Raw genomic sequence first — 69,312 nt, 5'->3', positions numbered from 1 at the left:
AGGAGGATTAGGAGGGGGGAACGCAGCCTTCTTCCCCCACCAGCCTGCCACGTGCATCCCTTTGTCAGTCCTTACGTGTTGCATTTCCTGGGGAGAGCATAGCCCTCCAGGCCCGGGCGCACCGCAATGTTGGTGATGGTGTTGCGGCAGCTGCGGCACTGGATGGTGATCCTGGTGGCTTTGGCTCTCACGGGGGTTGCTGCAATTACTATCCCAGGGATCTTCACGAGGTGGGACATCTGGTCAGACTGAAAGGGAAAAGGTGAAGGGAAGGTTAGAAAGCCATCAGTGGAGGATGGATGGAAAACTAAAGAAGTTAAAGAAACACAGTTCTTTCTTAGCTGCACTTCCCACTTTCCTGGGACTAAAGAATCACAACAAAAAAGCCTGCACGCCGTCACTCCTTCACTCTTCAGTAGTAACATAACATGACTTAAGCCATGCTGATTTCAAAGCATGAGAGGAGAGGATAGAATGCTCAGTGTAGAACATCACTAACAGCAATAATGTCCCGGCAGCAGGAACCAGCAAAAACAGTCCTTTGCAGTCAGATTTAAGTTGCAGAGTACTGTTGCTTTAAATTAGTAAATTAGTGTGCAACCCATGTTCTGAACTGTGTGATGAAGTACCAAAAGCTCCCCTGCAATCACCCACACAGATGCAAACCCTGCCACTCACTGCTCTGCGCAGAAGCCAATTCCTCTCACCTTCAGGCTGCGGATGGTGGCTGCGTTGGCATCCGATCTCAGCATCACCTGGATGTCTTGGAGAGTTTCCTCCCCTGAAGGACGAGGGCGAGTGACCTCATCTGCTACTTCTTTTGCCGCTTCTTCCAACTAGAAAAGCAACAATGACATTATTAATGGGTACGTTACAGTATCAGGTCAGGGCCGCCCTCAAGGTGTGGCCATGTCAATGCACCAGGTTGCCGACCTCCTCCATCCTTACCAGCTGCAGGTGCTCTGCTGGTTGCTTGTACAGATAGTCAGCGAGATCTTCATCAAAGCTGGCCAAGTCTTCCATTTCCACCTCCACCCAGTACTGACTCAGGTTATAGTGCCGTTTGAGCTCATCCCTGGAAGGCAGGAAGTGGTAAAGCTTTGCAAGGGCAGAAAGCAAGAGTCCCCCACAGTAACTTTATAAAAAGCAGGGATCAGAGAAGGCAGGTTCTGCAGGGGGTCCTTGGTTTGGAAAGCAAACAGGGAAAATTAGGAGTGTCAAAAAGAGAAGCGCAGAGGGACCTGGGCAAATCTTGCACCCAAACCCCCTTTGAAATGTGACATAAGACCAGGGACACCAGTGCTTGCAGTGACAATGCACTTACTAGAGTTCCATGACCAGATAAGCAATTAGAAAACTTCTACATAAGATAATAACTATGTGGTTTAAAACAAACGAAGTAATAGCAGAGCAAGCACCATTCTTATTAAAAGTCAGTGTCCATGAAATTTAGAGGTAAAAGATAGTTCTAGTCCTTGATTATGATATATCTCCATGTTCTCTCACAGTTGTGTCTCCAAGCTGTATAGGCAAAGGGATGGCCAAGAGAACTTCATAGACTTGGAAGGCACACATGGACAGTGCTGCACTGATTTGAATGGATACAGACAAAACCCCAGACCAGAAAGTGGCAGAACTTGAAGACAGATCTTGAATTTCAGAACTAAGTGCAAGCCAGGCAGTGCAGATCCCTCTATTGCTACCTCTGCCACTGGCTGGCTGAGTTTGGCTAAACGTTTCTGAGAACATCAGACCTACGTTTTTATATCAGGTTCTAGAGGAAAAACAACATCTCTTACACTGACAAAGAGCAGGGTTTATGGCCTTCTCTTTATGGTCTATGAGAACAGAGAAGCTGGGACGTGCTATCCTGTATCTGGGGTGTGCACCGCAGGAGGGAGGTTAAGAGCAGACTGGACGTGCAAAGAGCGGTGGATAAAGCTCAGAAAGAGAAAAGGGGCCACAGCAGCACCTGTATTTGAAGGTGAAGCCCGTCCGGTCCGTGCCCACTCGGTACTGCCGCAGAAACTCCTTGAACCGCTTCTGCAGCTGCGACTTCCGAACCTGCCCCTCGTCCACGGACGCATCTCCCCCAAAGCTGTCGCTGTAGTAAATGCCGGGGTCATCGAAGCCGGACATCACGATGGCTGGTCCGCTGCGGGGGTGAGAGCGCTCGGTCAGCCCCGACCGCCCCCTCCGCGCCTCCCGCGCCAAGGGCCCCGCGGGATCTCCCCTCCCGGGCTGTACCACACGCACGTAGTGCCCCGTTCCCTGTTCCCGTGCCCCGTTCCCTGTTCCCGATCCCGTTCCCGTTCCGCACCTCGCCGCCCTCAGAAACCCGACAACAACTTTTTCGCGGCAAAAGTGACGCGCAGCGGAAACTGAACGGGTGCAGGGCGCGCGCCGCCGCCGCGCGCTCCGATTGGCCCGTCCGCCCCGTGCCACCGCCGATTGGCCCCGGCCGCCCTCTCGCCCCGCCCCACGAGGGGGCGTGCGGCCCCGCCGCTGCCGCTGATTGGCTGGAACGCTCCGCCACGAGCCGTTTGGCGCGAAATCGGGGAGCGAAGGGAGGGGGGAAGCGAAATGGCGGGTGGGCGAGACCATTGTGGCGGAGGGGGAGCGGGCGAAACCATTGCGGGCGAGGGGAGCGCGTTGGTGGCCCCCGGGAATAAAGTGAATTAATTACGGCTGTAGGCTCCTGGGGCAGCTCGGGCCTGTCACTGCAGAGCATCTCCGGGGTGCCTTTCTCCTGACTAGTAGTGATTTTGGGGGGAAGGCCAGCAGGGCATTGGTGCGCATTTTGGCCCTTCAAACACGTGGTGGTGCGCATCCTAAATGATGAGGAAGCTGCAAGCATAGTGCATTGCAAGGGAGGTTTCAAATAAAGACCGTCTCCTTGTTACAGAGAAACCAGATGTATTCATAAAGATCATAGACAAGTACAAGAAAAGCTTCAGTCTTCACCTCTGAAGGTTTTAGGCTCAGTCCTTCAGTGTGTGATCTCACAGTGGCTGTGAGATACCCAAAGGACTATCTATAGGTGTCAGTGTCAATGGGAATCTGTATTTTCTAACTCTGAGGTCACAGTCACGATCTCTGGGCAGCAGAGAGGGGCTGAGTGTGGTACAGTGTGTCTCTGAGCTTATGGGCATTTGTTTGCCTGTTTGAGATCTTAGTTACCTCAGCATGGTTGAATGAACGTAATGATCTGGGGTGGCTGGTTGGGCTGGCTTAGGGGGACTGAATTGGTAGAATTTAACATAAACCTGAATGAACAAGTTCTGGTATTTGAATAGCAATCAAGCCTCATATCCCTGCTTTTCAATCATCTACCCTTTTCAGGAATTAACTATTTTTTTCTACCAGGATTGGCATGTGAGTCCAAAGAGAGAATTATTAAAGGGGATTGTGGAAGAGATATAGGGTAGGTAAGAGCACAAGAATAATGACAGTCCCTTTTTCCCATTGCTCATTCTCAGCAGGACCTGCCTTCTGATTCTTTTTCTTTGAGTAGGTTCAGTGCTGGTCATTAAAATAGATCAGTAGGAACATGTGTCTTTGAGATTAAGGTCACAGCCAGAACAGGCAGCATCATGGAGACAGATTGATCACAGAGGCTTTCTGGTGGAAAGAGAGGAAGGGACTCTGAGGTGGTACATAACAGTTCATTATCTGGCCACACCTGAGCTGCAGCCTCTCCTGTGTAGGAAGACCTTCTAAAGCAGATAGGGCCTATGGCTGGCAATAAAGCTATCTCTGCAGATCTGCCACAGCAAAAGGCAGGGAAAGCAAGCTGTGTGCATAGTCTGCTCCAGCAGTGCTGTGGTTTGGAGTGTCTTTAGCAAAGTCATATGTGTGCCAAGTCCTGGGAGTGAGTTGGATTGGTTTGTTACTGAGGTGAAGGTATCCTCATGTCTCCCATTTAGCTGCCTTGATGAAAACCTAGGATACATCTAATTTTTGGGTGGTGAAAACATACTTGCTGTTCTGATTCATGCTGAAGCTTTCATAAAGGCAGTCTGGTAACGGAGCTGTCCTGGTTTTGACCAGCTGAGGGTCCCATCACCTTTTGTTTGTAATAGAATAGCAGCTCTTATGTACTGCTTCCACCCCTTAAAAATACTTTGTACATTCTCAGAATTTTGTGCCATTTCTAGAAATAGAGACCAATGTGTAGGAGCTGAAGAAACCTGCCCCAGCTTGTAACAGGTTATTGTTAGCACTGAGTGGGAGCACAGTCTGGCTCTGATGTAGCTCCCACTTCTGTCTATTGTCATGTCTGTGGAGGCAGCAGCTCCAAAATACAGAAAACCAGGTGGAAGAAAGACACCTCCTTTTTCCCCTGTGTAAGGCTTTAATAATAGGAAACACCAGGCCTGAAGACTTTACATTGAAGTTTATTATGTGTATAAATTATATAACCAGACAAGAATGACACTGTATCTTCAACAACCATCTTCTGCTTTTCAAAAACCAAAAATGATTGGAAAAAGAATTAACAAAGACCTACTAGTGTCATATAAAACAGTCTAACCCACGGGAGCCATGTGGCTCCACAGAAAGTGATCACAGTATTATCTACCAGTATAAAAAAACTGAGCAAACAGAGCTCTAAGGACCTTCATATTTCTGAGGAAAGACAGATGTTGAAGCTGTGTTTCTGATCCTGTAGGATTTTTGTAGGCACTCTATAAAGCAATGACAATTCTTGGCTGTCATTTTTAGCCTTTCTACCCTAGTTTTTGGTGATAAAGTTAGTCTCTGAGAAGAGCTCACACCAAGGACAGGATAGACTTCGCCTGAACCCCCTTACAGCACTCTCTTTGATTTCTGGGGAGAAAAGTCTCCTAATATTAGTGGCAGAGCCAAGATCACAGTACCCAGTCAGGGGAAATTTCTCTCAAAAGGACTGGGGAAGGTGGATTAGTTCAGGGTGAGGGAAGGCACAAAGAGAAGGTGAAGGTCCTGCTCTTTCACATGGCAAATAAGCCCACGGCCACTGTCATGGCTAGGAAGCTGAGCGCCAGGATCCACCGCACCAGGGAAGTGGTGGGCGTCGCGTTTGTGTTTTTCCTGTTTGTCCTCTCACTTTCTTTCCCGTGTGCTGGACCTAGATCAAATAGAGAGAAAAAGAAAATAAAGGCAAATGAGAAGAGGTTGAGGCAAGAAGCTGCTGGCATGGCACACTTGCTCTCCACAGTGCCAGAGCAGACCTTGCTGGGGTTGTCAAGGGAAGAAGGAGTTCTTCCCTTGGGCCAGGAGAAACAGTGGCAGCAAGTTCTACTCTCCTGGTGAAGAAGGGAAGAAACAGACTTGACCTGGGAATCACAAGGGCTCACAACCTCTCTGCCTGAATGTGAGTACCAGCCTCTTCCTTTGACTCCTTACAGGCTTATAAATGCACTGCCCAGATCCATCGAACTCTTGATGTGTGCAGAGGACAACCAAATACTTAAGCCAGAATTTTAAAAGGCATTTTGTCTCCTACTTCTCATTAATTAATTAGGTGTCTAATAACCTTATAGAGTTCTCAGCACTCCTGACAATTTCCCCAGTACAATTTCAGGATGAGATTCCTCATTCAATACCAAACTTTTCTGAAAATTCTACTTTTATGACTGTGCTGGGAAAAGAACAGAGAACTTTTAGTGCCTTTCCCAAAAAAGTTGCTTTAAGCTTCATTATCTGGAGATGTACAAGGTGAGGTTTGCTTTTCATTCTTCGCTATGGGAAAACTGTGGTTCAATCCAGCGTGCACTGAAAAAAATCTCCCTCTTAGTTTCAGAATGGGTAGATAATAAGGTGGTTTTTTTATTTGACTCGCATGTCATCAGGGAAACCACTCTCCTCTGTAAACATCTGAGCTCGCTTCTCACTCAGTTACAAGCCTGACTTACAAGCTGATTACATTTCACCATCCAGAACAATGCTCACTAGAAACCCAGCACACTCTCTGGAGTGTTTTCAGCAAATACTTCTGGAAGGCAGAAAAATGACCAGATGGAGATTTAGTCTAAAGGGACAGGCTGCTGGATAGGACTTTGTGTCTGGAAGAGCCTTCTGTGAGTATCACAGAACCACAGCTGATCTCCTGGGCCCAAAATTGATGCCTTTACTTCTGTGAACTCAAGGAGAGCTTTCCCTGTGGTGAATGAACCTCACATTTGTTAAAGTCTAAGAGGTGGAGAGGGGAGTCTTTTTTTCTCTTTTTGGAGAGCCCACATGTGTCACCCTTGCTCTGTTATGTCTAGAAGAAGCTTTGCACATACCAGTGCCTCTCCTTCCACTACCTGCTGATGGCTGGAGAAGGCATGGGGCAAGCACCTCATGCTCATTTATCAGTGGCTTTTACAAACAAGAAAAGAGGGAGGGAGACAAAGGAAATGAAGGAGCAATGTTAAGCACCTGCCCTTAAGTGTCTTACCGTGCTCATGTGATTTGTTGACATTCCTTGTGCGAAGAAGCTCTGCCTTTGGCTGCACAGGATGACCATTCTTCTGGCCCTTAGACACCAGCTCCTGCAGTGCCTCAAACACCTGAGAATAAGAAACACTGTCCCATTATGTGCCCTCCTCTTCTTCTTTCATGGACCCCTTGCCCCTTCTCCAGGCATTTTATGGACTAGAGGAAGACACAAGCCTTCGGTCCCAGTCTCCTGACACATTTTGCATAGAAAATAAGCTGCTTGTGGGGTCAAATCATGTCTTTCAAGCTTCTTGTTCATATTATAGGTTCTCCCTGAAGCTTTCAGCTAAGGATAAGGTGATTGCCCATCTTCTGATGGGAAGGAAAGTGAGGTACCTGTGTGCCTGGTCAGTGTCCACAGGGGACCTGTGGAACTTTACTACATTGGTAGGACAGATAGGTGGTGATCCCTACTCGCAGTATCAGCCCTCATTCATATCTGGACACTGGCACATGGAAGAGGCTGGATTCAAACACTAAGGGAGGGAGAAGAGCTTTTCAGAGACCATAGTTTTATTCGGCTCCCAGTAAAGCGTGGCCATCCAGCTCTGACTAGCTTGCCCTAATTCACAACTTCTCATAAGCTCCCCAGAAGAAATACTGGCTTTGCATTTCCCCTCTAGCTATTTTATTGTTTGAGAGAGGGTGTGGGCTGGCAGGGCTGGATGGTTGTGTATTCACCTGTATATTTAGCAGGAATGCTTTCTTGGCCTCCTCCATGACTCTTTTCTTAGTGGCAAGGTCCATCTCGAGAGCATTCATGCGGGAGCGATAGAGCTGCTTGAACTTGGTGGCATTGGAGACTCCATCGAAGGTGAAAAAAGCCAGCCCTTCTCCAGTGCTGGGCAACTGGAGGGCCTTTTGGGCAATTTTTTTCAGCACCTGCCCCCCAGACAGGTCTCCCAAATACCGGGTGTAGGCATGGGCCACCAGGAGCTCTGGGTGGTTCTTGCCTACGTAGTGGAGCCTCTCAACGTATTTCTGAGTAGCCTCGGGACATGGGATCTCTTCCCTCCAGTTGCTGCCATAGAAGTACTCCAAGTCTTCCTCCAGGGCAGCTTTCCGGTGCAGCTCCGCCGGAAAATACACAGGGGCATAAACTGGGTTGTTCTTGTTACGTTCAATCTCTTCCTCCAGAGCAGAGTAGATGAAGTACAAGGATGCTGTAACCAGCTGAAAGAGAAGAAAGAGGATTAGCTACAGGTGCATCTATCTGTCTCCTTCAAGTCTGTGGGACAAATCCTGCTAACAAAAAAGGTACTCATGGGCACACCCAATGTGAGTCATGCACACATGTGATGTTGCAGATTTCCCATTTGGAAAACAGAGTTGCAAGGTGCAGGAAGCCACTGTTTAGCTCTTCCCCTTCTGCTTGAGGCAGCAATCAAGTAAGCCCTTTCTGGCAGATATTGGTCTTACTTGCTCTCAAAGTCACTGCCTTTGCCTTCACGTTAAAGACCTTGCAGCTTGATGTAATGTAAACTGAGCTCTGTTTAATCATTCCTGGTCTATTCTCAGTCCCTTAGTCAATAGAGAGGGTATTCCCAAAGGTACATTTTCTGGTGCATTGTTCAAATTTGAATGCTTCAAAATGTGGCTTCCCTTTGTGGGGCCTTGTGAGACGATGACACACACTGTTTACTTTTCACCATATTCATCCTGTTGGCATCCTACCATCCTGGGAACCAAGGCACCACCACTCTGCTCATTCAGGCATGCAAGTGGGGTTGCCTCCTCGGTTGTCCCAGGGAGACAAGATAAAAGGGAGCTGGAAACACGGCCTGCCTCTGAAAGATGCCTTTGTGAAGGAATGCTGTGAGCCTGTGTTCTCCCCTCTATTTTGAAACCATTGTTATTGTTGTTTTTCCCAGCTTATGTGATACTTTCTTCTATCTGCCAGCTTTTCCACGTGGTCTAAGACAATCTAGCTGTGTTCTTTCCTTCCCCAGGCATTCTGTTTTCAGAGGCTGTCACACCTACACCACCCCTTCCTTACACTGGGATCCCTTGCCAGCAGCAAAGGGTAAAAGATGAAGGTATTGCAGTACAAATGAATCAGGTTGGGTAGGGGGGATTACACTGCTTACAGGAGGGAAAGCAGTTTACTCTCTCAGAAAGCAGTCAGTTCTGCAGGGAGTTTCTATTTCAACTTTTCCCCACTGTGCCAGCAAATAGGACTTTGATAAGCACACGGGCAGTGACTTAGTTGTGGAAACAAATATTCACCATCTGGAGAGTCAGGTAGCAGGGCAGATATATAGGTTTGCCAAGAGAGTAAACAAAAATAGAAGTTTTTAAACAATAACCTGCTACCCAGCTTACCGGAAAAGAAACAAAATATGAGAACATTGCCTAACAAAGTAGGCAGAAATATAGGTCAACTGGTTGTTTTCAGAGGCAGGTAGTGGTTTAATGAGAAACATGGCTTTTGAAAACTGTCGTTAATTTTTAAAACCCATGTCCTATCTCACTTCCCCAACAACATATAAAGCTCTTCTGAGAAACCAAGCTGTATTCCTGAAGGTCTGACTTTTTACACTCTTGCCAGCCTGTCTCAAAGTTCACTGCCTAACCAATGCCACATTTCTAACAGCAGGGAGTCAGCACCTGAGATTAAATTTATGCTTGACTAAGTATTCTGAATGTCACCTGTCAGAAATAAGTAGTCTTTTTCCTACTCTTGTGGATTTATTTGCCAAGAAACAATTCAACAACAAAGTAATTAAAGCCACAGGTTGGATCGCTAGCTGTTATTTGCAAGCCCATGCGTCACATCCTATAGCCTCTCAGGAATTTCTTGCCCAGGTGTTTGCTTTGGTTTTGCTCACGGCTGTGTTACGTGGCTCAGATCCCAGGAATCGTATCTAGCCAGGTTAGGCTAATATGTGGAAATGTTTCTCTTTTATCTTGAAAGAAGCAACAGGCTCCTGCCTGTTAGCAGACTTGGATTGCTCAAACTCAGTCTGCTTTTGAGTTATTGTTCATGATTTCAGCGCTGGTATAACTCAAGTGACAATGCAAAGTTTAGTGCCAGAGATGATCCCACACCTTCACTTTCTCACCAGTCCCTCATTATTTCTAGCTCTGCCTACAGTGTTGCAAATATCATATGCTCTTTTGTTTTGGCATTTTGGCTGCTCAAGTATCTGCACAGTATCTCTATTAAACATCATTCCCAATAATTAACATGCAGGCAGGCATTTGTGAAGAAAGAGAAAAGTAATTGCACTAATCCCATCAACCTCTTTTTTCTCCTGTTTCAGTTTGGCTGCCCATCCTGATATGCACAGTCCTGCCCTGCCTTCTGTGAGAGAAGCCAGTAAGATCTTAGGGCACTGGAGTTTGATGAAAAGCATGTTTTGCACTGGAGATGCTGATACCAAACAGCTGTACTGTCCCCATTTTCCTTACCTATACTGTTCCCATCCTCCCCCCTTTAGTCCCCATTCAGCCCGTCTGATCTAACTGGTAAGGAAATCCCAACCCCAAGCAAATGCTGCTATGAAGTACCTTAAACTCATGGAGTGACACCTGCCCCTTTTGGAAATTCTTCATGAACGGTGTGTTCTCTGCCTGCTCATGCACCTCCTTGGTAGCTTCCTTCAACAGTTCTGACAGGTCCTTGGACATGCTGGGAAAGAACACCAAAACAGATATTAATGCTGTCTCTCTCCTCTGGCAAAATGGATTTTAGCTCGCTAGGAAAAACAAGGGAGCCTGGGATGACAGAAAACGGAGCAGAGCATTCCTGAGAGCTGCGTATGGGAACCGGGGAGCAGCAGCTTTCCAAACGCAGTCCCGGGCGAGGAAGACTGACAAACTCCATCCAGAGGTGAAAGCAGCAGCATGCCTTCCCCTGCAGAGCAGGAACAGGAACAGCATGCCTAAAAGCAACGGGAGAAACACAATATTCTTCTGGCAAAACATTTCCCTCTCGTTCCCATCCCGCTCTCACCTTTCGGAGCTGTGTGTCTGGGAAGTTTCCATGTTTCTCCAGGTCGTTTCACTCCTCCCCTTCCCTGTTGTTGCTCGTGCTTCCCTCCTTCCCTTCTGCTCCCAGGACACTGAATCTCTGAGCTGGGCAGCCCGGCTCCCGCATCCAGCTTTATACTGCTTGGCCACGTGAGCAGCTGAACGCTGACCTCAGTGTGAGTACAAACTTCTTGCAACACAACAGCACTTCCCTTCCCAGCCTGGCTGTCACCCTCTCCTGGCCTGCAGCCCGAAGGGACCAGGAGGAAGTCACCTGATGCATCCTGATAACTAAGCACAAAAGAAGGGGTTATCCAGCAACTTCTCCTTCGAGGGTGCCTGGCTCTGTAACCCTTTCAGTGCACTGCCCGTGGTAGGCAGAGCTTGGGTGCAGCAAAAGGTGCTCATTGTCCTGGAGGCAGTGGGGTTGGACAGGGAGGGTGGATTTACAAGGCTGGGGCAGGAAGGGCAGCCTTCTCACCCTACACCCCAGTCTATGTGCTGGCTGCATCCTGCCTGGAGAGCTAATCCAGCACCCACCCTCATCTGCTCTAGCACAACTCGGGTATAAGCATCTTATTTCCTGTGGCTGTGCACATCTTCAGAGAGTCTTTCAGGTAACACAGTTGGTTGTGGGCCATGGGATGGGGAGCTCAGCACTACAGGTTGGGGAGCACAGCAGGGACCCTGAGGGGATGTACCAGTCATGGACACCTGGAGTAGTCTGGGTGCTGTGGCACATGCATGCACCAGCTCTGGTCTGCAGGTGCCAGAACTGCCCTTGTGCAGTGCTGGGCACTAAGGGAATAAACCCTGTCACTTTGCAGGGGGCCAGCACAGGTGTGCCAGCACTGACGCACAGTGAAATTGGTTCCATGCTCTCTTGCTCATGGACACAATACCGTCTGTTTTGTTTGACAACTGGGTCCTGTTGTCACCACAGCAATTTAGGGGAATAGCACTCCATCTCCTAGACACTCAGAAGGCTGAGGTAGCTGGTGGGCTGAAAAGATATCATACAAGGCTTGGGGGGAAACTGAGGAAGTCTGGTCTGCAGAGACTTTGAAAGGCAAATCATTTTCCCTGATCTGAAAAAAGAGAGTTGGACAAGGTGCTTCTGCCAGTAGCTGTCTGGTCTGCTGTTTTTTACTGATGGTCAGTGAAGCAACCAACAGATAAAGCTGGGCTCTCCTTTTCCACCTGTAGCTATGCTGGAAGCAGAGCTAGCTGGGACAGGGCTAGCTATAGTTTGGAAAAGCACACAATTTGTGCTCAACCCAAAGAGCAAGGCACTTAGAGCCACCATTCCCCTGCTGCTGTGGGTGTGAGAAAGTCCTTGCTACAGTTGTGCAGGGGGTGGTGGGGAGGCAGAGCCTGGGCTGGAGGGAGAAGGACTGTGGCATCTGCTGTCCATCTGCCCTCTCTAGCCAGTCCTCTCTGTGGCTTTGCTGGTGGGTGCTGCCATTCAAGCCATGCACCTCACCTGTCTCCCTGTCACTGCACCTATACCAGGTCACAGCAGGATTGGGTGCTGTAGATTAAAAAGCTGTCCTGGAGAAAATATGCTTCCATGCTTTTTTTTTTTTTTTTACTCTGGCAGACATCTGGCATGCAGCGTTCAGGAAGGATTTCTCAGCATTTCCATCCTGACTCAGCCAGACTTTTCCTGTCTTGCTTTTGTCTTTTAAAGCAACAGTGCATACGAGCAAATGCTGTTCTGTCACGTTCCACTCTTACCCCCATGCCGTTGCAGACAACTTGCTGCTGGCTTGCTTCTTTTCTCTAAGGTAAAATAAATGTATCAGGATGTCTAAATCTTTGAAGCAATAGTGACAAAGCTCCAGAGAGAGGGCTCTTTTGTGGATTCCATGTGCAGAGCGTAGAGCAGCATGGCCAGTCTCTCCTGAAAATGTTGATGCCATTTTGCCACAGGGACAGCCCCAAAACAAATGTTTCCCTCTGGCATAACTTCTTAAAGCCACATTTTCTGTCCTTTTCAGTGAGTCCTATTCTGACGTGGGAAGCAGGAGTACGAATTGAACCTGTAGTTCTAGTGCAGGAAAGTAGGAAATACATGAGAATTATATGAGAATAAGAATTATATTATGAGAATGTATTATTCATTTTATGAAATAACATTAAAAAAATACAACCCTCAAGCCCTGCCCCTCCTTTCACCTCTGTTCTGCAGCTCAGGTAATGCACCTAGTTCTTCCCTAAGAACTTTCTGGGTGCTTTCAGGCCAATGTTTTTGTCCCCTGCCTGCCTGCCTGCCTACCTTCTTCCAAGAGGCTACATGCTTGGAGGCCTTATAAAGAGTGTAGCCAAAAAGTCCTTCTCCCTTTCATCCGGGATTGCGGTAGGTGTGAATAAGAGTGGGGGGAAGAAAGAGAGGGTGTTTAATCATGTTTTTACCATTCCAGGTAGGTTTCCTGTCTTGTAACCATATTGCCCCAGGACATGGAGCCAATGTACCTCCTCTGGATCTTGGGGCTTTACATTTCCCTGGGCTAGTCACAAGAGATGCAGCTCACCTCTGCCGTAAGCTTTTGCAAAGGTGCAGGCAAGAAAGCCATGCTACATAACTGATTTATGCTGTCTGACTCTCACTGATCTGGGTTTCTTGGGATGGAACAGTTGCAAGACTGGGCCTAGCTCTCTGGAAAGGCCCAGATATCCTGCAGCAAGATGGAAGGAGAACTGAAAGTGGGGTGTCATCATCTTTGCAAGTTGCTGCCCTGAGGCATTCCTGGCCCCATCCAGTGCTCTGTGGCAAGAACTTGTATTCTTCTGCTCTGCTGTTGTTTTGTGGTGGGGGAAAGGTCAATGACATGGAGTGGGCCAGTGTGCTAGCAGGGATTTGCAAGGGACTGTCTCTTCCTCAAAGAGAACTTTGGAAGTCAACACAGAAGCGATGAACGGGGAAGGAGGTGTGTGCTTTTAGTGGAAGGAACAGACTGGCTCCCAGATCATAGTGGGCAATGGGAAAGCAGAGGCCAGCCCATATCCAGGTCACTAGAAGATTTTGCTTGAATATCACTGAAATGTCAGGGCTGTAGTCTCCATCATGCCTGGCATTAGTCCTGTCATCTCCTATTCTTCCAGTGAGCTGTGGCTGGGTGGTGCCAGGGCTACTCCTTGTGAGGGCACTACTGAAACTGCTCAGGAGATTTGTAACAAAGATGAATAAAATAGCTTCAGGCAAAATATTTGTAATAGTTCCTATTGGGCTTAAAAGCCTCTGTCTTCACATCCCAGGGCCTGAGGAAATGCTTAATCAAGAGATGGTAGATGAATGGTTAACAGCAACAGAAAGTTATTGAGGGAACTGGAGAATTTTCTCCTCTTTGTATATTAACAGCCTGTTAATAAATCTGCCTGCCAGTAGATTTATGGTCAGAAATGCCTAGTTACACAGGCAGTCACGAGGTACAAAGTCATCACTCCTCAGTCCCTTGTGGGTAGCACTGGCAGGCAGCTCCCAGCAGCTCAGCTCAGCTCGGCTTGGCTTCTGTGGGGAAAACCAGCCTTTGCCAACTCAGAAGGGTTAATGGGCTTTTTCAAACCGTGACACAGCAAAATGCAGCTGCCTGGCTTGCACTTGGAAAGCTGACTCAGACATCAGGATTTGCTGTGTCATGGCAGGGAAAAAAACTTGCTGGAGAAGGGAGTCAGTGCTGGAGTATTCAGGGATATTCTGTGGGTTAATTTGTGTTTGCCAAAAGGAGATTGCCTTTCTCAACCCTGCCGTGGCAGAACTGACTGTGCTCACTGCTGTTGGCATCAAAAATTCCCATCTAGATCAAAGACACAGGTGGAAAAAAGGAGGTCAGGAGTCCAATGCACTGGAAATGCCCATGGAGAGCTCTGGCACTGCTAGTACCTTTTGAGGGTCCTATAGACAGGCATGGCTGTGCTGGGCAAAACCCACACATGGGAACCCCAGAGACCAACATAGTGGGAGATGGAGGTGCAGGCAGGTTTTTCAGGATAAATGAACCAGCATGATAAAAATAGGAAATGCAGATTACAGTACATATTTTTATAGACGTATGGATATATGTGTGCTGCATCACATGGGTGTCTCCAGCACATGGCTTTGAACAAGGAGAGAGCTCTAGGCTGTCAGGAAACAGAGTGGGGAGGAGGTGGAGGGAGAAAAGAGCAAGCCCCCTGCAAGGCATGTGCCTGACCAGAGTCAGGCAGCGACCTGAAGCATGCAGCAGGTCTCCAGGTTATGGGTACACTGGGCTGAAATTCTGAGAGAGGATGCATAGAGCCCACCACACTTCTTAAAGCCTTGTGCCCTGCTTCACTGACCCTGTGCCCTGCTGGGTGTGTGCTTTGGGAGCCAAAAGGAGGTGTGGAAGGGAGCAGAGCAGAGTTAGCAAATAAAAATCCCATTTATGCAAATGTTTCAGTCAGTGCTGCCTCCTTTGTTTCGGTGCTACAACCATGTAAAACAAAGTGTGCCCTGACTGCGAGACAGAACAAACTGTGAAACTTTGGATTTGAAAAATCACACGTCTTGTTCCACACTGCTCACATCCCTTTCTCAGGAGAGGGAGGAACTGGAGCTGGGAGCCAAGTTTTGCACAGAGAGTGATACCCAAATACCACCCCGCCAAGGTCACCAAACCGCTCCTATGTGGTTCCCTGCCCCTGAATACAGGAGACATGTTGGACCACAGAAAGCTGAGACTATTTCTGGAGATTTCTCCAATTGTCCCGAGAAGCAGGATCAGAGCCAAGAGCAGCAGCTGCAATCTCAGGGCGGCTCACAGGAACCGCCTGTAATAAACAGCCTCACGTGGACCCTGTTCCACTGTGACTCAGCAAAAGAGCCCCTCCGCCACAGCCCAAAACCTTTACTCAGCATTATGTGGTGTCCTGGCCTGACCCTGACTCAGCAGGACACCCACGCTGGGGAAAGGGCAAGTCAGCATTAGCGGGAGGAAGGCTGCGGGTTTTGGGGCTCATGCAAGAGTGAGGATTCCTGACGGAACATGGGGTGTCATTGGCAGCCACAAAATGTTTCCCCTTCAGCTGTGCTTCCCAGAGCTGCTCCGGGTAGGCTGGGAAAGGTTGGAAAAGCAGGTGTCCCAGGCTGGGAAAGCTGCACACCTCTCTGACTTGGGGACATGGAGGATGGTGGGGCCATCTGCTCTGGGACCAGAAGAGTTCCAGCTCCGTACAGGGGGGGATCAAGGCATGGGAACACTGTTCTCTGGGGTTCTGGATGGGCACCCAGCTTTTGCCTGTGCTGGTGGAAAACAGCAAAACCAGGAACAATGTGTGGGAATGAGTTTATTTTAGAGGTTGGCACGTAGGATGTGCCAAATTTAAGTGACATTCAAGGCCACATAGGGTGTCTGTGGCATAGCCTGTGTCCCCTCCTTCCCTCTACCTTTTCCTTCACTCATTACCAAAGATTGCTCCAGAGCAGGCAAACAGGACTGTATTTACCCACTGAGCTGCTGTCGGTTTTGAGAGGCTTACAGCTACATGCTGACAAGGGGAAATAAGCCAAAGAAGGGCTGGAAAGGGGAGATATTTCTTCAAAGTCCTTAGTTTAGGGGAAGAGTGGGCTCAGCATTGGAAATTGCTGTGCACCACAGACTGCAGCTGCTACTGCAGAAGAGCGAGAACATTCCCCTTTTTTGGGGAGGCCTTCCCTAGCATCTCAGGCACCAAGGAGTCAGGGATATTGGCTCTGTTGGGCACAGATCCCCTTCTCCTGAGCAGTGTTTGGCATAGCAGGACCTCAGGGCCATAGATGCAGCTCTTTAGCTAAAAAGACATTAACAAGAGCACTGAGGACACGTAGGGGTTGAATTTAAATGTTCAGCTGCCAGGTGTGGTCTGGCGGAAGCTGGGAGGGACCAAAGGTGCTTGGCAAGTGGTGAGATTGAAGGTGCCTGTGATGGGGTGAGCCACCCCCCTTATCACTCTGCTGGAGCTGGTGGTTGATGGTGTGCATTGCTGCACAAAACATGTCCCTGCCCAGAGACAGCGGAGATGGGCAGAGGGGCACTACTGGCAGAAGGTCACCCACACTCTGGCTATTTTTCTTTTCTCTCCTTTTTTTTTTTTTTCCTATTTGGACTAAAGCTCTGCAAAAGAGCTCAGAGAAATTGGCACCTATCTCCCACTGAGACTGATCTGGTATTTAAGCTCTTTTTTTCTTTGGTCAAGGAGCTAAAAATACCACTGAAGTACCTCGCAGCAATTTTCTAAATACAGATTTTCCTACCACTCTCTGCTGGTGAAGGAGACTCCCCTAAAGCCACAGGAAAGCCATGTCCTTGCCTCACCCCACTGTCAAATTTGCTTTGTGCCTGATCCACAACTTTCTGCTGAGATTGGCCAGGAAAACACAGTGCCTGGATACCAGTACATGCAGCTTTTCTGTGCTGGGAGGGAATTACTGATCCCCCTGAGAAAATCCCTACTCTCTGGGGGTTTCCTTGCCAGGGCTGAGCTCCCAGCCTCATTATTGCAGAGTAAAACACCCCTACACACCATGACCAGGGGCTCCTGGCAAGGACCAAGGTCCAGCCCACGGAATGGCTGCTGGAGACAGCACTGCAGAAAAACTGTACTCATGGGAGTGATCCTGTCCACCCTCACCTGCCTCCATCCCTCTGATTGCTGGCAACCCGGCTGGGAAGGGTAAGAAAATCTGTCCCCTCATGCAGTCCCAAGCCCACTGTGTGCACCACTACACAAGATTTTGCAACAATGGTGGTGGATAAAGAAGAGGAAGCTATTGCTTGGGAGCCTGTGCCACAGAGTCCCTATTCCCTTGCCCAGGTTTTGCTGGTCGGTGACACAAAGCAACAAGGACACTTGTTCACCCAACACGTGTCAGAGCTCTGGGCACCAGGCAGGATGCTCTGGGTACCCTAAAAGCCAGGGGAGAGCAGGTGAGTCAATGAGAAATCTTCTCAGGGCTACCAGACACCCTGGTATCACCTTGGTTCAAGAGATCACCTCTGTCTGCATGGTTTTTGAAGTATCTTCAGGAGAAACAGAAAAAAGCCAGACTGGCTGCAGTACAACTCCTTGTGTTGCACTGGTGACCACTGGTCAATGACCACCTCCATTCCCTTGCTGGGGAGGAAGGAGCAATGGAGCACATATATTCCCTCTATATGTTTACAGTTTTTCATATCCTTCTTCCTCCCCCTTTTTTTTTTTCAGCTCTTTTGTCTCTTCTTGTGCTTTCATTTGCTTATGCCCACTACACAGATAAAAATGAGTTACCTACAGAAATGTTTTCCTTCCTCACAACCCACCTCTCTGATGCCCACTGGGCTCCCAGCATAAGTCCCTTCTCAATATCTTCGTCTGCCCTAAGCAGCACCACTAACAGTAATCTGAAGGGAAGGGGAAGTGGCTTTATTCTCATTTTGTGAAGGAAGGGGGAGTTTTGTTATTCAAAATAAGATTTGAGGAAGTTTTGACATGGCAGAGCGACATGAAAGTCCTGTGGAATGGAGAACAACCTTCCCAGTGTACTAGCTCGGGACACTTCTGTGGTGACTTGTGAGACAATGCTATGGGAAAACAGGATACATTTTTGTTAACTGCCCTTTAAAAAGAATCATATAGTATTTGGAGGTTAGTGGTTGGTAAAAGAGAAGCATGCAAGTTTTTGCCTCGATGAATGCAATGCTGGTATGGCAGATATCACAGCACCCAAACATCATGGAAATCCTCATTGACATTTAGCATATATTTACTTTTCAGAGATGTGGAGCCACTCTGGCCCAGTACAAGGAAGTTATAGCCTTCTTCACCTGGCATAGCAACAACTCTTCTGGGTCGTACAAAGTATCTGTCCAGGTGAAGATCCTGTTCCCAGTGTGGTTATTAATGGATGCTTAGACAGAGCATAAGCACTCCTTCCTGTCCCCCATGCAGCTCCAGCATGTAAATGCCTGTTCTGGAGCAGTCACTCTGTGAGTCCTCTCTGGGCTGACAGTTGCAGCATAACACTTACAATAAGGAAAAACTTTGTTCTGTTTTTGTTCCCAGGGGTGGTAGAGCCTGCTAAGCAGGCCACTGAGAAGGGAGAGGTTGTTCTCTGAATTTGGGAAGCCCAGGCTGGGTGTGCGAGGGACCACAGCCATCTGGTGGTCAGAGTGAACAGGCAGCGCTGTACTTTTTAAAATAGCAACATTAGAAAAACACTTTTAAAAAGGGAAAGGCATTTAAAGGTATTCTTTATAGTGCTGTCATTTTATTTTTTTCAATCATAAAGCAGTTTTGGCCAATGCAAAATGCCCAGCCTCTACTTAAAATGATCCCTTGCAGAACTAGCAGGTTTTTTTCCCCAAGTTCCTCCTCAAAAGAAACTTTGCAAAATAATTTGAGCTATTACTGGTGTAATCTGTAAGAAGTACGACAGTACTAGTTTGGAATCTTTCTGTGTCCTCATCCCCATTCTTCAAATTTTCAATTGCTTAAAAAAGAGATACGTCATCCCTGTCAGATAAATCTCTGTGCTGGATGAAAAGCACCTAGTGGAAAGCACCATGACTATGGCTGGCTGCATGGTGGGGAGAGGACAGGCTCGCCCAGAGGGCCATCTAAATTTTCACCTGTTGGTCACTGATTCAAACTGACAGCCACCAAAACCCTTCCCGCCTGTTTGCCCTGTGATGAAAATAGCAGCGAGCCAATTTTCCTGCATGCAGGTCTTCCTCAGGGATGATTCCCTCTTGACTTTGCCAGGTACTGGGTCCACTTTCTGGGGAGCTAAAATCAAGGTCATGGTGGAAGAAAGAGTCTTTGTCCTGAGGTGGGCTCAGGATATCCCAGAGGCAGTTTGGAGAAGCTTGAACTCCCCATACTCGGATATTCATTCAGGGATGTCTTAATTTCTCTATTCAAGAAAGCTGCAGGCAATGCCCCCTACACAGAGGGAGCTGTAGGCACTGAGGGCTTTAAGCACTAGTTGAGGCATGAAGCAGTGTTCAAAACAACACTGGTGTGAACAGGCCACTATCCTGCACAAATGCTGACTGGGCACCAGAAACCCTTTCTTCCCAAAAGAGCCTGGCAGCCTGAGTCCAGGCACTGGCAAGAGGGTTTGGACATCAGGGCGTTTGCTTCCTCTGGAGGCCTTTCTGGCCCTACAGTTATAAAACTCACCAGCCTGGGCTCCATCATGGCCCTGCTCTTACTTCCTCTCCTGCAGGTGCTCCAGCGGCAGAAGCTTAGTATTTTCCTCTTTTGCCTTTCTTCCTAGCTTGCATTTCCATTAACACAGGAGGGAAGCTGCAGGGGCTCTCAGACCCTCACATCTCAGCTCAGCCTTGTCTTGCAGGAGGGACCTGCCCTCACAAGTCTCCAGCACTGGGGGACTGCTGCACTGGCCTGTAGCTCATGGGCTCTCATTGAATCATAGAATGGTTTGTGTTAGAAGAGACCTTAATCATCTCATTCCAACCTCCCTGCCATGGACAGGGTCACCTTCCACAAAACAAGTTTGATCAAAGCTCTATCCAACCTGGCCTTGAACATTTTCCAGGGATGTGGCATCCACAACTTCTCTGTGCAACCTGTTCCAGTGCCTCGCCACTCTCAGAATAAAGAAATTCTTCCAAATATCCAATTGTAACCTACTCTCTTTCAATTTAAAGCCATTCCCCTTTGTCCTATCACTCATGGTCCCTTGACTTCGACTGTCCTCCAGAGGGCCACCCTCCCAGCACAGCGCCTTCAGTACAAGCTCTGTGTGCACTGACGGGTGGGGAGGGAGGTGCTTTCCAAGGATCTGAATTCAGCAGGGGTGACATCAGAGGCCAGACTCAGTGCTGCGTGGGTAAATTCAGCCTCTCCACACATATTTCACTACTAACATCTGCTCTGACAAGGATGATTTGTAGATTAAAAAAAAGAAAGGATACTTCAGGAAGCCGTGAGTGTGGTTAAAAGGGACTAAAAATGCTAGAGGACTGCAGCTTTGCCAATCCCCAGTGTTTACCCTTGTCTGCCACATGAAACCCTCATGTAGTTGGTAAAGCAGAAGCCTGTGTCTCTTCAACTGTGCTCTTCAGAGAGAAAGTGCTTTGTACACTTTGTTCAATCCAAGCCCTTCTTACGTGTGGAGCGTGGGGTCCTGGGCACGGTGAAGTCCTGCTACAGAACTGGCTGAGGGAGGGAGAGTAGCTCAGAAGTGAAGCCACAACCATTCAGCTTCAGGCAGCCCCCAGCAGAGCCACTCGTGGACTCAGCAGCAAGATGGGGCAGGAGAAGCAGCTTTCAGGCTCAGTAGGCTGGGCTTTCCCCTCCCCAGTACCCAGAGGATAGCACGCACACCCTGGTTTGAGGACTGCTGCTCAAAGAGAGCTATATTAAATACATAATAACACCCGTTTCAAAAAGGAGGAAGAGCTCTCCTGCGTCCTGCCAGAGGCACTGGGAATGCAATGGAATTGAAAATGGTGATTCGTTTTTCCAAGGGACAAACTATCCAAAGATAGCACGTGCTGTCTGTCTTGGAAAGATGAAAGAAGACACAAAGCCTCCTCCCGTCCCACAGCTGCTTACAGAGGAGGAAAACTAGCACCCTGATTATTCCAGCTGCAGCCCAGCTTCCTTGCACCTCTGACCCTCAAGGCTCTGCCTGAGCTTGGTACAGCTGAGACTGAAGAGCAGGCATGGGGAGAGGGAGGTGCTGAGGTTTGGACAACTTCAGCTAATTTAACTCCTTCCCACAAGTATAGGGCTCAGATGACACTTTCAACCCATTCAACCGCCTTTTAAGAATGCTTCCCTCAGCTTCCACTCAGCTGCATGCTGGGAGATGGCATGGGGACAACTGGGAACGCCCTGTGGATACCAGAAGGCCCTTTCGTAGCAACTGTATTTCTTGCATGTCCTTATAAATGACTTATGGGCTGCAAGTGGGTATTCAGATCTGGTCACAAGGCAGAGGGGGAAAGGAGAGGAGGTATCTCACCCTCTGGCTATTGTGAGATGGGCCATAGTCACTGACCCAGGAGACTGTGGTAAAAAGCAGCAAGCACCTGCCATGGCTCCCAGCACCCTTGGCCCCCACATCGTGCCTCCTCTCAGCATGACAGTCTCCTTGCCTTTTCAAGGAAAGCAAATGTGGCTGCATGGTTTCACTCCTCTTCTCCCCACAGGATCCTCCTCTCCCCACGCCGGCACTGACAGCACACACCATATCTTCAAGGGAGGCTCAAATCTTTGCTCCTTTAATGTGCAGTAAAAAAAGGCAACTCTCCCACGCTCAACAAGAAATCCCACGAGCAGGAGCCCTGGGCTTGGCACCCTCCTCCCTGGTTTTCATTTACAATCGGGCACCATGTGTGGTTTGCTCTGAAGGGTTTTGCTCCCCATGTGCAAAGGAGCTCCTGGCTGCTGCAGGACTGCTTGGCTGGCATGAGATGATGGATGTCTCGCTTCGCCCCTCTTCTCACCAGCTAAGCAAGCTACTGCAGCAACAGCATGTTCCCCCCAGTGGTGTAACAGTGCCAATGTAAGGGCCTCCTGCTTTAGGGAACCCAGCCCTGCGACCCCAGAACACACAGCTACTCTGAAGGAGTCTATATGGAGAGACTCCCCACACCACGGCACGATGTGGTGGAAGGCATCAGTGGAAGTGAGAGAGGGGGGTAGGGTCACATTGGGAGAAAAATATAATAATGGGAGAATTAAATTAACTGCAGATAGTTTGCTGAAGGCACATCCTACCCAAGGAAGACAGCCCCTTCAGCCTGGGGTACCGCTCACAGCTCAAGCCTTGTGTGCTGCCAAGGGCCTGGGTAACTGGCTGTCTTGCAATGGAAACGTCTGGGCTGTGGGTAGGATTCTGGATAAACTGATGGGGAGGGGGAGGAAAGGACGAGGAAGAGAAAGGGTTGTGAGTGGGAAGGTGTTGCATACCACAAGCACTTGTGCAAGAGAGATTAGAGCAACAGGTTCCCTCTACCAATAGTGTTCTTCCTTGGCCACCAGTAATGCTTCACATCCCTGTGCTTTCCAGTCTAATACTGCTGAGCAGAGGGCTGGATATCCATTCTAGGGAAGGGGTGAGGGAAGAGGCAGGCAGGAATGATTTCAGCAGCAGACTGCAGCCTCTCCTTTTTCTTGGGCAAGATCTCTAACTACGTCATCGGAGAGTAGGATGGGGAGCTTCTTCCAGAGCTTCTTCTGCTTTGCCCACACTGTACCAAAAAGAGAAAAGCCCACTGAACTCCCACATTCTTTAGCAGCTTTGAAACCCCCCTTCACAAGTCTATTGTGTGATATCCCTAAACACAACAAAGATTATCTGAAGTCTGAAAGCAGCTTAATAATAAAAACAACTCAAAGGTAAAAGAGGAAGAGAATGGAGGAAGGGGACAGAGTCCTTCCTCTGCTGGCCCCTGGTTGGAGGCAAGCAAAACCGCACACACAGCCTCTTGCTCCACAGCACACCGGTCCATAGCATTCACAAAGCAAACATAGCATCATCTTCCTTTGCTTGCTTCCGATGATGGCTGGCAGTTGGAGGGGAGACAGATGTCCCTGCTGAGGAGCTGGACAAAGTGGGTAGGCGGTCCGCAACTTTCGCTCGCTCTTCCAGAAATTTGTCAAACTCTACGGAAAGAGAAGAGCAGAGCATTAGTAAAGAATGGAAGAGCCATCATGCTACCAGGAACAGTTAGAGAAAAGGGACAGCTGGCATATCTTACCTTCACTGGTGACACCTTTTGCATCCTCTGATCCTCCCTAGAGAAGAATGAGAAGGGCATGGTTACAAGGAAGGTAGATAAAGGTGTCTCACAGATGTGATTCTTTGCACAGAGAGAGACAAGGTAGTTCTCCCCCCACTTCTGCAGTACAGATATGTTAGAGTGACCCTGATACTCAGTTCATTTGCTATACCTTCCAGAAGGCTAATTATACTGTTGCCCTGTGTCCTTGGCTTTTCCTTCCCTGCTCTCTCTGAGCAGCCTGTGCCACATGTTCAGCAATGTTGTCTACCACCTGAAGTCCAGCCCTGCAGACAACTCTGTCAGGACAGCTGGCTCCAGGAAAGCAGTCCCTCACTTACCACATCAGTGGAGAGCCACTTTTCTATGTCTTCCATGAAATTGGCTTGAGGAACCGGCACCTAGGACAGATGGAAAAAGGATGATGAGGCCAAGAAAAGAGATGATGTTCCAGGAAATCCACTATGCAAAATGAAAGCCCAACCCAGAGACTCACTCTCTCACTCCACTGTTCAGTCAGCTGAGGCCCTTCCAAATCCAGCAGGTGCTACTGCAAAGCTCTCCCAGCTACCAATGCCACTGCTCACCTGCTTTCTGTCCCCCATCCATGGCCAGACATGCATAGTTTCCAGAGTACATGCCATTAAAAGCCTCTGTGGTTTGGCAGTTGGCTTTGGGGTATTAGGACCAGACCAGACTTTCCATTTTGGTGAGGTCTCACTAGGTGGAAGTTGGCTGCTTGTGTTATGGAGCCAGAGGACAAGAGATGTGTGTTTCTCCACACCTCTTCCCTTCTAAAAACTAGTGACAGTCTGATGTCAAAGTCTGCAATGCTGAAGATATCAGGCGTGCCAGGTTTGGCACCACAATAAGGGGGAAAGACACCGGCCAAGAACTGATTCCCTGGTAGGATCATGAAGCACAGCAGGATTTGACATCACACCAAACTACTGAGAGAGATTAATCAAAGAGAGAGTCATCTACAATAAAAGTAAATTTTACTTTCAGTAGGGATGAGGTTATCTGAGAATAATTCATGTCCCTGGTCAATTTTAGCAGCAAAGAGACATATTACTAGTGGACAAAGATAACCTGGAAGGAAACCAAGTCTGATCCTTTTCTCTATTCAGGAGCTCCTGAACAAAGGTGAGCAAGAAGCAGCCCTTGCTAAAGGTTCCACAAGCAGAAGCATGAGAGTATTTGTGGTAACTTATTTATTAGTCTTCTAATATGTACAGCTACCTTGCCCTCTGGAAAACACCAAGACCAAGAAAAAGAACACCACCTTCTTATCAAGGACAGGCTGATTTCCCCAAACCAGGGAGCAAGTGCAGATAGTTACCACAGTTAGCAGATGGATAAATGGGGATGGAAGAGGATGTGTGAGATTAGGGAAGTTTCAAAGTGAACTGGCTTTGCCTACCCAGAGAGGAACTCTTTGGGGTAGAAGTGCATTCAAGCCAAGGGGACAGCATGTGGGGAAACTTCCTAAAGCAGACATCAGTCTGGGCAGTGCCCATTACAGGAAGACAGGCTAACAAGCTTCAGACCTGGGAGCTGTCAAAGCCTCCATGTGCCTGAGGGAATGTAATAGTAGGAATTCCTGCTACTAAAAGACCAAATTCAACAGCCTGAAAGCTCAAACACCCAAGCTACAGGAGGAGGCCTTTAATAGTAAAAGTCACAATGTGTTTTCCTCCAAATGGGGAAGCTCCTGCTAAGCAGGAGAGGCTGCAAGGGGAATGAATGGCAGTAGCCTCCCTCATGATGCCACCATCTAGTTCCTCTGCCCCAGATACCCACCTCAAAACAGGCCATCCTCTAGCTCAGAGTGGCACGTGCTCTCTTGACCTCAGAGCTCCTAGGATTTTTTCCTACAGACATGTTTACTTGAGGCTGACACTCTGCCTGCTTCCTTCCCAACCCTGGTCTCCACCACTGGCCCAGACCAGGGTTGCCCCATTTCAGTTTGCAATCTCTGCTGATGTCTGCTGTGCATCCTCATGTGCTGTGCCAGCACCACTTCTACTTCAGCAGCCCCAGCTTCCTTCCTCTCTGCTGGCCCTCCACAATCCCAGATCTCACCATTCCTTGCCGCATCATCCATTTAGTCAGCTGGGCTCCATCATTAGAGGCACCAGACTCCCCCTGGATGAGAGAGAGCCTGCATTGCAGAGTATGAAGGAGAGGGGAGGCCGTGGGTTTAGGGTGGGGGAAAGAACACATTGTACCGGTGGCCTACTTCTCTGATTGCAGAGAGAGGGCAACTGGACTTGGAAACCTGCTTAAGATGAATAAAACATACATTTCCAGGTGGGAATTTCCCTGCAGATATAGGGAGGACATCCTGTGACTTACTGAGTCAACCCCAGACTTTCCATAGTTTCCCACCTCAGGGGTTTAAAGAATGAGGTATGTAGCCCAGGTAGGACATACAGGTTGGTGGAGACTGAACGTTATCATGGGTAATGTAAAACACTTGATTTTTTCCAAACAGACAGAACATTTATTGCATTGGTGAGCAAGGAGGATACTCTTATTCCTGGCAATACACTAAAAGCTCTGTGGCCACTTACTGTTCCTGTGTTCTGCTGCCGGGCATCCAGGGCACCAGCGAGTCCTTTGGTGGCTTGGGGATCTTCGTACTTTACCCTGAAAGCACGAAATTAGATAACACACAGGCCATTGAGATGCCTGAGAGTGAAGAGCAGAAACTCCTAAACATATATTCAGTTCTTCTGATGGCACAACTTTTCATCTCTTGCCATTCTGCTCCCAAGAGCTTCTAGAAAGGTGAGCAAAACCCCTGTTAAAGGCATAGCTCACCACAAAACAGACTAATCTACTCACTGCAACATTATTATGGGATACCACAGGACAACTGTGGCACATGACAGGAGTATGACAAGATATTATATGAAACTAAAATACAGACTTACAGAGCTAGGTGCATCAACCACAATGCTTACCTGCTTTGGGATTGACTATAAAGAGAGAAAACTAACACAGACTGACCAGAATATTACAGCTACTTTAGAAAGGATTTGAGCAACAAGCCCCTACATACTCACCTAGCTTCATAGACACAAACACAGCTCAAAAACATCTCTTTAACTGATACAACTCAAGAACTGATGGTGGCAGAGGCTCACTGACCCATGCTACATAGGTGAGACTGGATGATCAGAAGATCCTAGTATTGCTTCATGGTCTCCAAGTGCACCATTACAGCAACCTCTTTCCACATGCAGATACTCCTCACCCATAATCTCTCTCATCCCGTTTCTCTAGGCTGCCAGCACACACCATAATGCCACATGGCACCATTTGATCCATGTAGAGTGGGGAAAACGCTCCACCCATGCTAGGAGAATGAAGCCTTTCACAGAAACTCTCCACAAGTCACCTCTGCAGCTGCTCCTGGGCCCCTTTCCGCAGATCCAGCAGACCATCAAGTGGAGCTGTTTTTGTTGGGGGCCAGGGGCTTGGGCCACCGCTGCTCAAATTTCTCAAAGAAGTGCTCATCTGTGAAGGGGCCGCTGTGGACAATGGCATCCAGGATGAAGTACAGTGCTGCTATCATGCCGCTGATGAGGAAGAATGGCAGGAAAGGCTTGAAGTGTTTCAAGCACTGCTTCACTGAGGCACACATGAAGCATAGGGGGTCAGGAACAAACCCCAATGGCTTTGCGTATGTCTCCTGCCAGCATGTCCTGTTTGGGAGCTGTAGGGCAATGGGTCTGTTCAGGTGGAGGGAGGCACTGAGAGCTGATGCCGATGAGTGAAATGTGAAGCCTGAGCTAGTAGAGATTACCTGGCAGGAGTGTGAGTGCAGGCAGATGAAGGGCAGTGAGGAATAAATAGAAGATGTCTTATTACTTGTGCCTCAGCCTGTTAAGGATTGAGCCACAGCAAAGAGGATACAATTTCACCCCTGTGCAGACCTCCCTCAGCCTCCAGCACTCAGCACATGCCAGTAGCTCAGATTTCAGCCCCAGATCAGGTGCTGTTGGCACGATTGTTTTTGTGCTGTACTGCCTCTGCCCTCAGGCAGCACACCCCATCATAAAAGTGGTGGGGAAACCCATGGACAAAACACATGAAGTCATGTGTAGGCCACAGGAATGGAAGGAGATGTCCTTAAGAGACCTTGACATGTATAGGAGACCTTAACTTGCTACTGCCCAGCTGCAGAACAGGGCACCCCAGTGGATGCAGGAGTGCAGGAGCACAGGTCTTTGAGGGCTGGAGACAGCCATGTGCCTGTGGGCTCTACTGCTTGGTAGCTGATGGAGACCAGGGAATGACTCTGACAGGAAAGCAGTGTGAGATCAGCTAGTCTCTCAAACCCAAGGGATCTGGTCAGCACAGCCATTGTCAGCTCCTCCAGAACAAGGATTCAGGAATCCATTTTGCAGTGGAGACTGCAAATCCATTTCAGCCAGTGCTATGGAGACCCAGCTCTTAGTGCTTTACACCAGGAGGTCTCAAACATACTATGGGGGAAGAAACATCAGTCACACTTGCCAACAGGGAAGCTGAGGCACAGAGCAGTGCCCTGCCCTGCCACAACTGACTGCATTCTTCTTGCACTCCAGTTCAATACTCTGCCTGTTAGGCTGCTTTGGTATTTAGCAATTTCCAGATTCAACATCACCCCAGTCAGGGCACATGAGTTCAGAGACAGACATGAAAACTCAGCCAGTCCCACTCCACACCTTCATCTCCAGACACTGAATCTCCCGAGAACATGTGGCACCACAGTGCTCATATATAGGGACCGCTTCCTTCTCTCCATACCCAGGAGGATACTGTGAAGGAGAGATGACGGTAGCAGAAAAAAGGACTGGGAGCACAGAGCTCATCCTACAAACACTGTGCATCCAAAGAGTGCATTTCTGTTGCATCCTACTGTCTCCCAGGAACTGCTGTTGGTTGGGGTCATGGCCCCAGTTGCCCTGAGCCCTCCTTCCTTTACAAGAAGGCAGGACAGGACAGAGTGGGCTGCTGCACTCACCCTCGGCGCTGTTCAGCCAGCGAGCTCCCACGGGTCAGGGCAAACATGTCAAAGTCTTCTTCCAGCTTGCCAGAGGTGTCGAGGGAGTGCAGCCCCGCACTTACGCTGCTCGAGCCCAGGTCTGTGGGAGAAAGAAGGGTGAACAGGCAGCTCAGAGCAGTAAATGAAGGGCTGTGGGCTCAGAGAGTGCTAGATGGAAAGCTATCATCAGAACAGGCTAAACTGTTCTAGGCCCACTCCTCTATCCTGCCCCTCAGCTGCAGCATAGGCTATGTGTGCATGTAGTGTCATGAGTGAAGTAAAAGCAGCAGTTTCTTTGCCTGCTCAGTAGACATTTTTGGCTCAGTCTCAGGCAGAAGCATCATCATCAATTTACTGAACTGATGCCAAAGGCTAGATGTTCCTGATCATTTTAGACAGCTCGGGAGGGAATTGCTCCATAACCTGTGGAAGACCTGTGCTTCTGGGCAAGCACCTCTGAGACAGATGAGTGGATTTTCATGATTCAGGCATCATCTGAAAAAAACCTGACTTGAAAAATATCTCAACTGGCTTGTCTGTAAAAACAGCGTTGCCAATTTTCAGTAGCTGCATCCAAGCTGTATTGAATGTACTCCCAGGCAATGAGAGCTTCAGGCAGTGTTATGTAGGTCGATGGTATATCTTGAAGAACCCTCAGGACCTTTAAGGCTTTTTGAGTAAACAACCTGTCAAATCCTGAGTCCTGAGCCCAAGATGCTCATGGCTGCCTTCACAGCATAGTTTCAGCTGATTTTGTTCTTCTAGACCTTAGAGGTCAGCCTGACACCACACAGCATGAGAGGCAACTAGGCAATGCTGCCAGGCATGTAGAAGGGGCAATTTCATTCCCTACCCTGCTGGAAGGCCTAGTCCTTAGCCACAGACTAATGCTGAGGTCCTTCTTAAGTCATGTCCACCTCCTGCACAATGTGAGGTGTGGATGCCAAGACATATGCTTGAGTGCCTTGGGGCATATACAAGTTTCTTCATGGGTTTATTAGTTGAAAACACACATCATTTCCCTAGGTTACTCTGTGAATATGATTATATAATTCTGGGAGTTGATTCAAGGGCAGGAAGGGATTCCTAATGCAGCACAGGAGAAAGACTGAGGGGAAAAGTGCATGGAAACATACTCATTCCAGCCAGCTGAGAAGAAAGGTTGTTGGTGACTTCAGCCTGTTTTAATGCAGAAGGAGTACTGGGTCCCAGATCGATCAGGCTGTTCTCTGTCTCATTTGGTGCCTTTGAAGGAAGAAAAAAGAAAATGGTGGAGAGTTTCTGAAGCTTGGACACCCTGGCCCTACAATCCTAGCTCATTAATACTGGAGAGGAAAGCCCTTCTGTACCCATCGAAAGATGCCAGTTGTGAAGCCTTTGCTTGTGAGAAGGGGGACAGTGATCAGAGAACTGGCTGGGAATAGTGTCCCAGGGCTGGCCTCAGTAGCCAGCCTCCCAGCTCTGCTGGATGTCAGTAAGTAGGGTAGATGCTGGTTCAGAGGACAGGGCAGTGCTCAGAGAAGGCTCATATAGAAATTGGTCCTCCCAAAACTCAGTACTGGAAAACCATAACTGCTGTTCCTCTGCTCTTGCTCTTTGGGTGAGGGGAAGACTCCCAAGGGCAGGGAGGGCAAGGCTAGCAGTGGGAACCAGAGTGTCCTGCACACCAGGTGGTCTGGTGCAGCTTGGCTGGGTGAGCAAAGCCTACCACTTCTGGGGGGGCAGACTGAACCTCTCTCCAATTCAGCAGGACCTGGCTGGACCTGTGGGATGCAGTCCAAGCTGCACAGAGGGGAAGTTGCTCTGAGTTACCTTGACAGGCTGTCCTGTCCGGAGGCGCTCAAACCTGCAAGAAAAATGACAGGATGCATTTCAATAGCATGTGCTTATTCACTCACAGATTTCTTATAAGGCTTGGCACAGCCTGTCCCTTCCTACATAATAGGAAGAGGGGAACATGGTTCAGGGCCTAATTTCCTCTCAAGACTGAAGACCCACACAGTTGATGTCTCCTAAGAGAGAAAGCTCCTTGTGATCCTCCAGAGCTACTCCTACCAAAATACTTTAAACATAGCTCTCCATAGAGACACAGGGCCTAAATTCCCTAGACTTCATCCTAGCAAAGAGATGTGTTTGATAAAATAGAAGGGAAAAAAATGGGGTGCTGATCCCACCTGGGCAATTTCTGTCCCCATCTGCCTCAGAGCCAGAAAACCAGCTCTTTCCATGCAGTTCCTTCTTCTTCTTCTGGGTTATGCCACCAGGGCATCTTTATATCCCATGAATAACTTACACAGCAGTCTTGAAGGGACAGGAATTAGTCAGCAAAAACTGAGAACTGGCTTTGTTCTCAAGGAGGGAAGATACAGACTGATACATCTTAAGTATTATACTTATGGGCAGATCAAAAGGGTGGGATAGGCAGCCTTCAAGGGGCAGTAAACTCTTGTGGGAGAGCAGGGCAGAGAAGGGATGAGAGAGGTACCTTTCATGGCGCAGAAACACGTTATTGAGGTTGTCATTGATGAGAAGCAGCTCCTCAGTGAGTTGCTCATGGAGGACACGGGGAATCAGCTCCAGTACACGCTGCTGCATGGCTCTGCATGTCCGATTCAGCTCCTGTTCAAAGCACGGGGAAGTTACCACACAGCTCACGCTAAGGCTGAGCACTCACAGATTTGGGAGTCTGACTGGAATAGACAGACTCTGGAGGCTACTGGGATCTATCAGGAACTGTTTGTTGATGGGCAACAAATATTGGTGTGAGAGGTAAATTGAGTCTGGGCTCTACATGGAATAATTGTATGCTTTTTATATAACACATTGCCCAGAAAGAAAGGCCCTCAGGGACAAGTCCCCATGTGAGGTGATTCCAGCCTCAGTAGTGCTATTTCCCTCCACCTACCCTGTGTCTCCCTTATCCCATTTCTCCCTGATAAGCCCCACACTAAATTGTCCAGTTGTTCCCCATGCCTGGCAGGCATCATGCCTCAGTCCATAAAGTCATTGCTAAATTTTGCTGCATGTGCCAGCTCTCCCCCCTGCCAGCATTCCTTACTTGCAGCAGCTCCAGGTCAGAAGGCTCAGCCTGGGACGGCACCAGCTCCGTCAACATCTCTGACATGACCTTTGTGTTCCCATTCACCACTTCCAGCTCACTGCGCAGCTTCCCGATCTGCAAAAGGAAGTGAAGTGACAGCTCCACCTGGGAAGACTGGGGAGGTAGCTGAGGTAACTCTGAATGGCAGTAAATAGCACCATGTTTGTACGTGTGTTCACAGAGCCGAAGGGAACAGCCACTGGAGAATTCATTTGTCACCACTGTTGCCACTCAGTTAAGCTCTCGGGAGCTCCCAGCAGAAAGAATCTCCATGACTTACCATTGAGTTCATTTGCTGGTAACAGATGCCAGGCCCTCACCTGGGACCTTTGGCTACTAGCCCAGCCTTGACTTTTAGTAGCCAGCACAGGCTGCTGTTGTGATTCAAATCTCTCTCCAGCTAGCAGCTCCTGTGTGGCAGCCACTTAAATGGTTTAATTTCCAAAGCAGTGTAAGAGAGGGAAAAAATTAATTCCCATTCAACAGGAGAGCCTCAGCTAAGTGTGCAGTTGAAGCTTTATCCCTCTGGTTTCACAAGCTGCTAATGAGCCTCTTTAGAAGAGTTTCTACCCTCTGTTCTGCAAGAGAACACAACACACTGACAGCTGGAGGTTTGGTGCTGAACATGGTGTCATATGAAGTCAGAGTGAGGAAGGAGAAAAGAGGATGGGGAAACAAGTGAGGAAGCCCTAGCCTTCAGAAACCACAGAGCCAGACAGGGTTGATTTGTATAAAGTAAGCAGTGAGGCAAGATAAACAAAGATGATAAGGAGGCATTTACTGACCAAGCTTTTGCTGAACTGCATTATAAAGACATCACTCTAAACCTCGATGTCTCTAGTCCCCACTTCCCTATAGCCAGAATTTCCCTCTACCTGCAGGCAGCCCTGACTTTGGAAAACATAACCACTCCATGATTGTGGTATCCCAGCTCATCAGTGTGACCACAGTGGAGCCCTGGGGAGCTCTTGAGGGTCTGTGCTTTAGAAGAACGGCTCTTGAAGACAGAGGCTGGGGAAGGACCAGGACAGCAGTCCCAGAATAGTGTTTGTGAAACAGCCCCCAAACACAACGAGAGTCAGGAATGTCACAGGGCTTGTGTCCAACTCACCTGCTCTGGTGTGGGTGTGATGGGTGCGTCGCTGGATGAGCCTCTTCCAGTGGGCAAGGTGACAGGGTGGAGAATGGACTCTATCTGCTGAGGGGAGTTGACTGCAGGTGAGTTCTGTCCGGACTGGGAGTCAGTGCTATACACAGTCTACAGACAGAGGTGGGAAAAGTGACAGAGAAGATGTTAGACACTCACACCTGACATCAGAGGAGAAATGTTGATGGCATCTGCTTTCAACAATTCTTGGCTGCCCTGGAGATTCTCACTCCCCAAAAGCCCTCTAAATGCAAGACAGAGTCCTTAAAGTCCCCTCATAGCTCCAGAATGGCAGCTGCCCAACATTCTTCTCTTCAGCAATGCTCCCATACCCTCTGTGGTGTGTGGATGGGTGACAGCATGTCCAGATCAGTCATGGGGAACTCTAGGCCCTTCCGTCTCAGGTCTTCATAGACAGCGACGACACCAGTCAAGTCTGGTGAGCTACGGAAGGCATCTGCCCAGGACTGGGGAGAAGGAGACAGCACAGCCCATCATCAATACAATACTCTTCTGTACAAAAACCTAAAGACAAACACTCTCTGAACTGGTGCAGATGCTCACAGTTCTTGGCTCACCTGTATGAGGGTCAGCACCTTGTCGTGCACTATGGCAGGTGGGTTGTTCTTCGGCAGGATTGTTCTCACCAGGACACCTTCTACAAAATCCTGGCTGGACACAAGGACATGGAAGCGATGGCCGCAGTTTTTGACACATGTCTCCAGGACCTTCAAAGGCAATGAAGCATTTGCTATAGCCTTCTCTGACTACATGTGTTTATTTGCCTTGTTGGCTTTAGGTACACGTGTCTTTTCAGTACATGTACTAAAGCTCGTGTTCAGCACTCAGCTTCACAGCAGAGCCGAGAAAGAGCCCTGACCACTCACCGTCAAAGCCAGCATAACTTCATGGAAGTTCTTGTTCCCTACAATTCTCTTCTTAATGGCTCGGAAGGCATCTTTGGGCCTGAGGGAGAAATGAGATGAAGAAAGATCATCAGAAGGTTGAGCCCCACCTACAGCAAGGCAAAGCAAAACAGCCGGTGGCTCTGGATGCCTCATACTATGCAGGTGTCTCCTTCCCCATCAGGTTTTCAGGGTGGCTTGAAGCAATGACTGGTAAAGCAGCTTCTGCCTGTGGCTCTGCAAGAGCAGTGGGCCCCTGCTAATCATGAAATCATTTAGGTTGGAAAAGACCTTTTGAGATCATCGAGTCCAACAGCAAACCTAACATTGCCAAGTCCATCACTAAACCATGTCCCTGAGTGCTGTTCCTGAAATTGGAGGCCTCTGTGCTGATGTCTGCAACAACTCAAGGTGCTCACGACACAACAGAGAACAGAGTAAAAGCAATGCTAGAAACACACAGCTTGGGGATAGAGCAAAATCCCACGGCAGAGAGACTGAAAAGGAGAACGTCACAGAAAAGCTTGGCATGGGTTAGAAACAGGAAGGAGCGAGCAAGCTATAGCAATTCCCCTGTTGCTCAGAGAGAAGCTGTTTAACAACATTTCCCTGGAGAAAAGGAGACTAAAAAGCTGCAGGGGAGATTCAGTGGCAAAATCTTGCCTATATTGCAGGTGGGCAAGAGAGCAGCAGCACAGTAGGGCCCCCTTAACCATTCTCAGAGGGGAGAAACACTGTGGTCTCAGACAACTCATCCTGAGAGGGCACAAATGAATCAACATGCTCTAGTAGAGCACAGGAAGTGAGGCTGAGCTGGAAGAGCAGCACTGCTAGAGGAGAAGAGTGGCAGGGAGACACTGAGGCAGTGAGGAGGGAAGGAGTGTATTGGCCCATGGGGCAGCATAGTGTCAATGGATGGGCATTAGCAGGGCAGTGGGAGAGCCTGTCATCCCAGAAGGATGCAGCTGTGTTATCAGGTGCCAAGACCTGAAAAAAGTGGCCACAGATCAGGACTGAGAACTGTGGACAGAGACAGGTGTATTTGCACCATGGGAATAGCATGAAAAAGAAGTGGTGACAGATCTGTGAGTAGAGATGTTTGACTTTGTTTTCATACAACTGTGAAGCTAAAAACTGGGCTTGCTAATCCTCTGTCAACATCACTGTGGGGTAGGACAGCAGGAGTGAAACCTACATGTTTTATTCCATGTAGCACCTTCTTTTTTACATGCTGCTCTTGACATCTCCACTGTGAGAAGAAGCAGTCTCCCTTGAATTCATTGTCAAATCCCCAGGTCCAGAGTTAACAAGTCTGGCAGATTTATGAACATCTCCCTGCAGGGAGAGGGAGACAAGGGCTCCCCCACCCACTTTGTGTGAGTCTGAGTGACTGTACATGAAAATACCTGAGCAGCAAACCCCAGCAGGACTTGCACAGTGAGAGGACTGAATAGCAGCTCTCTCCTCAGTCACCAGCCTGAAGATTTTTGCATTCCCAGAGGAAAGAAAGAGAGCGGTATGAAGAAGGAATAAACTGAAGTGGAAGAATTACAAATATGCCTTTGGGAGATGGGAGACAGCCTAGATTGAATCAAGGTTCTCTGGGGACCCTGAAGGCCTGTTTGAATGGCTCCCAGCACTCACTAAGATTATACAGAAGCATCTAACAAATGCCATGGCAGATTGGCTGTGTCTCTAGGCCTCCTAGCAGAGTCTTGTCTAAGGGACTGTTGGGAAGCCTAGCTTATTATCTCCACCAATGTATACTACCACTGCAGCCTAGGCATGTAGTGTTACAGGGTGTGCTGGGACCAGCTGCTGGATATGGACCCTTGCCAGCTCTCCTTACCCTTCTTCAGTCTCGTTAATGATGTCACAGATCTCCATGTTGAGAGCCCAGTCCTCGCTCCGTAAGGACCCATCGGTAGCTCTCTCTGGAAAACAGAAACCAGAACAGGGTAGGGCTAAGAGCAGCTCTGGCACTCTCACGGGCTGATGTTAAGCTCTCACAACACCGCAGATCCCGGCCTCTTCCTCCCTGGATTCCACTACAATATGCAAGGAGGCAAACCCAGCTGCAAATCCCGAGTCACCAAGTGCTCCCCACTAGATGTCAGCACCGCAGAGCACATGGCTGGCTGGTGCTGGAATGGATGGGTGCACCCGTGCCACCCATGCTACCGACACACACATTGTGTGATCACTGGAGGGAAGGGAAGAGGCTCAGCATGACTTCAGCTCCACAGCTGGGGAAAAGGGGGCTTATTTGCTTTGTTACTGCAAGGCCAGAAACTCTGAGTTTGAATGACTCTTGGTTTATACCACTTGAGGAGACAAAAGAATCAACCCCCTTTTTTTTTTGTACACCAGGCCTATAAAAATAAATAAGCAAACATAAACAACCAAAGCAGGGCTCTCTCTTGTTTAACATTTACACCTCTCCCCTGAACTTCTGGCCTCTGGGGAGTGTGGGCAGAAGCAAACTGCAGGCTGAAGTCAAAGCAATATTGTTTCAGCTTTGATTGTGTTCCCTTTAATTAGGAATTCCTTAGTCAGCCTTGATGTTATTTATTCAAGGCAGAGATTTGGGAAATGAGCAGCTATTACTGAGAGCACCAGTGTCTCCACCCTGTAATCAGCCATGTCTCCGTCCTGGCCACACCACTGACTGATGCCTTCAGGGATACCACCAGTGGTTGGGGGAAAGAGAACTGCCAGCGGGGCCGGCAGGACCCAGGCACTCTCAAGACCCCAGGGAAACACAGAGACGCAGCAAATGGCAAGCAGAGGGCAAGAACCATCCTTCCCAGCTCTCCCATCCTGCAAAACACTTGACTTAGAGAACTAAAACTGGCCAGACTGGTTTAGCAGTTACCAAGTGCTCTTCAAGAGAGCTCAGACCCAACAGAAGTGCTTGCATTTTCAAAACTGCTGTCCCTGCAAAATCTGGGGCTGTCCCTTGCTGCTGTGGGTCCTCTATCCCTTTGGAGAGCCCTTTTCTCTGCAGAGCTGCCTTTTTCTCCTTTTGACCCAGAAGCTAATGATCCCTGTGTAGGAATGAAATTAAATGCCCATTCACACAGTAATGGGATAAGGCCATCACACAGGAAGACTTTTTAACTTCTGCCTGGGTAAGCACATACGTCATGTTTTGCGATGTCCTGTTTCTTAAGGGTCAGGCTCAGAGCTGTTCACAGCACTGTGCAAGGCAGCCTCTTATACACGTGAACCTCCCACAGATTGCACACCACAGTGTGAAGTTATCTGCACATTATCACAATGCAGCCACCACCTTTTCTGTTGGCTGCAGAATGTATTGATTACACTGTGGTTATGCTGATTACATTGTGGCCGCAGCCAGATGGAAAAGGGCAGACAAGGGAAGGAGAGCGGCAGAATGTTCTTGATGCTCTTCCACCTTTCTGAAGGTCTGGCTACTACTGTAATATCCATAAGGCTCCTTGATTCAGGTGATCTTTTGTCACTTTGAGTACTAATTTTACATAGGAATCCGGATCTCTGGCAGATCCAAGCTTCCTCAGTGAGGCACAGGAGGTAGCATCACATTGGGTGATTTGGTAGAGAATATATCCAGGGCAATGGGCATGTCTGGTGCACCAGGGCATATACCAATCAATAGGTGAAGCTGTGGGGGAAAATGTTTTCCACTGGGGCATCTTTGGGATCAGGACTCAGTAATATCAGAGCTCCAGGTTTCCTCCTGCCCTGGGACACCACACAGCCAGCCTTGCCAGCAGGCAGATTCCAGCTCAGGTCAGTCTGATGGATTTGGCACACATGGTCACAAAGCCACCCTTCACTTGTGCTCTCTCTCTCTGGCATTCTCTGCTCACAACACACCGTGGTTTGAACAAGCCAGAAGTTTCTCTGTACTGTTTGCTGCTGCTGGCAATGAATCACACAAATCCATCATATAGGGGTTGCTCTGCTGAAAGGGAAGTCTACATCCTCTCTTCTCACAATCTTCTCACTGCACATGGAAGGAAAGACCCACAACTCAGGAACAGGGCTGAGCCTGCTTGGAAGCTCTGAGCTACAGAAGAAACCAAGGACAAAATAAAACCTGCCTTTAACCATCATGTCCTTGCTGTTCAAATCTCCCCAGCCCTCCTCATTCTCACTGGCATTGTACATAAACATGAACTGAATCTGCAAACACCCTTCCCTTGCTTCCCAATGTTTGGTGGCACTCTGTAACCTGCTCCCCACCACTCCTTTTCCTCTAAACACACCAATCCTGCCAAGGTCGAGCAGTAGGTTTGCTTTTCAGATAGGAATGCAAATAAACCATGCATGCTCTGGCCACTTATGACAAAACTTGGTTTCCTCAGAAGTGACACACACTGCCTTGCTGTTGGTTCACAACGCTGTGGTCATCCTGCTACCATCACCCTTGTTCATACAGTCATCAAGGAAGAGCTGCAGGAAAGCAGTAAACCTGTCATAAATGCAATTTGGCTTATAAAATAAAAAGCTGGAAGAGCAGTATTAGGGTATATGGAAAACAAGAATGTGACCCTGAGGCAATTCCATGGACAAAGTACTTGAATTCACCCAGTACAGATTAAGGCCTGGCCTATCTGGCCTTGGGAGAGCTGGAGCTAATGCCCTTTTAATCCTCCTTGCTCTCTTCCAAGCTCTAAGGGACTGCCCGAGCCTAATAAAATATGCTGGGGTTTTCTCTGAAATCCTGAACTTTATCCTTTTCCTAAAGCCTGCAGAAGGGAAAGAAACAAAGTTTAATTCATTAGTCACATGAAGGATCAGAGTGGCTGGCCCCATTTCCTGAGCTGTAATTAGCATATGAGCTGTCTGCCCCTCATGAAATCTGAGACCTGGATGGCTGAGGGCAGCGACAAGTCCCTAAAAACAGCGAGCACAGGAGGCAGGTCACAAGCACATGCCCAGCACTCTGCCTGGTGGGACTCATCAGGTAGCATCTCCTTCTGTGTGCTAACAGCTGAGCCTGACCTGCAGCGGAGAATTCCCCCTGGCAGTATCTATGAATGCAGTCTCCCTCCAAGCCCAAAAACAACTGGCTGTTGAATGTACAGGAGGCCCCTTCACGGGGCTGCTTCAAAGCCACATTGTTTTGGCAGCCAGTCCAGTTCCCCGGGTGTGACAGCATTAGGGTTTGTCTGATTCCAGTCTGCTGCCTCACAAATTACTCAGAACGACCCAGCACAACTGAGGACGGTGGTACTGGTTGAGCCAGAGCATCGACTCTTTTCCTGCCTGGCATTTCATGTGCTCCTGCTGATTGCAACTGGGTTATAAAAGTTATTTGGAATCATCAGATAAAAAAGAACTCTGAGTTAAATATAACTGACCAACAGAGCTGCACCTTGCTTTATGCCATCAGTAAATTTCACAACTTTGTTTCTTTTCAAGTTTATTGTCTCTGCCTTCATGCATGGCAGGGGAGAGCCCATTGTTAAGTCTGGCAATCCCACCCAACTGTCCCTGCAGCAGCATACCATCACTGCAGTCCATAGTGTGGGGAAGTACAGGAGCCAGTGACAGAAGATTCTGTGTGGGCTCCTGTCCCCTTTGCTCCCCATCCCAGATCTGAAGCACCCATATCCAGACAGGTGCCGTTCAGAAACCCTTTCCCTGTGATATGCTTTGCCATAGCAGGTCAGAAACTGTGTGCCTCTCCTTCAAGTCAAGCTCTTAAATAGTGCTCCCTACAGTCATCAGTCTTGCTGGCTTTAAGTTCCTCAGCAAAGCATCAAGCACCTTCTCACCCATTTCAACAGGCATTTGAGGGCACCAACATTCCGTTGCACAAGACAGCATAGATTCAACATAAAGCAACACAACAGTCCTTTCTCCCACCCTCTCTTCAGTTCATAAAGCCCCTGGCCCAAATCAGCACCCTGTACAAAGTCTCTTTGCTAAGCCTCATGCTTTCACTTCCCTTGAGGGAACTTCAGCTCTGTCAGGACTCCACCATTTAGCTGTATCACTCCTCCAAAGACCGAGGGGACAAAATGCTTTCTAGAGAGAAGACAGATACGGCTCCAAACCTAACTCCAGGACAGTGATGGACACAGACTATGCTGACATAGTGCTGTGGGTTTTTGGGTCTCTGAACTCCTGCTCCTTTTCTGCGAATCAGTTTAAACCCTCTGGGATCAACTGACTCTTCAACTGCTGCCTTTTCCCCTTCTCCACACAGAGGGGGCAAGAAGACAAGGTAATGCTTTTCTGAGAAGCACAGCCTTGCAGGGACCCACCTGGCTCCAACAGGAGGCTGTTACTGACAACAGCTCCCAAGGTCCCAACTCACAGAGGGGTGCAGGGACACCAGCAAGGTGGGATCCAAATGGCTGTGGAGATTTTTCTAGCATATTGTGTTGTATCTGCCCTTCTTCCTCACCCATGAGCCTCTCTTACTTGCTCCCTCTTTACACTCTCAACTTTTACTGGTTCTCATGCTTAAAACGACTCCCAACCATAAAAAAATCCTTTTCATCTCTGTGCTATACCGTTACTCCTCTCCCTTGCCTGCCCTCACACACTGAAATAACCTGTCTCTGTCCCTTTCAGTATTGCTATAATTACTAGTTATTTCAGACTTCGAGGGGAGGAGAGAGCATTGATGGTTTCCTCTCCAGTCTCTCAGAGGGAATTCACCTGCTTGAAATTAGATTTTCCATTCTGAAAGTGGAAAAAAGCTTCTCTTAGCTCTTAGATGGAGGTGCAGTGGATTTCCCTTTTGAGGGGGGATTCCAAACTACAATGTTTCATCACCCTGGAAAATTTCCCACTGGTCAGAAGTACTGTGTTTAAAAACCCCCTCATAAAACAAAAACAAATACTGAAAAAACAAACAAGAAAGTCTGTATTCCTCTTACTTGGAAAGAGACATCACAAACAAAAACAGGACAGAGGCAACTTTTGTGACTAAATCTCAGAACTGTGAGTAAGAAACTAGAAAACCTACTCCTCTGCAACTGACTCATTCTGTGACACATCACTGAGATTATCTCAGCATTGGATTCCTAGTCAGCAAAATAAGTAGGTCTTCCTAGATTAACATTAATGAAGGAATTTGAGAACGTCGCTGCAGTGTGCCACAGAGGATTTTTTTAATATTCCTTAGCCTTCATCTAAAGCTATTTTAGACCTCATAAGCTATATCAAGCACACATGACTTTGCCTAAGTAATTTACAAGGACGCAGCATTAGCTCTTTGCAGACAGCCCAAAGCAGCAGCACTATGCAGGTTTGGTGATCAGGCTCATGGGTTGGACACAAAGTTGCCACGGACCTACCAAACAAGTTTGGGTAAGTCATGTTGGCGTCTCAAATTAAACAGGGCAGATAGCATTTATCCATGTCCCCGGGATGTTGATAAGCAATGTTCAAAAGGAGAAAACATTCATATTTTCAGCCACCAGCCCTTTCAAGTCCTTCACCCTGAGTTCCTTTCACATATGCTGTAATTCTTCCAACCCTTTGGACTCAGATAACCCCAAACCACAGTAACTAAGATCTCCCTACTATCTTAGTACCTCTGCTACTAAGGATTCTCAACTCTTCTTTGACAACTCTTGAAATATCTTTTTTCTCCTTTTATTGGCTGTTGGTTTGTTGCTTGGGAATCCCTTCTTTAATTGAAGCAAAGCCCAGAAGGAGCCCACTTACAATCTGGTTACTATACTGACGAGAAGATCTGGAGGGCATGAAGGGATCTGTGACATCTTCAGATTGCCTCTACCCAAGCACAAGGACATATTTGATACAGTCACTGAGAGAACAAAGAGCATTTATTTGGGAAAGGGCAGGAGACAGCTTTTCCTGGAACGTGTGATGGAACATGTGACATTCTTCTGGGGAGATGCTGAAGATCTTCTGGAGGTTTTTGATAACAGAATGATCCCTGATGATCCTTCCCCCATCTTGCTGTAGTGCATCTCACATATGTGGCCCAACACCAGAGCGGCACATCGCAGTGCTACCAGCCCACTTCTGGACAGTGCTTAGGGCAGCCTCTAAAATAAGCAGTGCCTACAAAAGCATTACTTAGAGCAGCTGCTTGCTCCCTTCCTGCCCCAGCCACTTCACCCATGTGAGCTCACCAAAAACAACTGAACCCAGGACCAGATGTTCATAGTGAAGAGCAAAGGTCTGAAGGGTGACAAACAGCAAGAATGGAAGTGCATAAACTGACAAATGCAGAGTTTAGTTGGGCATCAATGTTCAAGTGCAACTTGAAGGCCCTTAGGCAATACAGCATGGGAGGAATGGGTCTTCATTCTAATTATTTTAAGAACTGCTCAAAGAACTGATTTTAAGAATCCCTGTTCCAGCGCCAGTGCAGCTGTTGATGGTCTTGTTCTAACTGTGGCATCGCTGCTCCATTTTCTCAGACCACATCCTTCTCCCACGTTCCCCAAGCTGCCCTGAGTGCAGGGACTGCGGGAGACCGGAGAGGTCACAGTGTGGGCGCCGTGTTAATTGCCAGAGCTGGTGCTCAGTGCCCTGAGCCGGCCCGTGCCACAGGGAGTTGCTCTCCATAGCCATGACGCTTGTCCCACAACTCAGCGCGGGGAGGCTCGGGGCAGCCGCCCCGGGTACCCAGCACGCATGACCTTCGAGTGCAGGATGCTGGTCCAAGTGGGTGAGCCACACGTCACAGGGACAGCCCAGCCCAGAGCTGCTGTCCCTGCTGTCCCTGCTGCCCCCTCTGTCCCCTCAGTCCCCGAGGGCGACCCTCACACCACCGCGGGTCACGCGCCCCTTCCCGCCCAGGCCGCGATAGGCCGCGGCAGCTGGAGCCCAGCCAATCAGCGGCTCCCACCGTACCCCCGGCGTGGCCCCGCCCCTGCCGCGAAGCCCCCGAAGAGGCGCGGGCGGGAATGGCCCCGAGCCAATCACGGGCCTTGGTGGCCCCGGGGGGCGTGGTCCGGACCCCCGGCTCGCGGCCCCTTTAAGCGAGCAAACTTCACCCCGAGACCCCCTTGCGCCCGGATTGGCTGGCTGGGCCCCCGGCGGAGCCGCCTCGGGCTGTGCGCCCGCTATTGGCCGGTAGTGCCCGTCAGTCAGAGAAAAGGTCTGCTCTGATTGGTCAGTGCCGGCTCGGTCCCGCCGCGGGGGCGGGGCCCGGCGCTTCCCCGAGGAAGGGTCGGTCGGGCGCCCCCGGGGCGGCGGGGGCGGGCGGGGACGCGGGGCTGCGCGAGGGCTCGGGGGGCGCGGGCGCGGGTCTCACCGATGCGCTGCCCCACGGGGGAGCTGAAGGGGTTCCCCAGCAGAAAGTCCATCGCCGCCGCCGCCGCGCCGCGATCAGCTGACGCCGCCGCCGCCGCCGCTCACGTGACCCGCGCGCCGGCCGGGGCGGGCCCGCTGGGCCCCGCTGTGACGCCGCCGCCCGGGAGGGGCCCCGGACCGGCCCCGCCGAGCTACGGGCTGAGCGAGGCACGGAGCCACCGTGCGGAGGGGCGGCGGCTGCCGGGACAGGGGTCCTGCCGGCCCGTAGCCTCGGCCCGCGGGAACCGAGGGGCTCCCGCCGCCGGCAGCCTCCGCCACTTTCTGCAGCCACACCGAGCTCGTGCAGAACACCCAGAGCGGTGCCCGAGTCGTGGAACGCCTGTAGCGATGGGGTTTTAGTTTTCCACGGCCTGGTGTGGGAGCACACTCGTAGGAATTGGCAAGAAACTCTTTACTGTGAAGGTGGTGAGGCACTGGAACAGGTTGCCCAGGAAAGTGGTAGATGCCCCATCCCTGGAACTGTTCAAGGTTGGATGGGGCTTTGAGCAGCCTGTTCTAGTGGAAGTTGTCCCTGCCCATGGCAGGGTGCTGGAATGATGACCTTTAAGGTCCCTTGCAACTCAAACCGTCCTGTGACCCCATACACGGTGGTTAGTAAAGCACAGTGTTCTGTGACCTGCTCCTGGCCTAATACCCTGCCCTGCCCAAGCCGTGGCTGCAATCAACCAACACCCATACCCGGAAAATGAGGACATGTTAACAACCAGCACAAATCCTGCTCTAATGCTGCCACACCTGATCCCATGGAACATACTCAAGTCCCAGGTATTGGTCTCATCTGGCACTACGAACCTGAATGGAGGTGAGGCAGCAGGGAAAAGGAATGCCCCAATGCTATCCGTGGTACTCAATGGCTTGTCTCCCTTCAGAAAGAAGGGTCAAATGGCTGGGGTCTTTCAGTGATGATTAGGGTGACCTGTGCTGCTGCAAACAGTACAGCCTGCATGCAAACTGAGTGAGCTTAGCAAGGATAGGGTTGGATGTGCTTTGCTGGGAAACACTAGATACGAGTAGTAACAACAGCTGCAGAAAACAGTGCATGCCAGAAATGAACGACAATACTCCAAATGTTAAAAAAAAATTATATTGTAAGTACAGTACAAAAAAAGTTTCTGTGTATAATTGTAATGTAATCGGGACCAAACAGCAAAGAAATAACAAAAATATAAAAACTGCTAAGTCTTGCCAAAGTTTTCCCTATAGTACCAAATACCACAAGATACAGATTATACAAAGTGTACAAATTTTAATAAAAATACAATACACCAGGGTTGTGTGTGTTTTTCACTCTTCAAGAGTTTTTCGTTGTACAGACAACAAAGCTAAAGCTATCCCCTTCTGTTTCTTCAAGAGCAGATCTATCCCTTCACCACAATGCTCTCAACTGTAAAGGGCTGGAAAAAAAGTTATTTTGTGCTGCTCCCAGCAGCAGATGGTTCTGTATGGGCTAGGATCCCTCCTGGGACCATCCTAATTCTAGGCTCACTGGGATTTGTCATATGTTGCTAAAACGTGTGTTCTGGTCCAGTGGTCTGAGAATCTTTTGCCTCCTCCACTAACTGACTGAGAAAACCTCTCACTGCGCTGAGAAAAACTCTGTAAGAGAGAGACTACCTTGTACACAGGCACATCTGGGGAATACATAGTGAAGAGGTATTGGGAGAAAAACCCTCCTGCACACCCAAGGATTTAATTTACTTCTGATCTGGGGCTCAGCCAGAATGAGGGACAGTTCACTTTCAACTATCCTGAAAAACAGAAGCTAGACTTACTTGGATGTAAAAAATGGCTCTTCTGTAATTTTAAAACTTTCTTGTTACAGAGCTGGAAAGTTTTGAGTCAAACTATATTTCAGTTGTTCTATCTACTTTCACAAGATGGCCTGTTTTTACAAACACTTAAAATCTTCCTGGTGTTTTCCCACATATAGCTGATTCCTGCAGGAACAGGTGAGGCAAAGTTGATTCCTATTTTCCACACACTGTTGACTGAGGGAGGGATTTTTGCTTTTAAATTATGTATATATATATATATATACACACACACAGAGAAATATACAGGATAAATTAAAATCTGTTACAGATATCGGTAAAAGTTAAATACATGTGATATGAACACCACATAAACATACAAGACAGACAAAAGTCTAAACAGGAATCAAGTCTTCTTCTGCATCTCCTCCTCTAGAGGAGCAGAAAACCAAACTCCAAGTATGTGGCTGGAAGGAAGAGGAACCGGTCCAATCAACCCACATGTGCCTTACTCAGCCGTAGCTGCTTCAGCAGTCACTGCCTTGCAGCAGCACCACAGCTCTTTCAATAGTGCTGGTGAAAGGGATGGGGGGTGAGCAATCTCACAAAACAGGTGCAAGATGGGCAGAAGCAATCCAAGTTTTTCCCATCTGATTCTGCACTCCTCTCCATCAAAGCAGGCTGACCGTGCCCTGGAAAAAGCCAGCAGGAGGTTCATTCTCTCGAGCAAATGCAGTTGGTTGATACGTTGTGCTAATGATGATTTGGGTATGAGTCCATAAGAAAAAAATTAAACTTATTGACATCTTTTACTTCACTTCAAATGCCAGCTACCAGACCACACAGCTGACACTGACAACTTTCAGTTATTACTGACTGAGGAGCGAGGGTTGGAGGAAGCGATCAAGAGGCAAAGACCTCTGTATCTTTAATCAGCTATCCAGCTTTCCCCTCAAGCAGTGGATTTTAAACTGAAAAAGAGTTACAAATAGGGCTGGTGAAGAATTCAGTTCTATTCCTTGGTCCAAAATATATTACCATCTCTATCTGCCCATAGAATATCAGAATACTTTAGGCTGGCAGGGGTATCAGGAGGTCATCTGGTCCATCTCCCTGCTTAAAGAAAGTCCAGCTAGAGGAGGCTGCTCATTCAGTTTTTGAAACCGTCAAGAATGGAGAGTCAAGAACCCCTCTGGGCCAACGGTTTCAATGATGACACCTTTCTCATGGTGACAGCTTTCTTCTTTACATCAAGAAGTCCATTCTCTGCCTGCTTCCCCCACTAAAGGATCTGAAATTAAGGCAAGTATCTCAAAAGTGTTCTGAATTCTTCATACAAAGTACTTTCAGATTGGAGGACATTTCACCCACTGACACAAAAGGGTTTTCTCAGCTTAATTTCACAACTTTTCATAAAATAGAAGTCAAATAGTTACAATCCTATGTATACACTATACACATATAAAACTTTAAAAGCCTCCACATGGAGCCCTTCAGGAGCGCCGCGTAGTGCATATGTACACAAATCAGTTACGCAGAGGTTGAGTACATCCCAGGATCCTTTCCCATCAAAGTCCAGGCATGATGTAGGCAATGTTGTCTAGTGTGTTTGACTGGGAAAAGAAATTCAGTATTTTTTTAGTGTCAGGCAATAACTCCAAATCCTTAAAAATTACACAGATGAGGGTAATAAGTGTATTCACTTGTCTAACAAGTTATCTATGATGGGACAACCAAATCTGCCTATTGATCACTAGGCTTATTTTTGCATTTTTGGAAATGTAGGTTAACTAAACATAAAGGTAGCCTCAGTATTTTTAAGCACCTGGAAACACTGAAAATGCTCGAGGCTTTCCCCAAGTGACTTCCTCCTTATGGACTCCATACTCTTATCTCTGCAAGCCACAGTGACCATATCACATCAACCATAGAAAAACCAGTGATGAAGGATTTGAGCAAGGTGATCAAAGTTGTAGCATATAGAAAAAAATTACTCGACTTGACACTCATAAATTCTCTATGAAATTCTGTACTGTAAAAGTAAAGAGAAAAAGCCTTAAATGCACCCCAAAAAGGGTGTCAGATGGGAAAAAAAAGTGCTCTTCAGTTTTTTTTTGCAAAACATAACACAGTTCTCAGAGTAAGAATCTTTCCATGCACCTCAGAAAAAAAGTTCCCAGCTCTATGTTTCTTCAAGTGCAGTATTTCAGTAAGCTCAAGCCTGTGGCTGTTTAGCCGAAGGCCTTAGAACACCACGTTTTAATTGGAGGAGCTAGATCTGTACCAGTTGTGATTCTAGAAGTTAACGATGCCACCTACTGCCTCAAAGATAAACTGCATTCTACACGCAACACAACTGCTGAATTTGATCCGTTTTTGTTATGAATCTGACAGTAAAAATCAGAATTATTTATTTATTATCAACTCCTGAACACCAGTTTTCAGAATTGAAGGGTAGGTGCTTTAATTCACCTAAAGCTCCACTGCTCCTTATAACAATAAGTTGATCACGTTTCCAATAGACCCACCATTAGTCATGTGGTGTCATTGCACTTGGCAAGCAAGAAGGAAAAAAGCATATGATTTTTCCATGGCTTAGGATGGGAACATCCCACTGATTCAGCTTTTGTGCAGAGAGCCAGTTTGTGGGAGCTTACAGCCTAAGCTGTCAACTTTGTTCCTGTTGTTAACAGTCTGTTCTCAGAATGAATCAATGTTTAGGCTGCCCTATTATGACATGCCAATTCATAACCCAGTTTTGTTGTTCTCTCTGCCAGATTTGTTTTTAGTCTCTCAACTTTTGCAGACTGTATATTTTTGATCTTTGCTTCTATCCTTCGCTGCTTTATTCATGTCTCCTGTTGGGGATATGACTCCCGATTCCTTTATGCTGCTGCCATCTGAATCTGTCACATCAAGCTACACAGATGCCACAAGCTGTTCCTAAATCAGGGCTCAATACTAAGTGTAATTTAAAGTGGAAAAGAACTTGTAGCTATGCAGTTCCTTAAAACAGGGACTATTTTTCTTTCCTCAGAGAAGGTTTCAGCCACATGTAAAAGACCCTACACATCACATGGGGAATACTGAGATCACAAACTATTTTTTATGCTTTTAAAGGAAAAATAGCTTGTGTGATACAGAGCAGCTAGAAGGGGGGGTTATGTTTACAGAAAATCAAAACTTTGAAAAATACTGGTATATGTACTGGCACTTTTATTTGATTCACATGGATTGACTCATCACTAAACAGAACCTACCCACACTGCAATTAAGACTACAAATATTAGGTCAGTTGCCAGTGGTAGATAAAAAGTTACACAGTATCATACAATGGCAACATATAACCACAGGGAACTCACCAAAACGTGCCTCGGGCAGCCATTCAGCTCAGGCAGTTGTGTGGTCAGACATGCCAACGGGCCCAAAGCACAGATGATTGAATCTAGAAGTACTGACAAACTTCCTGAAACAGCCACCATTCCCTGGTAGTAAAGAAAAAAAATTGGATGGGGATGAGTAGTGGAACTGATGGTTTTCTCAACTGTATCAATCGTCATGCAGATACAGTATCTTCAGCTCCTCTAGTCCACTTCCATTATTTACACAGTAACAAAACTGTGCCTTGTGCTTCACAGGGAGACTGCTGGGTCAAAAAATTTAAGAATTCAGTAGGCAACATACTGATGCAAGAAAAAGGTAGGGAACAAAAGAAAAGGTCAGAAGGCTGTGAGTTGCATAAAACACTGAATTCCCCAAATTTTTGTAATGAACTCTGCCATTTCAGACCATCTATTTTGTTAACTACATGAGTCCTAATAACAAAAATTTTTGATTTATGAAGTTTAAAGAAATGCTATGTCTGTAACAAATGCTTTAGTCATTGATATACTTTCAGGAAGGGGAATTTTGTGCCTTTCTGTACTCTGGTTGTTCCTCTGAAAATTACCTCAGTCGTCCCAAAAACAAAATGCTTGTTTTATCAGCAGTGAAATAAATGTTCTTGCAAGCACAGTGCGATGAGATGATCATGCTACCCATAAAATTCAGTGGTATCATTTGAGACAAATATGTGTTCTGCTTAGAGTCTGGGCTGAGTTCTGAAAGTGCATGTGTGTGTGTGCATTCATAGAATCACTATCATTTAACAGAAGGAAACCATTAAAATATGACATCTTCTATGTTACTAGGTAAGTTGAAACAATAGTAGCCCCTGTCCAAAGCACTGGCAATATGATACTGCCAGAAAACTACCATAAGTAGCAATGGATCAAAAAAACATGGCACACCACCTCCAGTTTCTCTTCCTAAATGAAAATCATTGGTTAAACTTCTAAATTAAATAAAATAATCATCTCCCACAATCCAGTGTGTAGATCACAGGACATCACGGTGACACTGCTGGTTACAGACTCACCTCTGTTTCCTGCAGTCTGTGTCCAATGAGGCTCAGGGATTCACCCAGCAGCTGTAAGTGTGCAGCTACATCAATAGGATCTGTCTCAGGGGCTTTGGCTGGTGAGGAAGGCACCACCACGGTGCTTGTGGGGGATTTCTTATGAGGGGAAATCACTCCTGTTGGAGAAGCTGGAAACATGCAAATTAAAATTCCATATTCATTTCTTTCACTGTTTTACTTACAAGCCTATTTACTTAGTAAAGTTCAAATCTCAAAGGCATGAGATGCTTAAAGAGTTCTGTGGACCCAATCCTGTGGTCTTTGGAGTCAAAGCTTTTTTTTTCATATGCACAAAGCATCTACCTCAGCTGAATACAATTGGGGAGATTTGGTATCAGTGATGCCAAACCAAGAACAATCAATTTTCCTCTAGCAGCAAAATTAATCCCACTACAACTTCCTTTCTGCCTTTTCTTAATTTACATTTCAATCCCTATAGTGCTAAAAACAACACCGTTCTATGAATTAGACAAGGAAATCCGTCTAATTCATCATTCTCGCTCTCACAAAAAAATTGATTTGAGTAGTATGGTGATTTAAATGTTAAACTTTGTGAGAAAGCTGATAGGGATGTGAAGCAGGTAAGGACATTTGCTCCTTATTCCACTGGCAACACTATCTTCCCTGACCAAGAAAAACAATGAGGGCAAATAAAGTGCAACAATTACCTTTCATTTTTGGTGCACCATCTGAAGATGATGCCTTTCTCTTCACAGTAGTGGCCTCTGCTTTATTCTGCTTGTGTTGGAGATACTGAGCTTTCTGTTTCCAGATCTGTAGTTATTGTGGCAAGAAAAGAGAGATTCATAATATTAGGTAATTCTGCTACCTGATGCCAGGACCTGGAGGCAGAATGATGTTACGTAGCTAACGGGTGAAGCAATACCATGAGAAGGAAATGAAGGCTTTTATGTTTGCAAGGGCAAGGTTTCCATACTTTCCATCTTTATATACTTTGGGGACATAGGTAGCATATTTCAAGGTATGGTGGCAATGCTGCCAGCACATTCTGATCTAAGCACCTAGTTTACAGAAATAATTTTACAAAAACATCTCACACACACACCCACCAGTTTGTCCTTCTCAGGTAGCTGCTTCCACACTTCTGCCAGTTTTTTACTTAGCTCTCCAAAATCTGGCAGAAAGAGAGAAGAAAAATGTTTAAAACAAATTAAATTGTAAAATGAAGGAGAGAACATAGGAAACTTACAGGCCCATCCATATGCATTTAGGAAGCAAGCCACTGCACAACTGGAACTCTCCACACTGTCCTGAAAATGAGTGCCAGTGTGCATTCCCATTACTGTTTAAAATAAAAAAAAAAAGCTGATACCAGGAATATGAAGTGACAGTGTATTTGCAGGACAAGAAAGAAAGAGCTAGCAATTTCTTTATCCAGACTCACAGCTTGGTTAAAATGTAATTATAATACAATCACAAAATCTTTTAGGAAGACATTTTTTACAGACATTTGGAATGGTCTGCCCAGGGAGGTGGTGGAGTCACCATCTCTGGAGGTTTTAAGATAAGACTGGATGTGGCACTTAGTGCCATGGTCTAGTAACTATGGTAGTGATGGATCAAGGGTTGGACTTGATGATCTCTGAGGTCTTTTCCAACCTGGCTGATTCTATGATTCTATGAAAATCCACTCCTGTCCCCTTTTCCACCTCTTACTCTAAGTTGTGAGATTCTTTGCATTCTGTCAAAAGTAAGGGGTTGGTCTGAAACAGAGATGATATGTTCTCCTAATTAATCCGACTGGTGTATAAACAAGAGAAGAGAAGGCTCAATTATTTTCTTACCTATTCCAGGGTGCTCAGACACAATAGTTGTACGATACTCCTTACAAAACACTTGATAGGCAGACATGTTTTTCTTCTTTGGCTAGTCAGAAGAAGAAAGGAAACAAAGATTTTTAATCCTGATGAGACCTTCTCCAATTTAATAAGAATTTGGCATTTATTGAAGACCTAAAGAAAAGTATGGCACTTAAATCAGGAACTTTAAAAAGCAGTGTTTTACATGTTCTGGCTGAATTTAGTGTTTATGAAAGCACAGGAATCAGCCAGAACCAGTGTTAGTACACGGCTTATCTTACAAAGTTCACCAGCAACCTGTTATTCTAATTTCAGGATCAACATACCACTCTGTTAATGTAGCTCAGTTTTTAAACCTAAAATAAAAACCACTATCTGTTATACTATTCACAGTACCTATTATAGATCTGTCAAAACCATTCGGTCCTCATGATAATATTTTGTTCCATTTCTTGCATCCTTAGAAAGTATTTCAAGTTGGCAGGAAAACAGACCGTGTAAGTACATTGACAGCAGAGGTTTTGCAGTTGCCAAGCTATGATCAAGGAAAACTTCCCAAACAGAATAGGATAATGGCTGAACAGATTTGGGCTCTGTCTGCCCATTTCCTCATACAAAGCAACATTTCTCTATCTGAGCATGCAAGAAACTGCTTTTGCCCATTTATAAACTTACACAGCTAGTTACATAATTTGCAAACTTGTTTGTATGCTAGTTACCATTTCTGCTACTCATTTCTTTACACAGTAACCATGGAAAACTGAATTTATAAGTACAGGACAAAACTGGGAACATGGTAGTCTATAAGAATTATAATTTCAATACAGGAGTAAATGGGTAAATATCTTCACTTTTCATGTACAGGAACTGTGATGATGGACTAGATCACTAGTCCAAAAGTCTGCCTGGCAATAGCCTGAACCAGTCATGTTAGAAAATGATGCAGCTGTGCTTGATACCTGACCTGTACAAAGCAAATTTAAGTATAACCTTTCCAAAGAACCTCTGTTGGCTAAAGACTACCTGTGCCACAAACCCAAACCAACATATGTTCCTTTTGCTACAAACAGAAATCACAGTGGCTGACAGTTTTCCAAACATGCTTCAGTGAAACCATTGATAGTGGTATTAGTTATCCTTCTGTTTCAGTTTAACATGCCTTTGTAATGGAATGCTTAATCCACCATTACCCACCACCCAATTTCTCTTTTCCCTCCAATTTTTCCTTACTTTTTCTCTTTCTCTTTCCTTTTCTCTTTCCTTGTCTTTTTCTCTTTCTTTTTCCTTTTCTCTTTCCTTTTCCTTCTCTCTTTCCTTTTCTTTTTCTCTTTCCTTTTCTTTTTCTCTTTCTTTTTCTTTTTCTCTTTCTTTTTCTCTTTCTCTTTCCTTTTCTTTTTCCTTTTCCTTGTCTCTTTCCTTTTCTTTGTCTCTCTCCTTTTCCTTTTCTCTTTCCTTTTCCTTGTCTCTTTCCTTTTCTTTGTCTCTTTCCTTCTCCTTTTCCCATTTTTCAGCTTTGTCTTTCTCCTTGTCTTCCTTTTTCCTCCTTTTCTCACCTTGACCATCTGAATGAAAAACAGCAGGAGGTGGAGGAACAACATAGGGGGTACTGGGAGGTGGTGGTGACACCCTTACTTCTGCTACCGCCACAGGAGAATGCCCAGAACTCTTTTTAGACTTAGAGTGCTTCTTCTCTCTGTGTTTCTCCTTGTCCTTTTTTTTCTTACTTTTTTTTGATTTCTTCTTCTTCTTGATTTCCCGGTAGGAGTCATCTATCACTAGCTCTCCAGCCTCCAACTCTCCACCAGAAGAAGAACCAGATTCTGGTGGTGCTTCCATACCTGGAATCTCATACTCGCTTCCGTGGCCCTCTGAATGAAGGGAGGTGTCAGCACCAAAACTCTCAGAAGGCGGATGTGAGTCAGAAGGTGGTTTGTGCTTCTTTCGGGATGACTTCAGGAAGCTCTGCAGTTCATGACCCAGGAGAAATGAGCCTTGCTCATCTCGAGCTGATTTCTTTGAAGATTTCTTTGCAGCTGCTGGTGTTGAAGAGTAGGATAAAGCATCATCATCTGCTGCACTACTTTTCTCTTTTGGTGAGAGGATGAGCTTCATCTTCAAGCCATCAGGTTCACGAAGAGTAAGTGTCTCTGTGTTCACATAGAGAGGTTTCATTTTTTTAGATTTGTGGGAGCTGCCATCGTCCACTGAGTGTTCCCCACTGCTCCCACTCAGCTTTTTCTTGGTGTGCTCCTTTCTGCTTTCAGAATGGCCAGAGGAAGAATGAGATGATTTTTCAGAAGTCCTCTTTGAAGACTTTGAGCTTGTGGCCAAAGGTGAGGTGATAGCCTTGAGTAAATCCATGGTTGGATCAGCTGAGGATGGGCTAGAAGCTGCTTTTTTCTTCTTCTTTGATGGTAGATCCAGAGGTGAAACACCTGAAAAAGATGAAGAGAAATGTACATCAAGATGACTCCCTTAAAGACAGCAAAGAAGGGAAGTGGGGATCCTGCAAGACTTACAATTTACAGCTAACAGATTTACAGCCTGGCTTAAACAGAACATGTCTCAAGACTGTAGCCAGCTCAGCATGGTCTTACTGATACAATTCAGAGGCTGTAACACCCGAGCTGGTGTTAAAAAAATTTAAGGCAGGAAGACAGTAGGAAAGTTCCGGAAGTTTTGTCAAACTCTATTCTATTGTGAAGTAACTTATTTTGATAGAAATATATCTTACTGAGCCTGAAATTACAACCTGAGTGCAAGGTTTTCGTGCCATTTTTAGCTAATGTGAGACCAGTTAACTGAAAATATGAGCTTTTTCATTCTCTAGACAGATTTTGATGAAATTTCAACTTGGCTTTCTCCTTCTATTGTGCCAAAAATAAAATTCTAAACATGTTAAGCTTTTATGAGGTGAATTGTCATTTTCTGGCCAACTTACTATGAGAATAACTGAGCAGAGAAGCATTTATTTTTCAATCTCATACATTTTATTTTTATAAATACAGAGAAAGTAATACTACCTGCAAGTATAATTATAGTTTGTAATGCAGTAGGATAAAAAGAAATGCAAATGCCAAATAGGAAGGCAAGGGTTAGAAAGCTACAGCTTGTCAATGAAAAGGGGGTGGAAGATCTCTACCCCCAACAATGGCAACTTGTTAAACTAGACTCTGAAAATATAATTCCCTAATCTTCTGCTGTCTGGTGCTGATCAGCGTCAGGTTTCTGAATACTTGTTCTAGACAGGTTGACTCCCCATGAAATGCTAACCACAAAGCATCCTCTCCTCAAAGTCATGATCTGTTAGCCCCTTCCCTGCCTGATTACTATTTTACCTCTGTAGCAGAACTCATCAGAGGAGTGCTTTTTCTTCTTTTTGTGAGGTTCTGTCCCCGGAAAAAACTCACTGTCCTGGAATAATAAGAAGAAAGTTGCTGACAAAAAAGAAGGAAATAATACGAGATTTGCACGGACTATTAACATAGATAATAATTCGTAGCAGATATCAAGAGTTATCTGTACTACTGTAACATCAAGGAACCCTAGGTATGAGCCAGGATCATCATTCTGGGTGCTGAAAGGAAACATGCTCTGTCCCCAAGAGCACACAGTGTAGGTTTAAAGTAAGACAAAACTCAAGTTATGAGGAGGTGGGAGAATACAAAAAATGGTATTAGTCAGGATTGGTTTCAGCACATCAGCCAGCAAATCAGCATCAAGCTTTCTGTAAGCATTGCAGCACAACAGGGCTTCAAGCAAATTGAAAGACAGATCTCTAGAGGGAGGTCCCCCCAAAGTGAGAGGAGCAATGCACAAGAAAACTTGAAAAAGCACATTTGAAAATGTTGAGAAATGGGCAGTGAAAGCTAGCTCTTGGAGATTAGCTGGTGAGTTGATAAAAGACAAACATCTACCTCTTAATAAAGCTAAGAAATAACTAAGCATGCATACACTGTCAAGCCATGAAAATGAAGGTGAGCAGTTCATGTTTAATATGCTGAATAAGATAAAAAAACTGACAGGAGGTATGAAGAGATGACAACTAGAATAGAACAAAAATATGTCCTTAATATGTCATGTCCCCTAATTATTATTTGTGTCTTGACCAATTTATGATCCGAAAGTGAAGCTCCTCTGCAGAATTCATCTGCATGGTGAAAGAATTTTAAATTAGAACTGGTTTTCCGGATTAAAAAAAAAATCACAAGGTAGTCAACTTTGAACTAACAGCAGAACTTTTAGCTCAAAGAGGAATGTTTTGCAGAAACTTAAGTTGCCACTATGTGATTTCAAAAGTTAAGGCCCCAAAGAGGTGAACAGGGCAAGTTTATATCTCTCAAGGGCTATTGTTTCAGGCTGTCTGCAGAATCAGGAAAACAACAGTACATCAGTTAACATTATACCCATCCCTTCTTGGCTACTAATACAACCATAAATTCCAAATTATTTTTATGTGCGTAAGAAGTTATTCATGGAATCTCATGACTTGCAAGGTTCCATATCAAGACTAGGACAACATCCTACTACCAGAAAAATCAGAATCAGTTGTAACTGGGATTGACCCCCTCCTTTTCCCCAGGAAAGTTACTGAACAATACAGGACATGATTAGCTGCTCTTGCTGCCTTCTACATGCATTTCTAAATTTAAAAAAATAAAAAGAACAAGAAACCCATTCCATCACTAGCTTTACACACATCCTTACACCTTCAACTTTTCCTCTGAGGATTTCCTACCTGAGTTGCTACCTCGTCTTCCTCTTGCAGCAGATCCTTGTAAGAGCGCTTCTTCTCTCGCTGTATCCTGCTGGTTGCCAGCCCGTCATCAGCACCTCGGTGACTCTCTAGGAACTCTATCGTTTACGTGAAATGGGAAAAAAGGAAGAAAGGAAATACTCCATTAAGGAATGAGAGACATGTGGACCACGCACAAAATAAGCAAACAGCAGATGTTGGCACTGAGTGATCAGTAAAACTCAACAAGCACAGGGGCCTAAAAGGGGCCTGTACTGTCTGACCACAGAGATGGGGCTCGGTGCTCTAACACCCTAACACAATCACTCCAGATTTAATTTGTAACCCTAGTATATTCCTTCCTAAAGACAAGTGGACCTAGAAATGTTACCATGACTAAACTTATCATTACTGCTGGTCCCCAGTTCCATTGACCTGGCAGGGAGAAGAAAGGCTGCAGTGGCAGAGTTTCCAATCAGAGTGTCTGCACAAGAAAATACCACCCATTTTTCTCAAGTTCTAATCCCAGTACTTCACACCTGAAAGTCAAGGGCTTGGGATCCTCCAGTAACTTGGCCAGGTTAAATTTAAGAGCTCCACAGCACACTACCTTCCGTTCCCACTCTGACTGCATGGCCTGGCAAGGCTGCAGAGGGAGGGTACCCTATTTTTTTTTTTGCAAATCTCTCTGAGATTATGAAGCAGTCATACCTTCTTTCTTCTTGGCGCCATCATAAGCCATGGTGGTCCGGCAGGAGCCTGTGAATGAGTTGCCACGTCTGGGCTCCTTCCCCCGTTCCCATCTATAGGAAAAGGTCTGAGAAACAGAGAATGAACATAACTCTCCCATAAAGAAGAATCACTATGTAAATTGGGAAACTTTCTCTGAACAAAGTGAAGATTCTCCGGAAGACAGTGTGAAAGGAGTCTACCTCTTGATGGGTTTTTGTTTATTATTCAGGCTTGACAGATTTTTTTTTTAAAGTAAAATGGATGTTGTATTATTTTCAAGATAGAAAAAGACCACCTCTTCCTTATAAAATATCCAAATTACTGAAGTAATTTCTTTACAAAAATAGAAGAGGGTGAGAAGGCAACTGAATTTGATTTTCGTGACACACAAAACTGTACCCAAACTGTGTCAAAGCCATTTTTTGTCAGGAGCCACTGTAGCAAAGATTAGGATGTTTAAAAAGAGATTTCAAACCCTTGACTATCAGATAAAGTGAGGGAAAAGAAGGGATCAGGCAGAAATCATTATATTACAAAAACCAATAATTTAAAATCATTTTAACTAAAGGATCACACGTTTTGTAGCAAAGGTGTGCATCCTTTTGATGTGTTTCCCAATGCTACCACTGCAGCCATTCTCAATGCCAGCCTGGGAGAGGGGATGGAAGAGAGCACTCCTTTTCACTAGGCCTTCTCCAGCACCCTAACCTCTGCCAGCCCACAGGTTTCAGGCTTCCTCTAACTGAGTCACCCTGTTCCACAGTTATTGGCATATAAAATGACGCCACCATTATGGAATAGCCACACTCTGGATTTCTCAGAGCAAGCAACTTTTGTTCTTCAGTCAGTGACCAGCTTAGCAAGAAAAGATCAACTTTCTGCTCGTAGGTGATTAAACCAATCACACCCAACTGACTCTGTGTGTTTGTATGTATGTGCACACGTGTAAACACTCAACGACAAAGAGCATGCAGCTTGTTCATTCCAGCTGTCACGGTAACTGTGCCACACTGAAGTTACACTGGAATGCTCGGGGAGCAGGGAATTTGTGCTTGTACATCCCTGTACACACCCCAATTCTACAGACAAGTGGTTGATGTACAATGTACAACATATCCATTTCTAGAGTGGTTACTCAAGTGATATAATAAAATCACAACTGAATCAAGCATGAGGGTACACAGGAAATGTTTCTGCTTAAATTCATAGGCATACACATTATTTCTTCAGCTTTTGGGAAACTATCCATCACAAAATGTCAAGTCAGTATTCCAACCCCTATCCATTGCTGGTAGCAAGCACAGCAATTCTGCCAACACACAAGAGCACTGCACGTGTATATGCACTAGAGCACTACACTTTGCAATAAAAAAAGGCATCTTGCTACTTGTGGGCTCAAGATCTTGAACCAGATGTTGTCAAAATCTCGTGATGTTCATCTGTCAGACTTCTGTGGGAAGGCACACAACATTAAAGCGTTATGCTCAAGAGGGAAAGGGCCTAACACAGATACTGCTCAGCAAAACAAAGCTGGAGACAGTCATTCATGAATGGATGACCTGGAGAAACTGGGATTTCTTTGCAGCTACATGCACACCTTTTACTCTATTTTCAATCTTACCTGCTTAGCAGGTACAAAGGTTGGTAGATACTGCTCAGAGGGGCTCACAACCCAGACCTCCCACCCAGCAAACACAAAACGTACCCTTAACTAGTTTCATCCTATGAATCCTAATTAGGTTCCCCTGCTTCGAATTCCTCGGTGTCAGCAATGACCGCACAGGCTCGGTGGAGAAACTCTCCCTTCACGTCTCCCGTTCCTTAACGCACACGCCCGGGGTATCGAGACCCAGCCTTGCTGTCCTGCATCCTCGAGGCCCCGCACTTCGCTCCTGCCGCAGACAGACCGCGGAAAGCGGCTGCCTCGCCTCATTTCCCGCCGGCGTTCCCAGCTCCCAGCGGGGGCCGAGGGACAACCGGCACGGGCCCCTCCGCGGGCACCGGCCCGGCCGCGCATGCGCCCCAGCACCCCCCGGGCCGGTCCCCGCCGCCGCCTCCGTTCAAAGCGGGCTCGGCTGCCCCGCGCCCCCTCACCCGAGCTCGCTCCAGCCTCGCGCCAGCCCGCGGCTCCGCTCGCTCTGCAGCAGGCCCGGGCGTGCCCCGGCCGCGGGGCGGCCTCACCGGCGACACGGCCCGGCGGCGCCGAGCCGCGGGCGCAGGGTGGGCACAGTCTGCGGCCGCCTCACTCGGCCCCACCGCTTCCCGCCGCGCCGCCACCCGCCGCCGCCATCTTGGACTGGGAGACAAGGGGCCGCAGCCAGGGCCGATCGGCCGAGCGCCGAGCGCCTCCAACGCGGCGCCCGCGGGGTGTGGGAGAGGGCGGGGCGTGGCTTTGCCGAGCGCATCGATGGCCGGGTGGGAGTCGCACGTCCCCTGGGAGCCTGGGACACACGGGCGGGACACGCGCGGGGCACCTCAGCACAGTCCCGGCTCTCACCCCGACCAACGCCTCTGGAGCCCACACCCACCTTCCCCCTCGCTTTGGCGCAACCTCCTCCTCGCGTGTGTGCGTCCCGGCACAGCTTCCCCATTCTCATCGTCCCTGTCTGTAGGAGACCGACCTGGCTGGGCTTGCAGCCTGGCTTAGTTGTTGGCTGCTCGTGCCTGCAGCGGTGGGTCAATGGGAAAGGGTGAAATCCTGTTATTAAACGCTTACTGAGCCAGCGCTTCCATGAGATTAGTCACGCACGCACATGAACGGGCACATCTCCCGCAAGGCCATCTGATTGCCCGAGGAGCTGAGTGGATGCACGGCACAGGTGGAGAGTCAGGACCAGCCGGGGCAGAGAGAAGCACGTCTGAACAGTACACTCGGGGCTGCTGCCGTGAAGGCATCACACAACCCGCACATCCATTCTGATCAACTGTACAAAGGTAGCAGGCGAGAGAAAGGCAAATTACCCTCAGCATCTTCTAAAGGGCTCGTTAATTACTGCAAAGGATTCAAGACAGAGGTAAAAAAGCTCGAGAAACAGCCAAGTCAGCAAAGACAAGCCTTTTTCCCACTAGGATAGCCTTTATCTACTCTGACCTCTCGGGAGGTTCAACTTACCTCATCATCTCCACTGATGCAGGAGTTTTTTTTATTTAGATGCTGGCAGATAGTCACGTGATTCTTTGTCAGATGCTGCTCACAGTCACACGCTGTCTGCAGACTACAATTCCCAGCCATGCCTGAGGTTAAACTTGACCCATCACAGACAAGCAGTTCCCCAGCCCTTACAGATCTGCCTTCTGGTCCTGCTGATGCTTCTGTGTCCTGACAAGTACATAATGATGACAGTAATTATTTGCAGTCCAGTAGGGCCTAGAGGAATTTGAAGAGAACAGAGGTCAGTGCCTGTTATGCTGTGTAAAAGTGTAGTTTGATCCAAAGTGGGAGGTACAGCCTGTATACACAGATCAACGTCTGCAAGTGCAGCAGCTGTAACACATCAGAGTAAAAACCACCAGCCCTTAGGCTGAGCACAAAGCCTGGGCAGATGTTCTCACACATGTACACACGTGTGCCTGCTGCTGGTAAAGCTCACTAAAATCACTCCTTGTCCTCCAACCCATAACCCAGGGAGGAATCACCCAGGTGGACAAAGTCCTTCTGCAAATTTATGACCAGGATCTTACCCGAGTTGATCCTGACATGACCCGCTCCTTGTCTGATTGTTGATGATAATTGTTTCTAGGGATCCCAGTGATGGATTCATACCCCATTTGACAATGCACAACACAACAAAAACACAGTTCCTGTGTTTTTACAGTCCAGCTTTCTCACTTGTATTACACATGGTACAAAAACATCTACAGATGTAACAGAAACATCAGTTAACTCCTGGGAGCACTTGGCCTGTGGGTCAGGTGGAGGCAGAATGGGAGCAAGTTAGAAGAAGCTGGTAGCATGGTTGGGAGAGGCCAGGTGCAGCCAAAAGGAACAGGGATTCAGATTGCTTTGAAAATGGAAAGCTTAAATTAGCCTGGTATTTGATGATAGCAAGCATTTGGTAATGATAGCTAGTAAAATGTAAGGATGGTATGTTTAATATTCTGCGCCCTAGAATGAGAAGGCATTTGAGCTCCCCTGCAGTTTAATGTTTTTAGTGCTGGATGGTTCACAGGTATTAGATTGTGTCAGTGACTGTATGTGGAGGAGAGAGAATGAATTTGCAGGTGAATTTGCAAAAATGAGCATATAGCAGGATACTTGCACAATAAAGCCACTGAAGCACCAATCATTCAGACTTCCCCTGGTGAGATCTTTCAATGCTCCTTTCCTCCCCCAGAACAATCATAATAGTAATAATAATAATAATCATTGTAATAGTGACAACAATAACATGTAGTCCCTCCTACTGCACTTTTCATCAGTGAAGAAATGCTCAGAAAAATTAGTTGCAATCATATCCATTCTCCAGAGCTGATAAAGGGAACCAACCAGCACAAACCATTGGCATTTCTTGGGTGCTATCAGACAGCTTAGCCTTTCCGTTTTCTAGAAAATCCAGGAATCCTTTTAGAGTATACACTTAGATTAAACAGGTCAGGTGGGGAAAATGTCGGAATGCTGATAGCAGATTTAAGAGAGTCACAACCCCTTCGAATCCTTAACAGTTGACAGAATTTTTTCTTTGTTGTCTGGAATACAAGAGGTCATAGTGAGTGAATCAGAAAATCAAACAGTCCCCATAGGTTTTAAGACCTGAATTGCAGCTTCAGTCAGTCTCAGACTGTTGTGTGAATATTGCTTATTCCTTTTGCTCAGAGTATCTTGCATTCTTTTTGCCTATATCCCAGGGAGAGAAACTGCACAATGGTACATGATATGTTCCCTCAGGTGTCTTCTTGTCTGTGAGATACATGTTGTATAACGTGCTCTTGCCAGTGCAGAACATTTTAGGATGTATGTATAGTTTCCTATGCTTAATGCAAGATTAGTTGTGTGCTAAGGGCTTACCCACTCATGAAGCCTCCCTATACGGTCTTGCTTTCCCCACAATTTATCCACCATATATCCTTCTCTACTTATTTTCTCCTGACTGAACAACAGTCCAAGCTTCTAGGATTAGTAACTCTTTTTTGTTTCATTGGTTTTTAGTACTTAGTTCTGTGGTGTCTCAAGTACAATGAGTGTAAGAGGAGCACAAGCTTACAACCAAGTTATATACTGAATTAGATACAGCACTCAGAGCTGGATGAACAATTATCAGTTTTCCCTGTCATAGTTTGCAACTCATAAATCTCTTTCCACTTCTGTCCCATTTTTCCATATTTTTTTCCTAGATTCCAAGAGGGCATTAACTGAAATGGGGCTTGGATTAAAACCTCTGATCCCCACCTATCCATGAAAAGCCTGCTTTGTTTTACACAGACATAGTAAGAGAAGAGAGTTACTCTTCTCTGTGCAGGAGACTTGTATGTCACCAGCTACCAAGTTACTCTTAAAAAGGAAGGACAGCTTGTTACAATTAAATAGGTTCTATGAAAACTAAATACGTTTTAAAAGGCTTATAGCTATGAATATGGAGGAAGTGACCACGATGTTGCAGTGGACTTTAGGTGTAATGGACCTTGCTTGCTTGCCAGTTGTCTCAGCCATATAGTTTCCCTTATTCTTATTTATAAAGAAGACTGATGACTCCTGTTTGAATACAAGAACTTGCTTCCTTAGAGAAGCAAAACTTCAAAAGATTTGTTATGTGCATTGTTTCAGTGTCGGGGCTTTGCTTAAATTACTTCCCATTTGTCTTTGTTTTCTTGCAGGATGCATTCATTTTCATGCCTCTTCATCTTTCAGTATAGTCATTAATGAAACCACAAGGGTGTGTGCATTCATTTGTAATGTGAATACAACAGCCTGAATGTTCCTCAGAGCCACAGCATCTGTCACAGTGGGGACAACACCTTCTCCCCCTGCTCCTGGTGCTGCGCCCTCTGTATTCATATTGGGAGAGAGTTAAGGTGAGATGAGAAGTGAATGTCCATCTGGTAAGGAAAAGTATGGTGAGTTACTGTAGGAGTAGTGGGGTCCAGAGCGGGTATGATTAGGCAAAGGGAAAAGGACCATACCAGGGCAATGTGCATAGAGGAAAGGCTAAATGCAGGCAATCAGTCAGCATTGATTTTACCTCTTTTCACTGATTTTGATCTCTCCCTTCTTGCCACCTGCAAGGAGGTAGAATGGTTTAATCTGAGTTTCACAGAGACGTGCAAGGCCTATTGCACTGCTTTCAGCACTGAGCTCTCCCTCCATGCCTGGTCCCTGGAGACCTTGCTGGTCTCTACTGACTGTGATTCCTCACAACCCTGGTCTCATAAAACATCAGGCATTCAGCTTTATCTGTATCCTTGATTGGCATTTTCCCTTTTTTCCTTGAATCTGTTGATTTATTTATTTTCCTCCTCTCATACCTTATTCCATGATAGCTCTCTTCTGTACAGGCCAGACTGACACTGCTCTACAGTGTGGCATGATCCTTCACCGTAGGAAAAAAGCCTGTTACTCTGTGGTGCTTCGTTTCTGCAGTTTTCTGTTTATGACAGACCCACAGCGTCGACATCTGTCCTGTGCTGTGTAGCAGAAATTACTGTATTGCAAAAATTTGTCTTCAAATAATGTGGATGGGTCATGGCTATTTCTGTGGACCAAGCCTGCATATTGCTTCTGCTTCTGGCTACAGATACCATAGCTGGAGATCAGAACAGAAGAGGAGAAGATTTCACTGTTTCCTGAACAGCTGGAAAGTGGCAGTGGAGTTTGCAGAGGCTGGCAATGGGACAGTACTGCCTGCAGAATTCTTGAGATACCAGCTGGTGTAATTCCAGCCTTGTCACCGTGGTGTGCCGTGGTCTATGGAGCTGCGGCAAAAATATGGGCAAGAGGTGACGTGTGGAAAGGACTCCGGACTCAGTAAGTTTTGAGGCACAACAAAGGCAATAAGAAGATGTACTGGTGTGAAGACTGGGTAAGGAATAACAAAAAGTGCCTTGTACACCCACATGCATTGCAGAGTGGTGTGTGTTGGGAGAAATTGGTGGTGTTGCAGGACATTTTATATGTTTTATGTGACAGGTAATTTGCAATGCTTTCAGGGTCACTGGACAGGACAACATGATCTGGGTCATCAAGTGCTGTTTCCTGCTATTGCAGGCCCACTGTCATTCAATCCTATTGTAAACTGATCGATCTTTATCTTAAAAGTAATCTTATTCCCCCACAATGCTCAGTGGGAGACTGTTCCAGAACCTCTTTCGTCTGATGGTTAGGAACCATTTCCTGATTACTAGTGTAAATGTATTCATAGTTAACTTGCACTGAGTTGTTCTTGTGTCAACATCTTATTTTAGCTAATATAATTATTGTCTCTTGTTGCTGTTTTTGCTCAGAAGTATTTATAGAGAGCTGTCATACCTCCACTCATCTCTCATTTTGCTAGGCTAAACAAGGCATGCTTTCCTAGCTCCCTCCTAACTAGTGGCCTCCTCCTTCTCCCCATGCTGGCAGCCTTGCTCTGTGCTTGCTTATGTTGAATTGTTCCCTGAAGCTGGCTGAGTGGTAACGGACACAGCTTGAGCAGAGATCTCATTAGGGTATTATACAGCAACTCTAATACTTCCCTCTGTCCAAAGGAACTTTTTTTTTTGTGAGACACAAGAGTTGAGTACTTTCTTAAAACCTTTGGATACAACTTTCTGATAAGATGTTAAAAATCCAGCAAAAGTCTACCTGCATTATAATTTTCCCTGTAGTCACAGAAGGATGTGACAAACAAAGAACACATACAGCTTATTCCTGGCCTGTTGGGGACCAGAACAGGGCCTACTCAGCTCTAGGTTTACTCTATGTATGCAGCACATATCATATGGAGGACGGACTGTTGTTGCCTGTAGGTAGCACTCTGTGATAGCACCTTGCAGGTTGGGCCACCACTATTATGCTGGAGGCATTTGTATTTAGGTTGGTACCAGTTCTGACTGTCTGAAAAATTAACTGTTTGCCGTATTATGCCAGACAGATCATACAACTTGTATTATTTGCAAGTAGAATATGGAAAGAAATTACAGAGGTAGAAACATGGGAGATTTTTATAACATTTATTAAAGGGAAGATATTTATCCTGGTAATTTGGCTTATATGTGCAAGGGCGCACATCAGAAACCTTCAGAAGAAGTTGAGGTGCTTCAAGATGAACCGGAGTGGAAGCCATTTCAGCTCATTGTTCACTGCACCGTGCAATATTTTGAAATTTCTTCTTTTCTTTCATTAATTGCTGTCCAGATGGAAGTTGAGGGTTTTCAGCATTGTCTGGGGATGCTGAAGCTGTGACAGCCTGAGAAACAGTTTTGACCAGCCTCCCAGTGATTCTCAAATCCTTGCTGTGTGCCTGGGATGTGCTCTGATCACTTGTACACTACACAAGGAGGATAAACTATTCTCCCGAGAAGGGCTGGTTCCAAATGAGGCACACAAGTCTGCATGCCCCACATTTATTTTGATGAGAAACCTGGGGAAGAGTTTGGTAGGTTTTAGTTATGATTTCAGACTGTGAGAGTGTCAAAAAAAAAAAAAAGAAGAAAGCTGTTGTTTGTTTCTATGCAGGATGCAACACTTAGTGTACTTAAGTAGAGAGAAGTAGAGAGATTGTATCAGTGTATATCCCAGTCATAACTCATTTCTCTTTTTAACAGTACCAGCCTGGTGAGGCTATTGAGTACCTGTGCTGCACTTGGAGCACAGAAAGAATGGGATGTTTTGCGGTGCTAAATTCAATTCACGGTTAAATGTCTCAGGTAATGGAAGCTTTTACCACCTCACTTGAGAGCATTGTATTGTCTGCTAGATTTCATAAGCAAGGAGTTTTTTATTTAGTTGAGCTGCTTGCTTTTTCTGAAGAAATAAACGGCCAAATAAAAAACAAATCTGAAAACCTCCCCCACTGAGTCTATTTCAGTTGTTGCTGTTTTTTTCACATTTTCCTTCTTGAAGTGCATTAGTTTCCAGTTGAAGGAACCTGAAGAAAAGATGATTATTACCAAGAAATTTGCAAATTAGCACAGCTCAAAACACCCCCACAGCAGTGTTCTAGTAAAATGAGTAAGGCTGGGCTAAAACCTCTATATATTTATTTGGATCATTCTATATTTGGATTTAGCAATCCTATTACTGAGCTGAAATTCAGGACTCTTTAGACACATTTGTCCTGGAAACAGCACTGGTAAATTACAAGCTCTGATATGTGGGAGGATGAGGACAGTGTCTCAGATCTAACAAGGAGAAAAGCAACAGACATTCTTCCATTTCTGTTAAGTGCGTTTGCATATTTTCAACACATTCAGCAAATGAATAGTTTCTGCGGATGGACAAAATTGGTGGTTAAAGAGAAGCAAAATGTATAGGATGTGGGATATTGCAGTGCTATTATGCAAATCAGTGCTATGCCTTCAGCAGGAGTTTTCAGTTCAATTTAGAACTACTCCAAAGGAGAAGAAGAGGGCGTTTGAGTCAAACCACTGGGATGAGACTGGTCATGGGAAAACTCCTCTATAAAGAAGGACTGAAGCATTTATGAAAAGATGGAGAAGGAATGGGAAATGTACACCAGGTAAGGTAGAGTACAGGAGAAGACATGACCACTAATCACTGGGGTTTTTTTGTGAAACAACAAGAAAGGAGAGCTTAGTGGAGAGGAAGAAGACTGCCTTCCATGACAAAAGGAGGTGATGGGAATCCCTGCTTTCATGTTTCTTGGAGTACAGGAGCACAGTTTTAAACAAGGATATAAATTTTTGTGTTAATTCTAGTGTTAATTCTGTAGTTGCAAATGCATTTTTATTTAAATTCTTCCATTCTGGAAAGCAGAGCCCCGCCATATTCCAGAACAGAAGTAATATTTGGATTCTGAGAAGTTGTCAAGAAATGCTCCCGGGAGACAAATGATCACATAAATGTCAAATGCAGCATTTCTTAAATGTTCCTACTCTGGTCACTGCTAGCAGTAATGTCTCAGCAATATCTTTTGGGCTGAACGTGGATCTACACGACGTTACATTCATTAAGTGCTGAAGACATCCAGCACTGAATTTTTCACAGTATTCCTCTCTTTACAGTTCACAGTTATGTATGTATTATCCTGCACTGCTAAGCTAGTGCTGGCTGCCAAGATTCACAGCATCTTTCCTTTAAGCTCAAATGGTTACAAAATCACCAGATGGCAGCAGAGTCATTCCTGGTCTCCTCTTGCCCTAACTCCTGGTCATAGCTGCATGCTCTGGGGTGCTCCTTGTAGCCAGAGTTCCCAGCTTTGCAGGGTATTCAAAGGCAGCTATACCTACTGAGAAAGTACTTGCCTCTTCCTGAGCAAGAGGTTTATGTTCTCCATTTTGTGCCTCCGCAAAGGCTGGGTTTTAATGGATGATTCCTTATTTTTTCTCCAAATTCCTTGTTTTTCTCCAGAATTGCCCTAATTTGTAGCTTGCAGACACTGGTATATACACATGCTAATGGCTGTGTTCTTATGGTAATTATATCCTCCAAGGTAATGCAAGGTAACTAATTTAGCTTTGGCTAAGAGAAGAGACTGTCTCTGGATAGCAGAGGTTGAGTCTGTGGCTCAGGTATGAAACTGGATAGTAGGAATTTGTTAATGGCACTATTTGCTGTCGTTCCACTGTTGCAGTTGGCTTTGCTCAGTAAAATGATAAAAGCAAAATGCTGAGAGGAGAGGAATACACTGGAGAATAAAAAAATGCAGAATAATTTTGTTCTGGAGCAATCCTCAAGTTTCCCAATTCTGAAATTTCCTGTGCAAAGGAATAATTTCCAGGCAGATTCCCAGCTACAACCATTAGACTCTGAGGTTCCATAGCAGTGTGATGGATTTGTGCACAGGCATGAAAGCAGCCTGGCTGGCCGTGTCAAGTGTTGTTTTGCCTGCTTTCCCAAGAAACCTCACCGAACCTGAGCAGTCTTCAGGAACGCTTCAGAAGTCAGTGTCAAAACCAGGAGAAAGTTTCCTCTGGTGGTCAGATCTGGTCTTTGTGGGTTCGATAGCTCCCTCCCTACCTGCTTCAATGACAAGCTGAGCTCTAGGGCAGGTGGAAGAAGGAAAGGTTATTGTGATTCCTCTGGCTTGTTTTTTTAACAGAAAATCCCCCTCCCCCCCATCAACTGAAAAAAGGAGCCCACTCTTTTATTCCTCCTAGAAGAGCTCTTTTCCATGAAGTTTTGCATCTGGAAATGGACCAAGACAACTGTGTTCAAACCTACCGGAAGACATGGCTCTTGTCACAGACTTCAAGACCCCTTTTACCAAACTCTCACAAAATCCAAAAGTCCTTCTGTGCTCTGCAAGAGGCAGATGGAGGCTTCTAAGCTAAGGGTCATCAAACATGTTCCTGGACAGAGGTTCTTCCAAGGTCACCTCTGTAATTTACAATTTTTTTTTTAATTGATGGGGGCTGGTGCATCTGGAAACTCTGACAAGGTAAAGGGCTTAATTCTTATTCCCACAAGTGTTCCTATCACAATTTGGTTGTGGAAAGAATTCCTCAAATTGGTTCTACTCCACACATTTATTTTTTTTTTACATGGCCAGAGCTGTAGAAAAGTAGTAAGTAGAAGAAGAGACCATTTTATGTTTTTGCACACCCAAACACTCACACTTTTGGAGCTGCAAATTTTCACTTTGTCATTGTCCCTCCAACTTCACTTTCTCCATGCTGTTCTTCAGCAGGAGTTGGAAATTTGAAATGGATTTAAAGCAAAAATACATACTCTCTTTTATTATGAGCATATTTCAAGGGCAAAACGGATTACACGTTTATTGGTCTGAATGCATTCAATTGTAGCAACTTTTATTATTTTGAAACAAAGTTTTGTTATTCATACAAAAACCTAAGTGGTACCCACTACGCCAACTCAAAGCTTTTTCCTATAGCTCATTTTAAAATAGCCTTTAGGATTTACTTGACTAAATCAAACCTCAGGAAGGAGAAGCTTGCAGGGGGGAAATCATTGCATTAGAGGTGATAAAATGAGAAATGAGAGAGACGAACATCAGTGCAAACTCATCAGCATTAGAATAAACTCAGAAATAGACATTCTTCATTTACATAATGCTGTCAGCTGCCACTACAGAGACAGGGATCTATTACCTCTGTTTATACTGCTGCTAACTTAATTTATAGCAATTTATTCTATAAAAGTAGACAGTAACTTGACTGGCTGGGAAAAAAAAATCCCCTTTGTGCTGAAAATAAAAATGGTAATGCAAATAATAGATTTCTGAAAGTAATTTGAATGGCCAGTTGAAACACAAGGTGAGTTAGACATATTTTTAGCAAATCTCAGCACGAATTACCTACTTTCATATGCACATTTGCATATGGATTGATAAAGGGAAGACATGGGACATTTACTTAGTAAGATTGGATGGGCCCAGGTTAGTTCACCACTTGCAGGCTTCTTTACTTTGCTTTGGCTGCATGGGGGGGTTGAAGCAAGAGCAGAAATGGGCAGAATGCCCTCAGGGCTGAAATCAGGTGCCTATTCATGATCAGCACTGTGAGAAAAGCTTTGTCGCAGCAAAAATGGGCAGCTCATGTAATTTCTGTCCAGATGGTGGAGAAAAGAAACACCAAGCTTTTCACAGCTTTCAGGCTAAGGAAGTATCCATTAGATACTCTGCAGGCAGACATGTGTGTCCTGATTTTGCTCCAAACCAGTGGACACAAACCCTAAGCTGGAGGCTCGTGTTAATCCCCATCCCAGAACATCATGTCTTAGCTTGGAGTCACCCCTGTGCTCACCACTGCTCTTCCATGTTGGGTCTGGAGCTGACTGCATCCTGTCGGATTGGCTACAGAACAAGTTAACACCGGTTTGCAAGATACCATGAAGACATACCTAGAGATGGTGGGATCTCAGCCCTTTGGGTGAGATTGCACCACAGCTTCTTAAAGCCCAAGGCCTAGCTCAGGTAACCTGTCCTGCTCTTAGGCAGTGGTCTTCACTCTGTTCATTCCCTGAGCAGGAGTCTGGACCTTCTCTGTAGCAAACAAGCCTCTTGGTGAGAACCTTGCTCTTCTTAAGTACTTTTCAAGTCCCCTTA

General features: G+C 46.5%; 4 protein-coding genes across 9 annotated transcripts in view; all 4 read right to left on the bottom strand.

Annotated features, from left to right (window-relative positions):
• Nucleotides 1-2,421, bottom strand: part of MCM5 (minichromosome maintenance complex component 5) — a 9,774-nt gene extending 7,353 nt beyond the window's left edge. Inside the window, exons 1-5 of one of the 2 annotated variants that reach the window (XM_027668308.1) lie at nucleotides 2,321-2,421; nucleotides 1,973-2,155; nucleotides 949-1,075; nucleotides 708-836; nucleotides 76-248 (exon numbers count right to left, since the gene is read on the bottom strand). In XM_027668308.1, the coding sequence (XP_027524109.1) occupies nucleotides 76-248; nucleotides 708-836; nucleotides 949-1,075; nucleotides 1,973-2,139 (596 nt within the window). In that variant the 5' untranslated portion in view covers nucleotides 2,140-2,155; nucleotides 2,321-2,421. Of the gene's footprint in view, nucleotides 1-75; nucleotides 249-707; nucleotides 837-948; nucleotides 1,076-1,972; nucleotides 2,156-2,256; nucleotides 2,281-2,320 lie in introns of those variants that run through there. The other variant, XM_027668317.1, reaches the window with a different exon arrangement.
• Nucleotides 2,422-4,377: 1,956 nt separating this feature from the next.
• HMOX1 (heme oxygenase 1) lies at nucleotides 4,378-10,557 on the bottom strand. Its single transcript, XM_027665806.1, has 5 exons — nucleotides 10,421-10,557; nucleotides 9,976-10,096; nucleotides 7,147-7,638; nucleotides 6,425-6,536; nucleotides 4,378-5,110 (listed from the first exon to the last, which is right to left on the bottom strand). Exons 1-5 carry the CDS (start codon nucleotides 10,450-10,452, stop codon nucleotides 4,974-4,976), a joined length of 894 nt encoding a protein of 297 aa, XP_027521607.1. The 5' UTR covers nucleotides 10,453-10,557; the 3' UTR covers nucleotides 4,378-4,973.
• An 11,083-nt stretch (nucleotides 10,558-21,640) lies between these two features.
• On the bottom strand, nucleotides 21,641-42,725 carry TOM1 (target of myb1 membrane trafficking protein). Its single transcript, XM_027661940.1, has 15 exons — nucleotides 42,600-42,725; nucleotides 35,211-35,295; nucleotides 33,344-33,422; nucleotides 33,035-33,184; nucleotides 32,789-32,923; nucleotides 32,421-32,567; nucleotides 31,268-31,384; nucleotides 30,695-30,828; nucleotides 30,022-30,055; nucleotides 29,346-29,454; nucleotides 28,189-28,309; nucleotides 25,748-25,823; nucleotides 23,513-23,572; nucleotides 23,151-23,187; nucleotides 21,641-23,055 (listed from the first exon to the last, which is right to left on the bottom strand). Exons 1-15 carry the CDS (start codon nucleotides 42,649-42,651, stop codon nucleotides 22,907-22,909), a joined length of 1,485 nt encoding a protein of 494 aa, XP_027517741.1. The 5' UTR covers nucleotides 42,652-42,725; the 3' UTR covers nucleotides 21,641-22,906.
• Nucleotides 42,726-45,336: 2,611 nt separating this feature from the next.
• Nucleotides 45,337-58,415, bottom strand: HMGXB4 (HMG-box containing 4). 5 transcript variants are annotated; one of them, XM_027661468.1, is made up of 12 exons: nucleotides 57,861-58,163; nucleotides 56,135-56,240; nucleotides 55,427-55,542; nucleotides 54,027-54,102; nucleotides 52,123-53,123; nucleotides 51,919-51,936; nucleotides 50,674-50,755; nucleotides 49,939-50,003; nucleotides 49,537-49,642; nucleotides 48,827-48,996; nucleotides 47,772-47,894; nucleotides 45,337-46,022 (listed from the first exon to the last, which is right to left on the bottom strand). In XM_027661468.1, the coding sequence occupies exons 2-12, from the start codon at nucleotides 56,163-56,165 to the stop codon at nucleotides 45,978-45,980; spliced, it is 1,833 nt and encodes a 610-aa protein (XP_027517269.1). In that variant the 5' UTR covers nucleotides 56,166-56,240; nucleotides 57,861-58,163; the 3' UTR covers nucleotides 45,337-45,977. The 5 variants fall into 5 exon arrangements, with proteins under 5 accessions (XP_027517269.1, XP_027517262.1, XP_027517272.1 ...); XM_027661461.1 differs by lacking the exon at nucleotides 57,861-58,163 and adding an exon at nucleotides 58,250-58,415 and having other exon boundaries at nucleotides 51,919-53,123; XM_027661471.1 differs by lacking the exon at nucleotides 56,135-56,240.
• Between the last annotated feature and the right edge of the window lie 10,897 nt (nucleotides 58,416-69,312).

Source organism: Corapipo altera, unplaced genomic scaffold (genome assembly GCF_003945725.1).
Source record: "Corapipo altera isolate COAL_440 unplaced genomic scaffold, ASM394572v1 1, whole genome shotgun sequence".
Lineage (NCBI taxonomy): Eukaryota > Metazoa > Chordata > Aves > Passeriformes > Pipridae > Corapipo > Corapipo altera.
Note: the sequence above shows the minus strand (reverse complement) of the source record. Positions and strands in the feature narration are given on the sequence as shown.

Excerpts from the sequence above, each read along its gene's own strand:
- HMOX1 (XM_027665806.1), bottom strand. The coding sequence starts at position 10,452 with ATGGAAACTTCCCAGACACACAGCTCCGAAAG. Across the intron at positions 10,097-10,420 it reads CAGACACACAGCTCCGAAAG|CATGTCCAAGGACCTGTCAG; the intron begins GTGAGAGCGGGA and ends GTTCTTTCCCAG. Across the intron at positions 5,111-6,424 it reads CAACAAATCACATGAGCACG|GTCCAGCACACGGGAAAGAA; the intron begins GTAAGACACTTA and ends TATTTGATCTAG.
- TOM1 (XM_027661940.1), bottom strand. The coding sequence starts at position 42,651 with ATGGACTTTCTGCTGGGGAACCCCTTCAGCTCCCCCGTGGGGCAGCGC. Across the intron at positions 30,056-30,694 it reads GTGTTTCTGCGCCATGAAAG|GTTTGAGCGCCTCCGGACAG; the intron begins GTACCTCTCTCA and ends TTTTTCTTGCAG. Across the intron at positions 28,310-29,345 it reads TTCTCAGCTGGCTGGAATGA|ACCTGGGCTCGAGCAGCGTA; the intron begins GTATGTTTCCAT and ends TTTCTCCCACAG.
- HMGXB4 (XM_027661445.1), bottom strand. The coding sequence starts at position 56,273 with ATGGGAGAGTTATGTTCATTCTCTGTTTCTCAGACCTTTTCCTATAGA. Across the intron at positions 50,756-51,918 it reads AGGAAAGAGAAAGAGAAAAA|CCAAAGAAGAAAAACATGTC; the intron begins GTAAGGAAAAAT and ends TCTTCTGACTAG. Across the intron at positions 46,023-47,771 it reads GCTGCCCGAGGCACGTTTTG|TCAAACACACTAGACAACAT; the intron begins GTGAGTTCCCTG and ends TTCTTTTCCCAG.